Below are 72,089 nucleotides of genomic sequence, written 5' to 3'. Positions count from 1 at the left end.
CTGAGTGAGGGGATTATTCTGCCCTGGGCTGGTCACTCAGGTGCTCGAGAGTACCTTCTACCTAAATCAAAGTCCTTAAGGTACCTCGGTGGGTTTCTGTCTCTTGTAGGATATCTTCTTTCAGTAGACAGGTTACTTGGTGGTATAAGACACTGCTGAACCTGGTTTGAAACAGGGCTGCTGCTGTTTTCTGGCAGGACAGGGATTTGTTGTTCAGTTGGTTCAGTCTTGGTCCCTTTTAGTGTGATGAGATGGCTCCTGTTTCGACGTAGAAGCCCCCTCGGGGTCTCAACAAGGTAAGACCGTGGTGTATCTGCTCTGCCTGATATAGTCCCATTTGTTTTCATGTCTGTGATCCAAACTTGATCTCCTGGGTGTAGTCCAGTGAGGTCTTGTGCTCTGTGTCTGTTGTTGAACCATTTCCACTGTTTTTCTCTCTCCTTCCCTTCTCTCTCTCTCAGTTTAGTGATGTTTGTCCAGCCTGGGTTGAGGCAGGATGGAAGTATGGGAACTGTGGTACGAAGTTTCCTCCCCATCAGAAGCTCTGCAGGGCTATGTCCATTGGCAAGTGGTGTGGCGCGATATGCCATGAGAGCAAGATATGGGTCTCCTTCTTTCTGTAGAAGGCTCCTTACTGTTCTCACTGCTCTTTCAGCCTCACCATTGCTCTGAGGGAATCTCGGGCTGGAAGTGGTGTGGGCAAAGCCCCACTCTGAAGCAAACTTTTGGAAGTGTTCTGAGGAGAATTGTGGACCATTATCCGACCTTAACTCTGTTGGAATGCCATGGCATTCCAACGAAGGCTTTTACAGACAAAAACATGGCTGTGCCATGGGCTCCCCCGTGTCACCTATTGTAGCCAACCTTTACATGGAGGAAGTGGAAAGGAAGGCTCTTGGCTCTTTCAAAGGAAGAGTACCCAGCCACTGGTACAGATATGTGGACGACACCTGGGTCCAAATCAAGACACAAGAAGTGGAATCCTTCACTGCGCACATTAACGCTGTAGATAAAAACATCAAGTTCACCAGGGAAGACACAAAGGACAACTGTTTGCCTTTCCTGGACTGCGCTGTGCACATTGAAGAGAACGGCAACCTCAACATCGAAGTTTACCGGAAGCCCACACATATGGACCAGTACCTCCTCTTTGACTCCCATCACCCTCTGGAACACAAACTTGGAGTAATTAGGACCCTACACCACCGGGCAGAACATGTTCCCTCTAAGCCTGAAGGAAAAAAGAAGGAACACACACATGTAAAGGAAGCACTCAAAATGTGCGGCTATCCTAAATGGGCGTTCTTAAAGTCAGCAAAGAGGCACAGAAAAGAAGACCAGACACCAGCGAGGGAGGATAAGAAGGACAGACGCAACAACATTGTCATCCTCTATGTAGCCGGTATATCAGAGAAACTCAGGAGAGTTTTCTCCAAGCATGACATCCCGGTGCATTTCAGACCCAGCAACATGCTCAGACAAAAACTGGTTCACCCGAAAGACAAAACGCCAAAACACAGACTTAACAATGTGGTGTATGCTGTACAGTGCAGCGAGGAATGCCCAGACCTCTACATTGGAGAGACCAAACAGCCACTTCACAAGCGCATGGCACAACACAGAAGAGCCACCTCCACAGGACAAGACTCAGCAGTCCATCTGCATCTTAAGGATAAAGGACACTCTTTCGAGGATGCCAACGTTCACATTTTGGACAGAGAGGACAGATGGTTTGAAAGAGGAGTGAAAGAAGCCATCTATGTCCACTGTGAGCGGCCATCTTTGAACAGAGGCGGGGGTTTACGACACCAACTCTCTGCCATCTATAATCCAGTTTTGAGTTCCCTCCCCAGACGCCTTAACGCCCACTCACATCCTGGGCCATCTGACCTCAGGAATTCGCATGATAAGGTGGGGCCAGGTTTCACAATGAACCCACCCGAAACTCTGGCTGATTGGGACCCACGCCCAGTTTCCCACCTTGGCTCAGGCGATTAGAGGATCATCAGGGGGTCCTTTTGTCCCTCTGTGGGGGGTTAGTCCCACTAGGTTTATATCTGGGACTCTCCACCATTTGACCTTAGAACTGAAGAAGCTTCTCGGATGAGAGGTGAAACGTCTTCAAGTAACTTAAAGAAGTCCAGACGCTTTTCTTTGCAAGCTCCTTTGACTTCTGGTTACATAACGATGTCTGCATGTCTCTCTTGGATTAACAGAAAAAATGCTGCAGGTTTTCCTTGTTAAAACTGGAGAAAAACCAACAAACATTTTTTTTACGATAAAAAAGCTCAACAAATTGAAAGTGTTCAAAACTGAAAGGTCTGATTTTAACCCTGTGAGGCTGCTCTGATCAACAACATGGACTTACTTGCCTTTACTTACCAGTTGACTGACAGGAGGAATCTCTGAATGTGGAAACATTCATCACCTCTGACACACGTGCACGGACTAAAAACATGCTTTATTTGACTGAAATGCAGTTCAGCAGGTTTTGGATGAGCTAGTTTCTGAGAGGTTTCTGAGCTGCAATGACATGTTTTTGTTTTTCAACACCTGATTAGCATCGCTGTCATCATCCTGCCTACCTCTAAATATTTCCTCTTTGCATCATTTTTCTCTGGACAATGAATCACCTGTTTCACTTTTTCTGAGTAAACTATAATGACATTAGACTTGCACAGCGCTCTATCATGAATGAAACATGCAACTAAAGTCTGTCAGGTCTGTGTTCACTTCGTTAACTTAACTTGTTTGTTTGGAAAAGTGCGACAGAACTGAGCTCAGTACTTACAAACAAAGCCAAACTCACAGTGCTTTTGTGGAACGACTAATAAAATGTTAAATATGTCAATTCTGTAAATGTAAATTTTTCTTAGTTGATTTATTTATTTTTATTTTGCAGTTGGAAACTGTTTTCTCTGACTGAGATCCATCATGTTTGTCTTCACTGACTCTTCATCCCAGATGTTTTGAACGAGGCCCCACATATTTCTGACCGTTTCAGGCACTTAATAAAACCAGCATCAGACCTTAATATGGAGCATCAGAGAGAAGGAGACAGCTTCAGTTTATTTCAGTGGATCACAGCCTGTGAGATAAGAGCATGTGTGGATTGAGTGGCATCAGGAATGTTTTTGTCAATTTGTTTTCATACATTTGACTTTGACCGACATAATTAGCTCACTTGCTCATGAGCTCAGGTATAGCTAACTACCGTGAGCAAAAAATGTGATTTATTTATTTTTTACATTACATGATTTATTTCATTAAACAGTTAATGCCATTGGGATTAGAATTTTTTAAGATAAACCTGTGTACAAAACAAGCAAACAAACATTAAGAGTTTTGTCATAAACAACACATCTGTGGTTGATAAACCCAGAGAGGAGTTCAACAGCTTATTAGTAAGTTTGTTTCTCAGAAGCACCTGAAGGTGACATCATATAATTTGGATTTAATCAGCCAACGCTACTTATCATCGTTTCCCAGCTGTGATAGTGTGAAAAGCAGGAAACATCCTGGACAGGTCATAGGTCTGTTGCAGGGTCAGCACACATTCACAGATATACAGCTACTTTAGGATGAACGGTTAACACGTGTGTCTTTGGACTGTGGGAGGAAGCTGGAGTGTCCACACAGGGAGAACATGTAAACTCCACATTGAAAGGCTCGATAGATTCAAACCCCAAAACCTGTTGACTGTGAGGTGGGAGTGCTAAACACTAAGCAACAGCAATCACTGCAGCACCATGTCCCTTATTCTGTGCACACATGTGTATAATATAACATCTTAAACGCCCATTCAGAAAGTGGGGATTACAACAGCTACTTCACCTTAAATATCTTAAATCTTAAAGATTTAATTAAGAGAACTTCATCCATCCATCCATCTTCATCCGCTTTATCCGAGGCCGGGTCGCGGGGGCAGTAGCCTAAGCAAAGAGGCCCAGACCTCCCTCTCCCCAGCCACCTCCTCCAGCTTATCCGGGGGAACACCAAGGCATTCCCAGGCCAGCCGAGAGATATAATCTCTCCAGCGTGTCCTGGGTCTGCCCCGGGGCCTCCTCCCGGTGGGACATGCCTGGAACACCTCACCCAGGAGGCACCCAGGGGGCATCCTTGTCAGATGCCCGAACCACCTCAGCTGGCTCCTTTCGATGTGGAGCAGCAGCTGCTCTACTCTGAGCCCCTGAGATGAAGATGAGACAGAAGACTTTGTTATCTGTTTATTTGAACTTTTGATCATGTCCTCAGTCATAACTGTGTACTGTAAGCAAACCTGTGACTGAGTTCCACAACTCCCCTACATGCATCATTTGTGGCCTACAGCATTTAAACACTGAACCAGCTAATGTGTGTCATATTGTGTAATGTGGTGGGACTGGTGGAAAACTTCAGTGAAGAGTAGCTGACCTCTGGCTCTGATGAAAACTCAGAACACAAACACACACACACACACACACACACACACACACACACACACACACACACACACACACACACACACACACACACACACACACACACACAAGTAATTGTAAGAAGACAGGCCTAAAGTCACAGTCTGGCTTTGCTGCTGGGCATAAGAAATACATACGAATTTCAACTTTATTTATTTCTCTATAGAGATTATAAAGATAAGTAGTTTATGTCATTGTTGGTAAGATTTTTAATGATAAACCTGTGTGCAAAACAAATAAAGGAACATTAACAGTTTAAGTAGCTCCTGTCTTAAACATTTATTTATGTGTTTTGTTCTCTTCCACCCAGAGAGCTGACTGACAGGAGGAATGTCAGGATGGGTGTGTACTAATGGAAAATGTAAAGAGGAACGCGGAAACTTTCATCATCTCTGAAACACAAACACAGTAAACGTATCTGTTTGACTGGCATGCAGTTCAACAGCTTATTAGTGAGTTTGTTTCTCAGAAGCATCTCAGGGTGACATCACATGATTTGGATTTCCTCAGCCAACGCTACCTATCAACCTATCCCAGCTTTGATGTGTGAAAAGCAGGATACATCCTGGATAGGTCACAGGTCTGTTACAGGGTCAGCACACGTACACAGATATGCAACCACTTTAGGAGTAACATGTGTGTCTTTGGACTGTAGGAGGAAGCTGGAGTGTCCAGAGAGAATTGTCAGGGAAAACATGACAACTCCACACTAAGTGTTAAATATAATGTCCAAGCCTAAATTCGGTGTTTAAATGTGAATGGGATTTGTTATTACATAAACATACAACAATTAGCAGTAACTCACATTTTATCTTTTTTATTTTATACAAGAAATGCATAATAACTGTAAGTTAAAAATCATATTTAAATGTTTCTAGAATCAAAAAACACAGAGATTTATAAAAACGAGAAAGGACCATTTTATCTCTTCAACAATTGCTTTTTAATTTTAGTGAACATGTTTTGTAACCAAGGCAGCACGGTGGTTAGCACTGTTGCCGCACAGCAAGAAGGTCCTGAGTTCAATTCCAACATCAGGACTTTCTGTGTGGAGTTTGCATGTTTGCCGATGGGTCAGAATCAGTGAGATGTCGTCTTTCTCACCCGATGACACGGTCATGGCTGAAAGCCGACAGCTCACTGATTCTGATCCGTCGGCGGGTCCGCGCTTTGTGTTTACGCTCTTCTTGTGATTATGAAGCTGCAGGTTTGATCTCTCTCCAAACAATATTGACTGAACCAACAACAAAAGAAGATCCAAACTACACTTCACATAAACATCGTCATGAATTCCCTCTTAGTTTCGCTGTTTTGCTTCCACCACGGTAAAAATCACTTCATGCACAGCTTTCTCTCTCTCTCTCTGTGTATACTCCAAGAACAGTTTCCCGTCTAAAAATCTGTTTTCTGCATTATTCACTTGCTTGTTACGCACAAGTTGTTTACAGCGCTGTCGGACGCTGTTTTTTTCCTTTTACTTACTTCCAAAAAAAGCCCCATTTCTGCTGTTCAATGGGCTTCTCAACAAATTTAAACTTTTTAAAATTATGCAAAATTGCAAACGCTCAGCTGTGTCTCTAATAAAACCTTTGTAACTTTGCTCTGCTTCACTTCAGCAGCATCAGGTAATGTTCATATGTTGATTAATGGTTTTCTTTCGTTTTTGATCTACTGCAGAATATTTTTACAAAATCCCAGGCCAGGAAAATCACCTTCATGTTTTTCTCTGTTTTATCCTCTTTGACACAAAGGCATCTGCTGTGATGCTTATACACCTTTGCTGAAGTCTTGCAAGTGTCAGATTTCTATTTATAGATATAAAAATATAGAAATGTACTGAATGTGTCTGAATTATAATATTTCTGACTGTCTGAGGCAAAATTTTCCTGATTCAAATCAAATCGAATTGAATTGAATCCTAGATTGAATCGATTCTAGAAATCAGTGACGAAACCCAGCCCTACTTAGGAACACCTTGCTGGTGCTGGCTTGTACCCAGTACAGAGGACAGGTCAGAGCTAAAGAGAAACGACATCCAGATTACCTCAAAGTTTGACATTCAACAAAACAATAGAGAAAAGCAGTAACTTCCAGGACACAGACTGATGGGGTTCAAGCAGAGAAAGGAGGAAACAGCTGTCTCGTTTACCTCCTACGCAAACTGGATGTTTGATATAGAGAAACAAGAGAGAGAGGACCATTACAGAGTTCCTATGAGCAGCCACAGCAGACATAATTTCTCCATCATGCTTCTTGTGTTCTTGATCTATTTCTTTTTTTGAACAGTTCAGTCACATCCAGTAAAAGCCCTCATCCTTCTTTCTCTGTGAGCGAGTGTTTTGATTGCCTCCACTGTTCTGCTTCTTATATTTCAATACATGAATAAATAATAAATAAATAAATAAAGCAATCAATTATACTGTAAATGAGCATAATTATACTGTATATAAATTTTGTCTATAATTCGTAAAATCTGGATATTTTAGAAATCCCAGTAAGTGCCTTTAAACCTTTTATGGACTCCATCAAACTAACTGAACCTTCAGGGGAGAAAAGTCAATGCAGATAAAAACCTAAAACTGGATTTCAATAAAGATTTAACTTCTGGCAAAGCTGCTAAAGCAAATGAAAACCATCAACAAAACTTCATTGCTGATGAAAAGGAAACATTAAAGAATTGCTCAAAGGAAAACCATCAACTACAGCTGGTACAGTCCTGCACACTTACCAATGAGAGAGTCCGAACAGGTTGAATCTCCCGTGGTAGTACTAGGTATGGACCGATCCGATATTACGTATCGGTATCGGTTCGATACTGACCTAAATTACTGGATCGGATATCGGAGAGAAATAAAAAATGTAATCCGATCCATTAAATATCCCATAGCGTAACTCAGCTCATAACCTTAGCAGTATGCCTCACGTGATAGAGCAGCTGTGGCGTGCGAGACCTGTCGGCGGTCGGGTTGAGCATTTGGAGCCTCGCTACCAAACCAATATTTCATCTCCCAGAAAGTTATCCCAAGAAGTAAAGCAAGTTTGTCTAGCAAAGTTTTGCCAGGGGGGCAGGTGGGGCATCAACAGGAAAAGGGGGGCACAAAGAAATATCTTTCTTTCTTATTTTCATTTAAAATGTCTAGCTTTTAATAAATAGTTATCTGAATCTTACAACCAAAGTTTTAATCTGATGTAAAATGTATAGAAATCCATTACTGTATATAGTAACTATTAAGTCTAATATACCCTAGTAAGCTGTAGTACTTTTTCCTTTGGGAAGGTGCCATCTGTGCAGTCTGCAGTTCTGTTGTAGAAAGATTTTGAATCTATTTAATTATTGTAGAAATATAATCGATTTCGGTTCAATTTTTCACACGTGCATTAAATTAAAGTTGATCACGTTGATTGACCAGGTTGCTGGTTCGAGTCCCGGCTCCAACAGTCTCGGTCGTTGTGTCCTTGGGCAAGACACTTCACCCGTTGCCTACTGGTGGTGGTCAGAGGGCCCGGTGGCGCCAGTGTCCGGCAGCCTCGCCTCTGTCAGTGCGCACCAGGGTGGCTGTGGCTACAATGTAGCTGCCATCACCAGTGTGTGAATGTGTGTGTGAATGGGTGAATGACAAAATGTAGTGTAAAACGCTTTGTGGTCCATAGTAAAGCGCTATACAAATACAGGCCATTTACCATTTTTTTATACAAAAAGCAGCAAGATTTTAAATAAACTGTTTTATTGATTGAAAAAACACTATATCGGATTCATATCGGTATCGGCAGATATCCAAATTTATGATATCAGTATTGTCTCGGACATAAAAAAGTGGTATCGTGCCATCTGTAGTTATTATTGGAGGGTCGAATGACTGCAGAGTGGACCCAGATCTGTACCATAGAGAGTAAGTGACACATTAAGAAAAAAAAGTTTTATTTTTCTGATTCTCCTTTATAGATGTGCACTAGCTGTACAGGAGAAAAGGGGATGACAGTTGAGTCAGTGTCACAAACACACACAAAGTTGTGTATTTAAGGGAAATGTAAAGAGAAGCGCTGAAACATTCATCTTCTCTGACACACACAAATAACAAAAATGTCTCTGTTCCACTGGCATGCAGTTCAACAGTTTATGGTGAGTTGGTTTCTCACACACACCTGAAGACGAAGTTGAAATTGATGAAGTCAAATGCATTGATGAGTGCAGCACCCTGACATCCCAAAAGCTGTACAAATGTGAGAAAATGAGCCACATCTTGTCCAGAGAGCACGGCTGTGACTTCATGTTAGACCCTCCTCAGCACTCACTGAAATAAAACAGAGACACAGACTTTATGATCAGTTTATTTGAACATTTGATCAGGGCCTCAGTCGCAACTGTGTACTTATGTAAACCTGTGATTGTATATTCTTACTCTTTTCTCATCAATGCTATGTTGTGTACGTGCTTGGCTCTCTCTCTGTGGATCTTATCATAAATAAGTATGTCTGTGTTTCTTTGTGTGTTTTTTTTAAAGGAGGATATATATTTAGTTTCTTTTCTGTGAAAATGTGATAAAGGTTTGCAGCATTACCCATGATCACAGTAAGTTATCACAGTAAGAATCCTGATCATCCAGTTTGTTTTGTTGTTGTTTGTTGATTGTAGCTGATGTTAGAAAAGCTTTAGAAAGGAGTTCCACCTCCACTACATGCTACATCAACACGTTCTCACTCCTAACTAGTCATATACACGTAAAATCTCTGTCTTGTTCCTGTTTCTTTCATTTAAGGAATATTTCTAAACTGCAACATATGGTCTCCTTAGCTGAACTGGAAAAAATTGTCCATGCATTTGTGTCATCGCGTTTAGATTATTATAATTCCCTGTTTACCAGCTTGGATAAATCATCACTTTCTCGCCTCCAAGCTATACAAAACGCAGCAGCCAGACTACTAACTTGCTCTAGCAAGCGAGCTCACATCACTCCTATTTAATGTTCTTTACATTGGCTCCCAATAGATTTTAGAATTCGTTTTAAAATTATTGTTTTAACGTACAGCGCACTAAATGGCCAAGCCCCAGATTATTTATCCAAGCTTCTCACAAAATACACTACTGCTCGCCGTCTCCGCTCACAGACTAAGAGTTTGTTTGTTTCTCCCAGAACACGTCTGAAGACGAAAGGGGTCTGTGGCACCAATGCTGTGGAAACGTCTACCTGGGGTGGCTGTAGCTCAGGTGGCAGAGCAGGTCAGCCACTAACCAGAAGTTCAGTGGTTCGATCCCAGGCTGACTCCTGGCTACATGCCAAATATCCTTGGGCAAGATACTAACCCTGTGTTTGCCTACTGGTGGTGGTCAGAGGGCCCGGTGGCGCCAGTGTCCGGCAGCCTCGCCTCTGTCAGTGCGCCCCAGGGCAGCTGTGGCTACAATGTAGCTTGCCGTCGCCAGTGTGTGAATGTGTGTGTGAATGGGTGAATGACTGAATGTAGTGTAAAGTGCTTTGGAGTTCTTAGGGACTGAGTAAAGCGCTATACAAATGCAGGCCATTTACCTCTACAACTACGTTTGGTTGACTCTGTGGAATCTTTTAAAAAGCAGTTAAAAACTTTACTGTTCAAACAAGCTTTCTGTTGACCAATGCTTTTTACATTTTTATATTTTTAATTTACATTTAAACTCTATATTGTGTATATTGTGCAGCTGATTGACTGAGCAATGTCATGACGTGTGTGTACTGATGGAAAATATAAAGAGGAACACGAAAACATTCATCATCTCTGACACAGTAGAAATATCTGTTTGACCGGCAGTTCAACAGCTTATTAGTAAGCTTGTTTCTCAGAAGCACCTGAAGGTGACGTCACGTGATTTGGATTTCATCAGCCAACACAACCTATCAGCATATCTCAGCTGTGATAGTGTAAAAAGCAGGATACATAGAATATGCCTATTTGAACTGCAGAGAGTAACCTCAGCGACAAGGGCAGCATCCATGTTTTAAGAACCGAACCAATCTAAAACAAAAAAAAGACAGATGAAGGATGGAGACTTGTCTTTGATTCTGAAGAATGTGATGATTAATCACACTAGAACATATGAATGTCGTGTCTTCAAGAATTTCAACTTATAGTTAATGAAGTATCACAGGACCAAAGTGACTGTTGGTATTTCTCTATAAAGTCAATCAAAGGAAGATTTACAAAGAAGGTAAAGGACGAGAAAATTAATAAATAAATCGGGATTTCACTGAAACATGACAGGTTCTAGGCTCTAAGGTGTATTGATACAGAAACATCCGATCGATATGTTTCACCATGCTCGTACCCAGCTGTCAAATCATGATTGTGACTAACTTTTTTAGACATATTGTTATCGGGGCTCTCGTTATGATGGGGCCCCTTTATTTTACCTTCTAAAGGTAAACTCAAAACAGTTGTTACAAAAAACAACAACAACAACAACAACAAAAACACACATTGAAAAACTAAACACCGTTGTTAACAACTAAAGAAAGAACCGGAGACTTTTTTGTGACACTATGTGGTTTGCTATCTCTTCTTCGGCTCATGACCAGACTGTTTACCGCTATTAAAAATCATTCAGGTTCCACTATGTTCAGGCTTTGTTTTTATTTTACCAATTATAGTTTATTCAACTTTGCATAGTTTAAGACTTCTGTAACTTGTATTCAGCTTGCTTTTTATGTTCTTCTTGTGTAAAAAAAAAGATGTACACTTGAGTATTTTCTATAAAATTTACATTTACTTTTAATATGCAGAGGACAAAATTGACTAGAGGACAGGTTCCTTGTTTGTGTCTACAAACTTGGCCTGCTAAGATAATTCTGATTCTATTTTTGCTATATGGTCCTTTGCTGAGGGTCTATCTCAGAGGACAGCTCGTTTTGTAAGTAAGAGCTGAAGAAGCTCAGATAACAGCTAATTCATTCTGCCTCCAAGTGGTGTGTCAGTCCAATGATTTGCTCCACATACCTACCCCGGGCTGTACATTTGCCAGGCTGTAGTGATATTTGGATTAACATGAGTTGAAACTGTATGCAGCTCAGTTTGATGGTAATTTTGTTGGAATTTGTTTAAAGTGATTGAGGGGAAAATGTTTCCAACTTGTCTTGAGGTTTTTCTTCCACATGAAAGATCTTTCCAATTTTACTGAAGTTTTTTTTTTTTTTTTTTTTTTTTACTGTGACGGAGGTTCAAGCCAAGAAAAAAAAAGAGCAGTTGTCTCCATGTTTACAGAGTTTTACTGGACTGAGTTACTGATTTTCTTTTTTAAACTGTTTTAAAAATATCATTCTGAGAGCCTGATCTCTCGAATAAAATCATCATGTGCCAGATTTCACTGTCAGTGTCTACTCTACCTCTTGTATAGCAGAGCTAAGAGGTCTTTTTATGCAGCTAAGAAGTTGCACTTTGCCCTTTGACCCTTTTAACCTCTTTACTTTGTATTGTGGTCTCTCACATACCAAAAATATCACCTTTTAGTCTTCACAGGATATTATTCTGCCATGTCAAGCTCCAAGCAATCTTGTTTGCAGCAAGTGACTGTGTAATTACCAGTGATATAGAGCCCAGTAGTGAACAATGTATATCATGACCACGTTGAAGTTAAAATCTCATTTTCAGCACAGTACTTTAACATTACTCTTGAACTCAGATTCAAACCCTGTCAGGATCCTCTGACAAGCAGGATGGACTTACTTACACATTTCTGATTTTTAATTTTTAATCCACTTTTATGCTGATGACTGTCAGATCTATGTCCCTCTAAAGAAAAAAGGCAGATACCTTACACAGCCATTACTTCAGTGTCTCGATGACATTAAGGCTTGGATGTCTGTTAACTTTTTAAAATTCAATGATAAAAAGACAGAGGTGATGGTTTTTGCTAGCCCCACTGAGACCCCCAATGTGTATTTAGATTCCCTGGCACAGTATGTTAAGCCAACTGTCACAAACCTGGAGGTCAAAGTGTCATGTCTGTGTGTAGGCAGGCAGGAAGAGAGGACCCAAAATGCAGGACTCACTGAGGCAGAAGTAATTCAAAACACACAGCTTTATTGCTGGTAAGAAGCAGAACAGAAAAACACTAACTAAACTGGAAGAACGGAATAAGTAGGCAGGAAGGCTGGCTTGCTGGCAAACGGAACACACAGAGGAAGCGAGGGTGAGCAGACGTTAACAATGCGACACCAAGTAGGGGAAGACACAGACACTAAATACAAGAGGTGAACAGAGCGAAGAGGAAACAGCTGGGAGACACGGCTGGCGCTGATTACACTGACGAGACAGGGAGAGCACAAAGCCGAACGCACTGACAAAGGACACAGACCTACAAAATAAAACAGGAAGCACACGCCAGACAGAGACAGACTCGTAAACAGGCATAATGACGTCATGGACAAACAGAGGGACATACGGGCAGAGACGACTAAGCACAGGCAACCTAAACCAAACATAAGGGCAAGATAACAAACCTAAACCAGAAATAATCATCATCGTCATCAACATCATCATCAGATAACTAAAGAATCAGAATATAATCGTAATCAAAACAGTACCACCAGAGAATAACTAATCCATAATGCAAAAATAAACCAAAACATAAGAAACTCAAAATGCTGCGTCGACCTGACCCAGGACCGTGACACAAAGTGGACTGTGATCTGAAGTTTGATAATCAAATTAAGGCAGTGGTAAAATCTAGCTTCTTTCATCTCAGGCAGCTTGCAAAAATAAAGCCAATTCTTTCACGGCAGCACTTTGAGACAGTGATCCACGCCTTTGTTAGCACTCAGCTGGATTACTGTAATGCACTTTATATTGGGGTCAGTGCATTATATATTAGTCATCTACAGAGGGTGCAAAATGCCGCAGCTCGTCTTTTAACAGGCACTCGAAAGTTTGAGCACATTTCGCCTGTTTTAGCTTCACTTCACTGGCTGCCCATTTCTTTTAGGATTCATTTTAAAATTCTTTTACTTACTTTTAAAGCTCTCCATGGCCTAGCTCCATCTTATCTCTCTGAGCTGCTACAGCCTTATACACCCACCCGCTCTCTCAGGTCAGCTGATCAGCTGCTCCTGAAGATACCCAGGACTGGGTGTAAACTTAGAGGAGATCGTGCTTTTGCTGTAGCAGCTCCCAAACTGTGGAACGAGCTTCCTTTAGAGATTAGACAGGCCACTTCTTAATCTGTTTTTAAGTCACTCTTGAAAACCCACCTCTTTACCCTGGCCTTTGATTTTATTTTTATTTCTGTTGTTTTTAGGTGATTCGATGCTGTTTTATCTTGTTTTTGTTTTAATATAGGGCTGTTTTAATTTTATATTTTATGTGTTTTATTTATTTATTTTGCTGTTTTCTGTTATTCTATTGTTTTAACTTATTTTCTGTACATCACTTTGTTCCTGTGCTGGGTATTTTAAAGTGCTTTATAAATAAAATTGGATTGGATTAATTGTCTTCAGCAAACCAGAAGTGATTGACAGGAAGAAACCTCTGAATGTGGAAGCATTCGTCTATCCTGACACATGAACACAGACTGAAAAAAACAAAATGTAATGGTAAAATGTTTTAGAAAATATTAAAACAACAGTAATTGTTATAAAGAAATATATTTGACTTATGAATGACTGTGTTTTTGCATTACAGTGCAACGTAGGTTTGTGCATTTACTTTGTGTGTACGTTTTTGTGTGTGTGTGTGTGTGTGTGTGTGTGTGTGTGTACGTTTGTGTGTATGTTTTATTTGTTTTATTTGAATTTTAATTTTGAATGTTCAGCCTTTCTACTGAACATTCACGGGCAATTGTAGTCCATATCGTCCATATTTCCACCCTTTACACAAGCCAGCCTTCTCTTTCTGGCTTGAGCCCTCAGTCTCTGGTGACATGTGCGCTTAATTGAGCATCACCCCAAAGCATGCGCACCACAAAGCGCCACACTCAGGTCCACCAGTAGGTGGCGACAACACAACATGAATCCAGATTAAACACCAACTTTTGAGCATTACAATCACATAATAATTACATTTCAATGCGACGGCTACAGAAACCTCATAGATTTCTAAAGAAATGCAAAGAAGAAAGTATAAAATGAGACTATAATAAAAGTAAACATGTATTTCATCACATGATTTGGGTCCCGAAGTCAATACAAGCCAGTAATTTTGACATTTTATTATTTTATTTTTTTATCTACATATATTGTTCACGTGCTTGGCTCTCTCTGTAGATATTATCGTAAATAAGTATTGTGTGTTTTCTTTCTTTATTTAAAAAAAGATCACTTTTTAATATTTCCAACGAAAGCTAGGCTGTGTGGATTGAGGACACGCACCTCAGCGGAGGAACAAATAGTTCCCATATCAAATATTGCTTCGAATATATCCTTTTGTCTGTTTTACTTCGTTCTTCTTTTTTTCTTGTTAATGAAGATTTACTTCTAATACGTGAGGTTACACACCGATATTCTAATGTGCTTATCAATAAAGTCAAACACGTCTATCGGATTTTTTCGTATCAATCCGCAGTCGAGCATAAATAGCCTACGAAGTCGCTCGTACTTCTCATTAGATATGATCACGACTAGGACTATTTGTGTAATAATGTTACTTTATATATATGCCGGACGGTTCGTCTATAGCGCGGCTTCCGAAGGTAAGTTGAAACTACATTTTGTCAGCTTCTTTGCTTTGACTGAACTTTTTGAAAAAAACAAACCAAAAAAATCATCAGCTGACTTTTAGTGCAAACCTGATAAACTGCTGTGTTCAACTGCTGTTCAACTGCTGTGTTCAAACTGTTTATCACTCATGCCCAGTTGTATGTTATTATAGTTCGCATAGTTTTCAAGACTTTAACTTGTATTTGTCTCACTACTTTTATTTATGTCCTCCTTGTGTGACTACTTATATATTGCCTATTTAAAATTGTTTATTTTTGCATGGAGAAAGAAAAGTGAACTAGAGTTTGTGGTCAAAACTTGGCCTAGTAAAGATGATTCTGGTTCTATAACTTGTATGGCCCTTTGCTTTTAGCAGACAGTCTAGCACAGATGGACATTTTTTTTTTTTTTAATTTGTGGTCTAGTTCCATCACTTAGCTTGTGAGGTTGTGACTTGGGAGTCTCAACAGAAAGAAAATGTTTCTGAAGTCAGAGACTGTGTGTGTGTGTGTGTGTGTGTGTGTGTGTGTGTGTGTGTGTGTGTGTTTCTTTGCTGTGATCTTACAGTAAAAGTGCTGAAGCAACAACTCCGATAGCAGCTAATTCGTTTAGCCTCAAAGTGGCATCTTGGTCCAAATATTAACTAGAGACTAACTATAGTGTCAAAGGCTGCAGGGAGAGGAAAATGACATACAGCTAATGGAATGTGATTTAAGAACTGCTTAAAAGTGGTCACATCAAGAGTAAACCATGAAAAACAAGAACACTTGCCTACATGTTTACTGAGCAGCAACATAATTGACTTGTACGTTTCCTGCTTCTGTTGGGCTCTTTCTTTCTGAGGAGGAGTGGGAAAATGGCCATTTTGCTATTGCTGAATGCTTGCACTGTTTTCAAATGAATTATTTGTGAGCCAAGTCTCTGTCTGATAACAAAGATGACTTTATATGTATCTAAAAAGTTGCGCTTTGATCTCTTAACCTGTCTACTTTGGGTACATTATTTCAGACCACAAAACATCACAGCTGAATCTGGACAGAACATGTTAAGCTTCAAACATTTCCTGACTAAAATTTAGAGTAAAGATCTTTCCTGACGCCAGAATATCTTTTTTATGACATTATGGGCATGTTGACCATTATAACCAGCATCCATATCTAAATATCAGAACCCAATATTATACCTCCCCTACTTGATTCATTTATGGCTCATCAAGATCATCTCTGCTGTAGAAGTGAACAGTGATCTCTTTAACCTCTCTGCTGTTTCCTTTTTCAGCCCAGATAAACATCACTGCTAAGTCTGGAGAGAATGCCATTCTGCCATGTCAAGATCCAGGTAACGACTTTACAGGTGTAAAGTGGAGAAGACCTGACCAGGAAGATGAATATATCTTTTTAGAGCGTGATGGGCATGTTGTAGAATACGACCAGCATCCATCTGTTAAGAACCGGACAGTTCTGCAGAAAAAGGATGGAAATGTATCTTTGATTCTGAAGAATGTGACAACAAACGATACTGGACTATTCGAGTGTCTTGTCTTCATAAATGAATCCTATAAATCCATCTGCAACATCAGCCTGAGTGTTGTTGATCCTCCAGGTGAGTGAGTAGAGTTGAGTGTGTGTGTGATCAGAGGTGAAGCTGCTTCCTGGTTGTTGATGTTTGTTTCTAAAGATGTTGTTGATGAGACTTTGTAGAAAGCAGCTGGTCTGAGTGATGTGATCAGAGTGCAGTAGATAATGTCTGACAGCAGTTTGAAGAGGAAATGGATTCTGTTCTGTTCTTCACTCATCACCTACCTGACAGCTGACACCTCACACCTGTTTCTCACCTGCAGGTCAGACAGGAGGGTCTGTTGGACTCATCATCGGTCTTCCAGTTGCTGCTGTTCTTCTGTTTATTGCTGTTGTTTCTTTTTTGATCTACCGAAAACACAAGAAGGTGGAGACAGAAGGAGACACAGAGGATGGAGGGAAGGAGGATGGATCTTTTGGACTCGTCATTGGTCTTTCAGTTGTTGCTGTGGTGTTTTCTGCTGCTGCTGTTCTTTTTGTTCCAAGACATCCAGGAATATCAGTTTGTCTCATAATTTGTGGTGCTGTTGTGGTGTTGTTTATTTTTAAGAAATATTTTAAAAAAAACTTTAAAATTGGAGAATCATGTAAAAATTTCATTGACAGTTTTAAACGAAAGCAGTCTTCTGTAACAGTACCCCAATTTGTATAATTAATATAATATACAATTATAATATGAAAAATGTGTTACTATATTGCATGATACTACTTAATGTTTATTGAATGAGCTGAATTCATTACACAAATTCTGCCCCAGATTATTAAAACAAAGAGATTAAGAGCTTGTGTACATTGACTTCAGGATTTATTCTGCTTCCTTAACAATGAAATACAAACTATTAATAAACTAGAACTAATACTCATTATAACCACCAACTCCTTATAAGGTATGGTGTTGGGTTTGGGGAGGGTAGAATCTAGTTTTTAACCGATTGAATAATTAGAAACCTGCAAACATATCAGTATAAAAGAATGTGACATGAAAATGTGCCTGATATTAGTCCTCTTAGGTCAGTTCCTCACCAGTTTTAATTGGTTAGATAACTGCACATTCTCATATAAAACTCTCTGAACTGCTAAGAAAGTTGGCTGCAGCTGATTCCTCCCAGACTGTGGCTTCCTGATCAAGGACGGTCAGCGAAAGGAACAGCAGGAACCTCACCGTGTCAACAAATTGTCTGGCTGTGGAAACCTCACAGTGACAACTGTAGCAGTGCCTAGCTGACTGGGCCAGTTGTTTGGGTGTTATGCCATACAAACTGATACTAGCTGTTAAGAGGAAATTGATTGTTGCAATAAACTGTGTGAGAGCACGATTGAGTTTCCTCAGGCAAACTGTAATACGGTTCATCCCCCCAGGGGATCAAATAAAACAAAATGAATCAATGTATTATAATGATAATACTAATATTAAGGGGGGGTTCTGGGCCTATAACGAACAGAGTTTCAGTTTCTAGTCTTAGAAAAAATAATCAAACAGACAACATACAAATTATAGATGAATAATAATAATAATAACAAAGTACTAGATCTGATTCTTTTTTCATTCTTGAGTGTAATGGTACATTTTGAATTTGAATTTATCAGAGCAAAATAGGTTTGCTTTCTTTACTTTGCTCTTGTTTTCTTGCAGTACCACATCGTATCACGTGCCCCTACCGGTTGTGCTCTTTTTTTAATAATTTACTATTTTAATGGGAAAAACCTCAGTCCCTTGGACCAGTGTTTGTTATTCCATAACTGTATTTTGAATGTGTCAAGTCTACCATTCCCCTGTTATTCATAAATATTGTCTTGGTTCTGACTACAGGGAGTGCAGAATTATTAGGCAAATGAGTATTTTGTCCACATCATCCTCTTCATGCATGTTGTCTTAGTCCAAGCTGTATAGGCTCGAAAGCCTACTACCAATTAAGCATATTAGGTGATGTGCATCTCTGTAATGAGAAGGGGTGTGGTCTAATGACATCAACACCCTATGTCAGGTGTGCATAATTATTAGGCAACGTCCTTTCCTTTGGCAAAATGGGTCAAAAGGACTTGACAGGCTCAGAAAAGTCAAAAATAGTGAGATATCTTGCAGAGGGATGCAGCAGTCTCAAAATTGCAAAGCTTCTGAAGCGTGATCATCGAACAATCAAGCGTTTCATTCAAAATAGTCAACAGGGTCGCAAGAAGCGTGTGGAAAAACCAAGGCGCAAAATAACTGCCCATGAACTGAGAAAAGTCAAGCGTGCAGCTGCCAAGATGCCACTTGCCACCAGTTTGGCCATATTTCAGAGCTGCAACATCACTGGAGTGCCCAAAAGCACAAGGTGTGCAATACTCAGAGACATGGCCAAGGTAAGAAAGGCTGAAAGACGACCACCACTGAACAAGACACACAAGCTGAAACGTCAAGACTGGGCCAAGAAATATCTCAAGACTGGTTTTTCTAAGGTTTTATGGACTGATGAAATGAGAGTGAGTCTTGATGGGCCAGATGGATGGGCCCGTGGCTGGATTGGTAAAGGGCAGAGAGCTCCAGTCCGACTCAGACGCCAGCAAGGTGGAGGTGGAGTACTGGTTTGGGCTGGTATCATCAAAGATGAGCTTGTGGGGCCTTTTCGGGTTGAGGATGGAGTCAAGCTCAACTCCCAGTCCTACTGCCAGTTTCTGGAAGACACCTTCTTCAAGCAGTGGTACAGGAAGAAGTCTGCATCCTTCAAGAAAAACATGATTTTCATGCAGGACAATGCTCCATCACACGCGTCCAAGTAATAATAATAATAATAAACTTTATTTATAAAGCACACTTAAAAACCAAGGGTATGCCAAGGTGCTTAACAAGTAAAATAGAGTATAGGAGGAGGATAATAGAAATAAGACCAAAGCAAGTACTAAATATGCAAACAGATAACTGTCACTAATACATAGGAAAGCAACAGGTACAGAGCAAACAAGAATTTAAATGAGCATAGAAGTGCATGATATAAAATCATAAAAGAAATATTAGCTAGAGGGAAAGGCAAGATTGAATAAGTGGGTTTTTAATCGTGATTTGAACAGTGCAATGGAGTCAGATGCGCGGAGGTCGAGAGGAAGGGTATTCCACAGTACCGGGGCAGCCAGAGCAAACGCACGGTCACCCCGGGACTTCAGTCGAGATCTGGGTTGGGTCAGAAGTAGTTGAGTGGCAGATCTGAGTGTTCTAGCAGGAGTATGTGGTTTGAGAAGTTCACTAAGGTAACTTGGCGCTAATTTATTAATAGTTTTGAAAGTAAGGAGTAATATTTTAAATTGAATACGGTACTTTATGGGCAGCCAATGCAGGCTAGCTAGGACAGGGGTAATATGGCAAAATTTCCTGGTACCAGTCAAAAGGCGGGCTGCTGCATTTTGGACTGTTTGCAGTTTAAGAAGAAGAGAAGAGGGAAGACCATAGTACAAGGAGTTACAATAATCCAACCTGGAGGTCACAAAAGCGTGAATAAGCTTCTCCAGGTCCTCATGCGGAATATAATGCCTAGCCTTAGAGATAAGGCGCAGTTGGTGGAAGCTAGATCTCACTACAGCAGACACTTGCTTATCGAGTTTGAGTACTCCACAGCGTGGCTGGCAAGAAAGGGTATAAAAGAAGAAAAACTAATGACATGGCCTCCTTGTTCACCTGATCTGAACCCCATTGAGAACCTGTGGTCCATCATCAAATGTGAGATTTACAAGGAGGGAAAACAGTACACCTCTCTGAACAGTGTCTGGGAGGCTGTGGTTGCTGCTGCACGCAATGTTGATGGTGAACAGATCAAAACACTGACAGAATCCATGGATGGCAGGCTTTTGAGTGTCCTTGCAAAGAAAGGTGGCTATATTGGTCGCTGATTTGTTTTTGTTTTGTTTTTGAATGTCAGAAATGTATATTTGTGAATGTGGAGATGTTATATTGGTTTCACTGGTAAAAATAAATAATTGAAATGGGTATATATTTGTTTTTTTGTTAAGTTGCCTAATAATTATGCACAGTAATAGTCACCTGCACACACAGATATCCCCCTAAAATAGCTAAAACTAAAAACGACTTCCAAAAACATTCAGCTTTGATATTAATGAGTTTTTTGGGTTCATTGAGAACATGGTTGTTGTTCAATAATAAAATTATTCCTCAAAAATACAACTTGCCTAATAATTCTGCACTCCCTGTATTTTTCCTCTATAAACTTTAATTGACTTCTACATTGGCCTGCTATTGTTAATAGTAACATGAGTAATATCAAAAATTGTCTTAAAGCAAACATCAGCAACCCAAAATTAGCAGCCGAAGGGTTAAGTCTTGGATGCTACATGCTACAACTCCACAGTGAAAGGCTCCGTAGATTCAAACCCCAAAACCTGCTGACTGTGAGATGATAGTGCTAAACACACGTGTATAAAATAACATCTTAAAAGCCCACTCAGAAAATGGGGATTACAACAGCTACTTCAGCTTAAATATCTTAAATTATATTTGTCCTTTATTCCAAAAGCAGTTACAATATAAATAAACAATAACAGAATGAGTATATACAAGTGGATCTAAATAAAGATGTAATTAGGAGAACTTTAGACTCACATAATATAAAAACAAGGAAGTATAAAAATGGTGTGATAATCTAAGCAGGTATTTCATCACATGGTTTGAGCCCTGAAATAAGTACAAGTGGTATGAAAAGGGAAAAAAACAAGACTTGGGCACTGCTAGCACGGGGGCGCCTCAGTAACCCCAGTAGTTTCTTCAATTTCTCTTGAATCTTTTTATAATTTTAAGAAGACAAGCCTAAAGTCACAGTTGCTGCTTGACCAAGAAATAAATAAGAATTTCAAGTTATAATTTCACAGTTATTTTGTAAGTATCACAAGACCAAAGTGACTGTTGGTATTTCTTCATAAAGTCCATCAGAAGAAGATTCTTAAAGATGGACGAGAAAATTCATAAACAACGTCTCACTGCCTGAAGGCAGATTCTGAATGTTAAAAATGTAGATAAGCTTGTTTTTATTCAGACATTTATTTATTTATTATTTACTTATCTACTTTTTCAGGAAGCTAAAGCTGGACCTTATGTTTACAGAATCCATTTTTAGCTCATTAATTTAATAAGAAGATTAAAGATTTCTAGTGTGGAGACCAAGCAGTGGACTCAGTCACATTTAAATATTCATGTATATTTTAGTGGATCACAGCCTCTGTGGGTGAGCTGTTTCCTCAGGAGATCCTCAGAAATCTGTCTGAGTGACATCAGAAAAGTTTTCTTTGTTTTTTAATCATTTTCTTTTCACTGCCTTGAATCATCCACAGATCCACACTTAAATGTATGATATGTATGGTCCTTTATTTAAGTGTGTATGGCATGAATTCTGTTCCCATTTTTTCTTGCCCTCTGTTCTGTGATTGTTATGTGCATGCATGGTTGTGTGTATTATCAGGCTTTTATTACTTTAAAAAAAACCCCATCAATATATACATAAATATATTTATAAAAAATGTTTAACTAACAATCGTCTATGCCCAAATAAGGCTTTTGGTAGTCTATAAATAAACTTAATTGAGCTCACACAATGTAAAGATAAAAATATTTCTTTGATTGTTGACATGTTCTGAAACTGAGTAGAAGTTTTCCCTTCTACTAAAAAAATGCAGGTGCAGTAGCCAAAGCCAGAAATCCTCCGAAGGTGGAAACTCCAGACTGAGCCTGGGTGCTGATCAGAGATCTTCAGAGAACCAGGTCAAGGCAGAGACCATTCCAAGTACAGCTGACAACCCAGACAGCCATTAAGGTCAAAAGTCATCCTACTTGGATTCATGCTGGCCATCACAAGAAGATTCCAGAATCACAATAACCCAAAGGGTTGAAAGATTTCTGCAATTATGTTGAGAAAGACAACAAGGGTGTACGACGTGCTCTCACTCAAAAGAGTGGATGGTGAAAGAGCTCCTCCTCCAGTGTGCCAAACTCCAACTCCGTGGCGTGCAGAGCAAGACTCTGTGTCACTCCATGAGGGATCAGCGATGAAATGCAGACAACATCTGATTAAACAGTCAGGCGGGTTTGGCCTGGAAGGTTCAGTGTGTTTTTAGTTGAGATGGTTGTCTGTGGGACACTAATCATTTTTCAAATAAGAAACATCCAAGTGACTCTCCAAGCATCACAAACACAGAGAAGATGTACATGAATTGCTGAATGTCAAACTCTTCTCAAGTCCTGATTTTATTAAAAGTAACTACAGTAATTACAGTATCGACTAACAAATTGCGGTTGCTTGCTTGCTTGCTTTTTGCTAAATCACATAGTTAGGGCTGGACCAGGTGACCCTTAATCCTCCCTTAGTTATGCTGCAATAGGTGTAGGTTGCCGGGGATTCCCATGATGCAATGATTTTTTCCTTTCCAGTCACCTTTCTCACTCAGTATGTATTAACAGACCTCTCTGCATTGAATCATATCTGTTATTAACCTCTGTCTCTCTTCCACAGCATGTCTTTATCCTGTCTTCCTTCTCTCACCCCAACTGGTTGCAGCAGATGGCCGCCCCTCCCTGAGCCTGGTTCTGCCGGAGGTTTCTTCCTGTTAAAAGGGAGTTTTTCCTTCCCACTGTCGCCAAAGTGCTTGCTCATAGGGGGTCATATGATTGTTGGGTTTTTGTATTATTGTAGATATTGTATAAAAGAATGTGACGCAATAACTGGCGCCTAATATCGGTCACGGCCACCTCTTAGTTCAGTTCCTGCAAAACAAGCAGCTTCTCCCCACCAGTTTTAACCAGTTTAATACGTGCACATTGTCATGTTAAACTCCGTGGAATGCTAGAAAAGGTTACTTTCTTTTGGGAAAGTGGCCACAGCTGATTGCGGCTTCCTGAACAAAAGGAGGATCTATGTACATATTAATTTTTTTGGTCATCCAATGATTTAATAAATAATTATAATAAATAAACTGTTTTGGCTGGTGATTCCTCAAGGTGGAAAAATAAACCCACTAGCAATGGCATGGCAGATGTCAATACATTCTCAAGAAATGCATGAATAACCTTAGTGTTGGGTGTGTGTTTCCACAAGCCCCGCTGGTTTCGAGACTTATTCCCGTCAAAGAAAACAAGACAGTCAGCGATCGATCGATTCACTTGCAAGGGAGGCCTCGTCGGTGTCTACCACACAATGACCCCAAATCCGGCCTCCTCTCGCTGCCTTTTATTGAGAAACAGTTCACACAAAACACATCACAGCAAAGCAACGCCCACATGGTTCTAAGACAAGGCATTGTATGTATATGTGTGAACTTCTGTATGCACGTGAGTGTGTCTGTGTGTGTGTGACCTCCTGCTGGGCAGGAAGCTTACATCAAACAGACTTTCACAAGGCTGTGTCTGTAATAAAACACTACAGCCCCCCACCCAGAACCTCGAGAATCTGGGTGGGGGGGAAGGACAGAAGAATCCTTTCATCACAGAGTTAAACAATGTAGAGATGGTAAGCATAAAAATGACAAACATTTAACAATTCACTCTAACACTTAGTGTATCATTACATGACAACACATAAAAGTAAAATAAATATATATAAAATATAATATATATAAAATATATAAATAAAAATATATATAAAAGTAAAATCTCATGTCCAATGGTAACATTAGTCAAGAATGGAAAATTGATTTGCGGTATGTCTACGCAAAAGGAACACATACAAAAAAAGAACAGCCCAAGTTTTATTAGTAGCATCAACAAAGTGCAATGTGTCCATTGTTGTACAACTGAAGAACATTCTTCAGTTGTACTTTAACTACAAAGTGACCCTTGTAACAGTATCTGAAGATTTGTTCACGTTAACCATAATAAAGCAGTCTCTATTCAGGTTACACAAACGTATCACTTGCATCACCAAATACAATCTACTGTAACTCACGTCAAGCAATTATGTAACTACCGGTCATATAGAGCTCAGTAGTGAACGTATACATTGGTTATGGCATTTATATCTCCTGTTACCTTAACACATTTCAAAAACAAATTACAAACTTAAAGGACTCATACATTGATAAACTAACTGTCACAAATACCATTTGTGCTTCATTAGCATCGCTACTCTACTTGAAGCTCACATTACCTGCTAGCAACAAGCCTGTTAGCCTAGCATGACTCTGTTAAAGTTACAATCTCATTTTAAGCGCAGTACTTTGACATTACTCTGGAGCTCAGAGTTAAACCTTGTGAGGATCCTCTGACAAACAGGTTGGACATTTACTTACGTGTTTCTGATTTTTAATTGTGTTTAACAAATCAGAAGTGATTGACAGGAGGAATCTTTGAATGTGGAACCATTCATCAATCCTGACACATGAACACAGATTAACTCATTAGAAACCTGTCGATCCAGTTCCAGACAAAGCAGCAGTAACAGAATTGAGCTCCAGGCAACAGCAGATGAAAAACACACAGATACAAACTGCAGCACTAGGGTTGCCAACTCCCTGAAAAATAAATAAGGGACACCTCGTGGCCAGGGCCGGGCAACCCAGTTGTCTTCACCCTTCCCAGTGTGGTGAATTTTCTAGCTCTTTTTTTGTGTGTGAAATTATTTTTTTTAACCATTTGACTTGAAGTTGATTTAAGTACATGCATATTCTATTCTTTGTGATATGAACACATGGGAAACAAATGATCATTTAGCCATTTATTTTTAGCTCAAAATGACAACATTAACACAGTAAAACAGGTCTCTTTCTTAAACAGAAGCCTGTCATGCTTAACTTTTGAGAATATAAGTAAATCTTTCTTTAAAAGAACTCTGTCCTGCTTAACTTAAAATAATAGAAAACAATAGAAAGAAAAATATTCTTGTAACTGTGCACATTTAGTGCATTTAGTACAATTGGCTTCAGTTGAGGTATTATTTCAGCTTTTCTAATGCTAATCAGCTGCTCCTGTTTGTAAACCCGCTTGTTCCCATGATTACGCATCTTAACTCATCATCATTATTCATCTATGTATTACTTTTATGTATTAGTGATCTATTTGTTGTAATCATCTATCCTTGCAGTTGTTTATTACACAAAATAAATTATATTATCACACTTCTGGCCACATAGCGCTGATATTCACTGCACATGCCCATATTAACTTTTTCCAGCCAGGTGTTTTCCTTTTCCCATTCTTCCCTTTCTCTGAGGGGAACAAACATTGCTGCTCTAACGCTGGGCTCACACTGTGCGATTTTTGGCCCATTTTGAGCCGATTTTTGAGTGATCGGACCGATTTTGGCCTTCATCGTGCGTCGTGTAGTATACGTGGGGTAACGAGAAGTGATTAACACCTCACGACCAGCTCCCGATCATCAATCGCTCGTGAGGGTGTCACCACAGCCGCTCACACTGCTCATGCGCAAACACGTAAACATCGGTGAAAAAGACGGAGCAGCACGGCTGTGCAGCGTGTGATCTGGACACAAGCGATGGAGGCACAACTTGTAGAACTTTGGAAAGCTCATCCGAGCCTTTTCGATGTGGCCTCACAAAATTATCACGACCACAACAACCGTGAAAATAGTTGGATTTACACTGCTGCTCAATCACAGCTGCCTGATCATGTTTTTCATTAGCAATTTAGCAAAGTTGATGGTGGTGGCGTGTCTGTGTGAGTGTAAGACGGAGAGAGAGAGAGAGCGACAGATTGTCTGTTATAACCTTCATGTTATGGAGGCACAGTGTGAGCACTCAGGTCGCATCAGAGCATCGGGCGGTATAGTGTGAGAGTACATCGTGACCTACCAACTTCTAACCCCTGCGAGTCAATCGTGCAGTTTGAGCAGGAGCTGAATAACGTGACTGAAAAAAATCGCACAGTGTCTGCCCAGCTTTAGGTGTACTGTCGTCCGAGACTTGCACCGCAGTGTCGGCGTTTGTTTCCCTGTTGGCCATGCTTCTTGTTGTGGTCATCTGTTGTCTTCCGGTATTTTCTCCGCAAGCGACCTTTCCTCGACCAATGAGATGAGCGGTAATCTGAATTGTCATACTCGAATTGTCATAAGTGTGCTGTCAGCTCATTGGTCACAAAGCAGGAGAGGGGCTGGGAATTATGTTTTCAAACAAAGTGTTAATTCCATAAACATTTATAGACTACTTTTGATTCTCACTGTATTACGGGACAAAGTGCGTCCCTTATTAGCTCAATACGGGACGTGTGCTTTTGTTTCGAAATATGGGACGATTCCGTATTTTAAGGGACGGTTGGCAACCCTATGCAGCACTGAGGTGTGAAAAACACTTGATCACTTTTACCCTCAAGCTTATCCTTAAACATGAACAAATCTGATATAAAAAGAGACACAAATAAAGTTTTACATCGGTTATCTTGTCTGTATGTCATGATCAGGCTGTGTGGCAGGCAGGAAATAGGACCCAAACGCAAACATCACGGGAAAACAGGACTGAACTCAAAATACAGCTTTATTGCTGACAAAAGATAACAGCGATACAAAATAACATGAAACTAAACTGGGAAGTACTAAGGAACTGACTTACGAGGAAACACACAGAGGGGCACACAGTCATGAAGGAGAACGCGACACTGAACTGAGGCAGATGTGGACATAAATACACAGAGGGTAAACGAGGGAGGTGGGAGCACATGGGGAACACAGCTGACACAGATAATCGTAACGAGACAGGGCAGGAGTAAACAACACTGACGGGAGACTGTCAAAGTAAAACAGGAAGTACACAGAGGTGCAGACAGGAGGAGAGAAAGAGCACGGGCATAGTGGGCTGGGGAAACATGGAATGAAACACAAGGAGGGGAGACGAGGGCTCACAGATACATAGAGGGGCACACAGGGGATAAAAGTCACAAGGGGAAATCAAATAAGGAACAAAATACAAAAACACATGAATACTAAGACTGCTGGGCCAACATGGCCCAGGATCATGACACTGTAGGACACGTGATGATTATATCCATTAAAAAGTGATCTTATTCACTTTCACCTCCACAAATGTCCTCCTGTCAGAGCTGCTGTTTTTCCACAGAGAACACAAACAGAAAGTATCTGCAGAATCCTTTTTTACTCAAGTCAAACTCATGATTCAAGAATCTAAAGAATGCCTGAAGGCACATTCTGAACATAAAAAATGTAGATAAGATTGTTTTTGTCATGTATTTATTTATTCACTTATTTACTTTGTTTTTTGTGACAGACTTGCGACCTTTCCAGGGTGTACCCTGCCTCTCATCCTAAGACAGCTGCATTAGGCTCCATCACCCCCCGTGATCCTGAAAAGGATAAGCGGAAGCGAATAGATGGATGGTTGATTGATTATTTTTTTTAGTGGCCTTTTCTCTTCTATGTCTCTTTTTGTTTATTAGCCCTTTCTCTTCGTTTTCTCTAGTTTGACTCTGAGACAGATGGTAAAATCATCACGTGATCAAAGTAAACCTGCTGAATTATGACTTTAAAAATGTCCTAAAAACACAGAACAGAAGTCACTCGGCTGGATTAGAGGAAGATAAAGCTGGACCCATATGTTTACAGAGTCTATTTATAGCTCATTAATTTAATAAGAATTTTTCAGATTTCAAGTGTGGAGGTCAAGCGATGAACCAGACTGAGCTACATTTAAATATTCTTGTAATCTAGTGGATCACAGCCTCTGTAGGTGAGCTGTTTCCTCAGGAGATCCTCAGAAATCTGTCTGACTGACATCAGAAAAGTTTTCTTTTCACTGCCTTGAATCAGCCACAGATCCACACTTATAAGGGTGACATGTGTGATCCTTTATTCAAATGTCAGTGTGTGCATGAATTATTTTCCCATTCATTTCTTCCCCTCTGTTCTGTGATTGTTATGGGCATGCATGGTTGTGTGTATTATCAGGCTTTTATTACTTTTAAAAAAAAACTTTAGAGAGAGAGATTGTTTACGACTGTCTTTCTGTCAGATGGAAAGTTTCAAGCCTTCATTCACTGATTTTAAATCTTCCAATGACAAATTTCAAGGTGTGTGTCTCAGATGGATTAACAGAAGAAAACATGTGACGACTGTGAACATGGGGTGTGTATTTTTAAATGTAAAGAGGAACAAAGAAACAGTCATGGTTCTGACAGGCAGTAATAATGTCTTTGTTTCACTGGCATACAGTTCAACACCTTATGGGTGAGTTTGTTTCTCACAAACACCTGAAGATGAAGGCACACAGAGTAATCACTGCAACAACCTGCCGTCCCTAAACCTGTACAAATGTGTAAAAGATGATGTCACTAAAGGTAAAAACAGCTGCTGCTGTGTCTCTTACACAAAGGTACATTAGACGCTCCACTTCACTTTAAATTGTCTTCAGTTATATTTTATTATTTTATTCCAACATACTGAATAAATCTAAATGGTTCTGAATAAAGATGTTATTGACTGAAAAGTCATAGGTTTTAAATAAATGCAAAGAAGAAAGTATAAAAATATCATTATGATAAAATGTAAATATGTATTTCATCACATGGTTTGTCAATGTAAGCCACATTTTGGCTGGTGTGATGGAAAGAGCTCTTCTTACGAGGAAAATCAGAGTGTTAATTTTAAAATTTTATTACCTTATTTTTTTCTTAACGCTCATTAATGCTATGTTGTGTGCATGCTTGGCTCTCTCTGTAGATCTTATCATAAATAAGTATATCAGTGTTTGTATGTTTGTATGTTATTTTTCTCATGAGGATATATTTTTAGTTTTCTGTAAAAATGTAATAAATGTTTGTAGCATTATCCATGAACCCTGAGGTGTAATTTCATCCAGTTCCAGAGAGATGAACAAATAGGCTGAGCTCAGAGAGAAGCTGCAGCACTAAAGTCTTAAAAATGTCCATGAGTTTTATCTCACAGCTGATCTTTATTTATGAGAAATCAAATACCGAGCACAAATTTCTGAGATGGTTCTTTATATCTGTGATAAATATAACCTTAAATCAGACTTTATCCCAGTAACCAATTCAATAAAGTTCTGCCTGCAGTTCACAAATTCAAGCAGAGAAAGGAGGAAACAGCTGTCTCGTTTACCTCCTACACAAACTGGATGTTTGATATGGAGAAACAAGAGAGCGAGAACCATTACAGAGTTCCTATGAGCAGCCACAGCAGACATGATTTCTACAGCATGCTTCTTGTGTTCTTGGTCCATTTCTTTTTTGAACAGTTCAGTCATATCCAGTAAAGCCCTCCTCCGCCTTTCTCTGTGAAGGAGTGTTAGTTTTGATTGCCTGCACTGTTCTGCTTCTTATATTTCAATAAATAAATAAATAAATAAATAAATAAATAAATAAATAAATAAAACAATCAATTATACTGTAAATGAATTTTGTCTATAATTAGTAAAATCTGGATACTTTAGAAATCCCAGTAAGTACCTTTAAACTTTTTATGGAAACTAATCAAACATTCAGGTGAAAAAAAAGAGTCGAACCAGATTTTAAAAAAAAATTAAAACCGGATTTCAATAAAAAAAGATTTCAGGCAAAGCTGCTAAACCAAATGAAAACCATCAAGAAAACTCCAGTGTTGATGAAAAGGAAACATTAAAGACTTGCTCAAAGAAAAACCATCAACTACAGCTGGCACAGTCCTGCACACCAATGAGAGAGACTGAACAGGTCTGCTCTCCCGAGTTAGTACTGGAGGGTCAAATGACTGTGGGGTGGAGCCAAATCTGTATGACAGAGTGTAAGTGACAAAAATTGTGTTTATTTTTTTGATACTCCTTTATAGATGTGCACTAGCTGTACAGGAGAAAAGTGGCTGACAGCTGAGTCAGTGTCTCACACACACACACAGGCAGGCATGCACACGCACAGCGATGTCAAAGTATTTACGGGAAATGTAAAGAGAAGCACAGAAACATTCTTCTTCTCTGACACACACACAGTAAAAATGTCTTTGTTTCACTGGCATGCAGTTCAACAGTTTATGGTGAATTTATTTCTCACACGCACTTGAAGAAGAAGTAATGAGTGCAGCACCCTGTTGTCCCTAAAACTGTACAAATGTGTAAAAAATGAGCTACATCTTGTCCAGATAACACTGCTGTGACTTCATGTTAGACCCTCATCATCACTTACTGAGATGAAGCAGAGACAGAAGACTTTATGATCAGTTTATTTGGAAATTTGATTAGGCCTCAGTCATAACTGTGTACTTATGCAAACCTGTGATTGTAGCTGAGATTAGCAAAGCTTTAGAAAAGAGTTCCAACTCCACTACATCATACTGCATATTACACACAGTAATGCCTGCAGCACCCTGGTGTCCTGAACACTGTGTAAAGGTGTCACTAAAGTTTTTATGTCACTCTTCCACACAGCAAAATCTCCAGTGTTAAATTAACACTAGAGAGTGTCTATATGGGTCCACACCTGAGTGTTAAATTAACACTTTTGACAGTGTTATATGTTTAAAAGTAATCTAGTCAGTTTTGAAGATTAACAATGGCTAACACTGAGCAGTGCTGATTTTCTAACACTGGAAAATAACTCAAAATGTTAGAAATATTCCAGTGTTAGAAAATCAGCACTGCTCAGTGTTAGCCATTGGTATCAAACGTTTGTGCTACGTTTGTGCTGGTTTGTGCCACAAAAATTTTCGTTTGTGCTGCTATCATTTTAAAGATATTAATAGAAATTTCTATAGGTCATCAAAGGTCAAGCAGGCCCCCCATATTAATGGAATCAAACAAAATTGGTGTCAATCAACTGTGCTACGTTTGTGCTGGTTTGTGCTGCTAAAATTTTCATTTGTGCTGCCTCTGTTTTAAAGATATTAATATTAATGCTCAACCAGAGTATTTGTGCTGAAACATAGTATTAATTTAAAATTACAATATTCATAGTTCATCACAGTGTCTCTGGTAAATCACAGTATTTCTGCTATGTTTTACTATTTTTCTAAATCATAGTGTTTCTGTAATGTTTAAGTATTTTTGGCTAAATATATTCTTTCTGTTATCTTATACTATTTCTCCTAAATTCTTGTATTTTTGAGAAGTTATCATGTTTCTGGTAAGTTACAATATTTCTGCTAAGTTCTGCTATGCTATTGTATTTCAGCCAAGTATTATGTTTCCTCTAAGATATTGCAGTTCTGCTTTTTTAGCAAAGTTCCTTTGCTTCTGCAAAGTTTTTACAATTTCTGCAACTTTTCAGCTTTTTCAGCTAGTTTTTGCATACAGCTTCAGCTTTAGAGCATCCACACTGCATTTTCGCAGGAAATGCAAATTTTTCTATTTTGTTTTTATTCTCTCTGTTTGTCAGGCTACGTCCACACGTATCCGGGTATTTTTGAAAAAGCTGGTTTTTCTATGCGTTTGCACCTTTCGTCTACACGTAAACGGCGTTTTTGGTCACTGAAAACGGAGATTTTTAAAAACTCCGGCCAGGGTGGATATTTTTGAAAACTCAGTTTTTGCATTTACGTGTGAACAAGGAAAACGCAGCGTCAAAGGTGTGCGCATTTTTTGACGACACACTGTGCGCCACGTTATTGTTTCGGTGAAATGAATGTCTACAATACTGTTACTGTTAATTGTACTCTCTGTGTTCTCAGTGTTTAAATGCTTACATATACACATACAGTTACTTTTTCCCACCGAGGCTTCTAGACTTCTGATTGGCCAACATTTCTACATGGTTAGGAATATATCGCCACCTGTTGCTTTGGCATGTTCCTAGCAGCGTTTTCCTTCATTTCTGCCTTTACGTGTGGACGGGATTATTTTTTAAAACGAAAACGGAAAATACGTTTTCAAAAATACCCGTGTACGTGTGGACGTAGCCTCAGTGTAGGGGCCATTTTTGGGGGTTGGTACCTTATGTATGCTGCTATTAGGGGTGCAACGATACACAAAATTCACAGTTCGGTTCAATACTTTGGTGTCACGGTTCGATATTTTTTCGATACAAAAAAATGTTCATGCCTTTTTAATTTGTCATTTATTAAAATTATAAATATCGAGTGAGGGAGAGTGTATGAGCATGCAGCGTTTAAAGCGTGGAAGTACTGACCTTACTTTGAGTTTGATTCCATAAAAAGTGACAAAAACATTAGCGTCCGTTGTGCGTGGGGAGAAAACTTCTTAAAACCCCTAAACTTCCAAGCAAGCACCGAGTGCGTAACGACGTAATGGGAAACTCACAGAGAAACTCGCAGATTCTTCAACAGACCGCTGCGGCACACCTGGACCAGGGTAAACCTCCGCCTACCGCAGTTCTGCTTTAAGGGTGAAAATAGAGCAACAGGACCGCTGAGTCTTTGACTTTATTTATTTTCTGCTGTGTTTTACTTGCATCTATTTGAAAGAGTGAGTGTAAACACAAAAAATGTTTTATTTTATGTGCTGGAATGTGCAGAAAATAGGTTTAAATGTTAAACTAATTTAGTCAAGTCAGAGAATGTTGCATATAATTTAATTTTTGCTTGATGCATAAAGTTAAAAGATTAAAACTAATAAAATAACTTAAAAAAAAGAGACTTTTCCATTTGATTACATTTTGTATGATGGATTATGTAGAAAAAGTAGAATTGGGCTGAAAGATCTATCGCTTTATCACCTCTTCAGGTTGTAAATCGTGTTTTTAAAAAGTAACTAAGTAATTAATTACTTTTGAAAATAAGTAATCAGTAAAGTAACGGGATTACTTTTTTGGGGTAGTAATCAGTAATTAGTCACTGATTACTTTTTTCAAGTAACTTGACCAACACTGCCTAAAACAAACAGAATGTAAGTAACTAAATACAATATAACAATCAAAATGTGCTTATATACATTGAGTCACAGGCCGAGAAGCTTTTGATGATGAGGGAGCCAAGTGCCGGAAAATAGCAGCACATTTAAAAATGAGTCTCTTCTCGGCATCCATTGCTTTATTGGCGCTTAAGAAGCCTGTTTTTTTTTTTACCTTGGATCCAGCAATGTTGCCAGTGACATGATGCTCATTGACTGCAATGTGTAGAGCTTCTCCTTTAATTGTCTCCTTAGACACTCAACCATGGTGGAGCTCTCTGGAGTTAGGACAACTCCCATTTCCTCTTCATTTAGTGCATGGTGTAACATTGTTTGAAGTGGAATTACTTTGGATCCAGACACTCGCTTTTCCTCTGACAGCTCAGTGGTGGCATCATTAAATGGGGAGAGTATTTTGAGACATTCTGCCATAAGCTTCACTTCAACACTTCACCCGTTGCCTACTGGTGGTGGTCAGAGGGCCCGGTGGCGCCAGTGTCCGGCAGCCTCACCTCTGTCAGTGCGCCCCAGGGTGACTGTGGCTACAATGTAGCTGCCATCACCAGTGTGTAAATGTGTGTGTGAATGGGTGAATGACTGAATGTGTAAAGCGCTTTGGGATCCTTAGGGACTAGTAAAGCACTATACAAATACAGGCCATTTACCATAAGCTCATACTGTTCAGAGGATAGTGGGCAAATATCAGTGTGCAGGCCAGCTAACGATGCTCCAATAGGTTCCCTGAGCTCATGAACACATTGAAGCATTTGGAATGTGCTGTTCCAACGTGTATCCAACTCTTGAATTAACTTCAGTGCAGGTTGGCCCATTTCCTCCTGCACCTCTGTCAGCCTCTCCTAAGAAAACAGCCAACACAAACTGATTAATTCAAGCTGTGTTACTACAGCAGCACCTTAGAGCAGCAATGAAATAATGGAACAAACATTAGCAGTTATACTGCTACTTGATCAAGAGCTTTTTGACCATTAGATTCAATGGTCAAAAAGATTCGCCACACAATTACTGTGACGCAAACTAAGCTCCTTAGCACAAGCACCCATGTTTGCTGCTCCATCATGTAACTTTGTCTGTAATGCCCCACTCTGACATGAGCACTTCTGTTACTTTTGACAAATTGACAGCAGTATGTGCTTGAGGGAAGTGCTGAACACCTAACACTACAGAATGCAATGCAGTGTTAGAATCGATGAAATGGCAGGTGACGGCTAGGTAAGCCTCTGTGTTAATGGAGGTCCACATATCAGATGTCAAACTAACTGCAGAAACCTTGGCCACAGTCAGTTTTTCTTTTTGTTTGGACTCTTTGTATCTTTGGTCCACCATAGCTTTTAAAGCCTAAACAAAAGAAAGTACAGTACTTAATATGGAAATAAAGACAAAATGGAAACATGCTTCATATTTTAAGATACACACCTGCCTTGTGGGGAGAACATAGTTAGGGTTCAAAGCTTTAACAAGCTTCCTAAACCCACTGTCCTCCACAATAGTGAAGGGCTGGGAATCCTCTATCACCATGTTGACCAAGGCCTCATCCACATCATTCCTCTCCCTTGATAAAAAAAAAAGAAAGAAAAGAAATTACAGATATCAGTAATTACAACCCAAATATAAGTGAATGACATGGGGAATATAAATGTATCAAATGACTGTATCCTTAAAACCTAAAAAAACTCACCTGAGCTTGGTCCACCTTGGTTAGTCTCCTTGTTCTCATGCAGGGCTCTGCAATGCCTCAGCATAGATGAGGTGTTGTTGCTGTATCCAAGTTCTTTAGAGCACAGCAAACACTTCACCTTTTAATAAACCAAAAGACAGAAATACGATTATAGGATCTGTGGTGTCGTTTATTTATATTATGGTGCTTATCATTTGTGATATTTATTACAGTGTGTATACCTTATTAGGAGAGATGAGATCGAAATGTTGCCAGACCGGGGAAAAAAATTTTTTTCCTTGCTGGTTCCATCGAGAGAGGAAATGCTCAAGTAACTATGTAGCACGTACGTAATCCAATTCCACAACATGATGTGATGGGGAATCAGCTGTGTTTTGCTGCGATTTTATTTGGAATCTGGCGCAAACCGGCAAACCAGTTCCTGAATCAGTCACGTGGTACGGACTGCCCGCGAGGCCTCGAATGTCACTGCATACGTAATGAAAGCAAGCGTCGATACACGCTTCAGAAAAACGCCCCCGAGATTACCCAACACAGGCTTTAAAGCTTCGACACACAGGACACATCACTAGTTCGTTGTTCAGTCTGCAATCCCAGAATAAAGCCGAGGGTTTTGAGTTCACCTGTGCCTCATCCCCCAACCCCAGGGTGGGTTGGGGGATGGGTGTTCATACTGGAGTGCAAAATTACAATCAAGATGGACAAGAAAAGTTCAAAGTTCAAAAGTTCACCTGTGCCTCCGTGAGTCCCGCTCTTGGGTCCACCTTTCCAGCCTGCCTTCACACTGGCATGACACCATCCAGTTCCAGCAGGAGGATTATTATCATTCTGGAAATTCACTGAATGTAAACTGGTAAAAAGTTCTGAATGTTATTTTGACAAAGATTGAAACAGTGCTGCTAGTATAGCTACATATTATACTGCACAACTGAAAAACCTGCAAAATAAATCATGAATGCATTGTGTCAAAGTTGCCAAATTCCAGACTGTCAGAGATTATCAATAGATGCAGCTAATCTATTAGTATGCGAAGCCTATGTGATATTCGTCCTCACTAACTAAACCTATGGTATAGGATTAAGAAATCTTACATGACCTCCTTGAGTTATCGTGCTCATAAAGTTGGGCATCCTGACTACCTGGTGGGCTGACAACTATATCCCAAGCTTTTCAGGCTGAGTGGTTAGAATTCAAAGTAAATAACTGATGTCAAATTAAAATCAGGCTCTGAAGTGAGTTTGTCTGATTGTGTTAAAGTCTAACATCTCTTTCTCCTTGTGTTTCTTCGTTACTTTCTCTGGTTGTATCTCTGGTGGGAGGAACCAAGACACAAGGAGGAGGAAGGAAAAACTAAAAAAAAAAACAACAGTGGAAAGGATAGAAAATAAAGCATCATAGACGACAGGAAGTAAGATGCTCAGCATGTGTGTGGTTTTTGTGATTAAAAAGCTGTTAAAGTGGAAGCTTGGCATCCCATTCATGTTACTCTGGATCATAAACTGTTTAAATATAAATGAATGAATCAAACTTAGATTCTCCACAGTTTTGGGGAGGGTCAGAATAAAAGTGATGTATTTAGATTTCTTTTTTTCTAAGATGAAAAGCCATGTATAAGGTATAAGTGTTTTGGGTTCAAGCTAAGCAGACTCAAGGAGTTATTCCTCATTCTTTAACAAAGATGAAAGTGGACAATACATATTTTAGAAGGAATGTTTCACGAATTTTAATCATGTTTAACACATTAGTTTAAGCTCAGTGAGTCTGTTTTATATTTCCTCTGAATATCAACATGAACTCTCAACACACAGCGCATTAAAAATGATCTCTGCTTCTTCTCATTGGCTGTTGTTGACTTCAACTTTTTCTGTCACTGTACATGATGTCATCATCTCCAACTTCTCCCCTGTCAGATAAAAAGAACCAAAATAAACAACAAAATAATTCACTGTTTCATAATCATAGTGTGGGAATGTGTTTAAATGATTTATGAATATCACATTAAAATAATTCACATAATTTCACTCTGAGAAACAAAACCTTAAAGAGAAACGGCTCAGTCTCACCTTCAGATTTCCTTTTAACTTGTCGTCTCACCAGCAGAACCAGTAACACCAGTAGAACCAAAACACAGACTGATTTAAGAAATGACACAGTGATAACAAGAGAGAAGAGTGATGGAGAGACACAGGTGGAACCAGGAGGAGGTGTGGATGTAGGTGGAGGTGTGGTGGTGTGTTCCCCTAAAATAAAGCAAACACAGTCATTAAGTTGTCGTCACATTGTGCATGTTGAAAGCTGCAGAAACACAGACAGGTGAGTGTGTCACCTGTGACAGTGATCCAGCTGGATGGAGACTCTCCATGACCGCTGATGTCACACTTGTAGAGGCCTTCATCAGACCTGGAAACATGCTGGATGGTCATGTGACCTGTAGGCTGCTTCCTGATGAGGGAGCCATCTTTATAGAAAGCAGCTGGGAGGTTGGAGGGAGTGGTCTTTGTTTTACAGAGCAGAGTGACGTCATCTCCCTCCATCACAGGGAGGACAGGACTCTGCAGGATCACTGATCCACCTCAACACAGAGACAAACTACAGCATTTCATCCATTTACACACAGCTTCATCAACACTAACTCCACACACTCAGCTTACCAGTGACTGTCAGGTTAACCATGTTACTGATGGGACCCTCTCTGGACTCACACCAGTAAACTCCACTGTCCCATGTAAAGAAATCAGTGATGTCACAGGAAGAACTATTCTTTTTTCCCCAGTCGACCCCACACAGAGTCCTGTTTTCCATGTTTGTGTTTCTCCTCAGAGTCCATCCAGCAGAGCTGTCGTCCTCCTCACAGCTCAAAGACACAAAGTCTCCTTCAAAGAACTGAGAGCTGCTGGGACTCACAGTCAGACGAGCTGTGAGGGTTACAATGAAAAACTGATGATCTGTTGTACTTTACATTGTGAAACATGAACACAATCAGGTCATATCAGTGAACATTTATCAGGTTTAAACTGAACAGAAGAAGGTTACTGACCTTGGTTTGTTGTGCAGCTCAGCACTGAGATCAGAACTAAAGAGGAAAGGTTGGTTTGAGTTTTCACAAACAAATTTATTCTGCATCAATTAGTCAGTCAATCAAGTGATGAGTCATATTTTCTTCTGTACTGCTGTGTCTGATAAAGAGAAGAGATTCTGTGGTGTAAGTTTTGATTACAAAGTCTGCTGCATGCCTCATGTCAAAATGTGAAACTTGTGATTTGTGAAATGTGATGACTGCAGTCAGACATAAATCACATCCACAGACTTAAACACAGAACACTGATAGAAATAAACTCTACATAAAACATGTTTCATTTTCAGGATAATATGAAACCTTTAACTTTAATTATTTCTATAACAATGTGTCAGAGATCAGTGATTATAGTGTTACGTTTACCTTTGTGTAGAAAGAACAGTGTAACATACAGTTTGGGTACAGATTATTATTTTGATATTAATGTATTATTAGTGGATGCTGCTGATGTTATCTGTAGACATTTAATTTGTTCTGCTTTTGAGCAAAATCAAGCAGAACTTAACACTGTTATCTTAATCTGGGGAGTTTTTGGATTGTTGTTAAACAAGCAAGGTTTTTCATTTTTGTTAATATCGTTCTACTTTGTTTTTATCCTTAAGACTTGTTGTATGTACTCTTGAAAAGACATCACAAGTAACAGCATTTTTGAAATCACTAAAAGGCTGAATTCAGTTTTTCACATCCTGTTTTTTTTTGTTTTTTGTGTAAAATGCGCAAACTTCTCTTTACAGCTGAAATTGGTCTTCTTCTTTTTTTAAACTTGCTTTCAATTCTGTTTCACTGTTTATGTCATTTTCTTTCATCTGTCATCAATCAGCAACCGAAAAGTCTGTAAAAATAAATTATAATTATAATTTAAAGAGGTCTTTTGCTTACAGAGCAGACATTGCAGAGATGTTTCCTTCATCGTTCCTCTCAGTGATGTGATGTTTTCTCATTTACAGTGTTGGTTGGAAAAAGAAAATTAATCCCCGCCCTCTTGCTCGGTGTGCCTTTTTTGTTTTTGTTTCTTTTCTGATATAGATGGGTGGATTTTTACAAAAGAATTTAGTAGTTTCACAAGAAAGTAAAAAGAAGTTAAAAAACCAGACTGTCCCCCAAAGAAAAAAAAGAAAAAGTATCTCCAAACCAGCTATTCCAGCACGTTTTCATGACCAAACCATGTTTTGAAATTAAGCGACTTCTAGCGCTTATGCACAAAAGGACATGCAGTAGCGGTTTTTGATACGGGCGACATGGGCGGTTGCCCGGGCCGGCATCACGGGCATCGGCAAAAAAAATAAATAAATAAATAAATTGCTCGTACTAATGCTGCCCCGATGTCATGCCAGCGCATACTGAGGATGGCATCTAATAACCAACTCGCAAAATAAAACAAAATAAAAACAAACCAAGCAAACACGAAAACCCCAGACATCGTGATACAGACTTATAATTTGCACCGATGGTTTTTTCGAAATTCTATACGCGAAAAGTGAGCGCGAGAGCCCTCGGTGCGCCTGCTCGCTGCTGAAGTCGAAGTAAACTTTATTGTCATCTCCGCTACATACAGTCCAGTATATAGAGAGACGAGAGGACGAGGCTCCAGTTACAGCAGTGCAAGTAAACAAACAATAAATATAAGAAGAGTAAGAAAATAAATATACACTTTAGGACTCGGGGTAAAGGGATCAATAACAATTTAAAATTTATAATTTACAGTTTGATGATTTAAAGTCTCACACACAACACATCGAAAGGGGAGGGGCTGCTTCCAAATAGAACACATTTCATTCATCATGTTGTAAATCCAAGCCCATTATGTATTCATGATGTGAATCCTGGGTTGTACGAAATCCCAGAAATAAACTCTAGACAAAGTGAATCTGTGAACTAAGGTGTAGGTGTGTTAGATCATGTTGTGGTGATTCTCGGGTTGGGGGGTGGGTGTTCATACTGGAGTGCAAAATTACAACCAAGATGGACAAGAAAAGTTCAAAGCCATCAGTTGCTCAGTTTAGAAAAAAGAGAAAAGAGGATTTGGAGAAATGAGCAACAGACAGCGCACACAGTCGTTTAGGATACACACACCTAAGCCAAGCCTACTCATATTAGTAAATATGCATACACATAGTCAGACTCAGGGAGCATCTCGCCACACATTTTTTCTCTCTCTCCTTCTCTTTATTAATGAACAAGTGACGTATTCTCTCCACCTGTCTAAGCGACGCACACAGCATACATCCCTAGTTATACACAAACATCTATGGGTACACTGAGGTTCATTACATGGAATATAAATGGAGCTGGCTCCAGAGAAAAGAGGTTAAAAATATTTAACCAACTCAAAAAACTACAGGCAGATGTTGTCCTTTTACAAGAGACCCACAGACCTCTTAGAGGTTCGAATGAACTTAAAACACCTGAGTTTCCCAATGTGTTCTCAGCTTGTTATAATTCTAGACAAAGGGGAGCAGCAATTTTAATACATAAAAATATTAATTTCACAGTACTCGATACAGTTATAGATCCAGAGGGCAGATTCTTAATCATTAAACTATCTATACGTGATAAAAAGCTATGTATTGCAAGTGTATATGGTCCAAATGTTGATGATCCCTCATTCTTTCACGGTTTTTTCAGTGCACTCTCTGAACACTTAGATGGCACACTTGTTCTTGGAGGCGACCTCAACCTTGGACTAAATGAAGACATGGATAGGCTCAACACAACAGGAACTCAGCGTAATTGGCAGTCCACAAATATAATCAAACAGTATATGAGCGACTTTGGTCTTTGCGATGCATGGCGCTCTCTTCACCCCACCAGTAAGGAATATACTTTTTTCTCACATGTCCATCACTCTTACTCTCGTCTGGATTATTTTTTGGTCAGCAGCTCACTGCTGAACGACATTTCAGACACTGAGATTCATCCTATAGCTGTCAGCGATCATGGTCCTGTATCTTTAACACTAATGCACAAGAATAATACTACGCCAAGAAAAAACTGGAGATTTAATATATCACTACTTAAAGATGAAGACTTTATTAAATATTTTAAAAAAGAGTGGACTTCATATTTAGACTATAATGACACTCCCGAAACATCAGCTTCTGTTCTACGGGAAGCAGGGAAAGCTGTGATGAGAGGTAAAATAATTTCTTTCTCATCACATAAAAAGAAAAAAGAAAACAAAAATATTCAGGAATTAGAAAAAAACATCAAATCACTAGAAGAAGTCTACGTGTCCCACCAAGATCAGGAAACATTGAACAAAATACGCAAAACAAAACTAGAATTAAATGAGATAATTAATAAAAAAACAAAATTCTTAGTACAAAGACTACGCCTACAAAATTATGAACATGGTAATAAATCCGGTCAATTTCTAGCAAACCAGCTAAAAATAAATAAAGAAAAAACAACTATATGTGCTGTTCAAGATTTATCTGGGAACACAATATATGAACCGATACAAATAAACAACATTTTCAGGGATTTCTATAAAACGTTGTATTCACCACAAATAAACCCATCTAAAAAAGAAATTGATCAGTTTTTGGACAACATAACTCTTCCAAAATTATTAGACACTCAAGCAATGGCACTGGATTCACCACTGACACCAGGTGAACTCCAGGAAGCCCTGTTAAGTATGCCCAATAATAAGGCTCCAGGTCCAGATGGCTTTCCTGCAGAATTCTACAAAGAATTCTGGTCGACTCTAGCACCAGTTTTCTACAGAACGTTGTTGGAAATCAAAGAAAAGGGCAGACTTCCATCAAATATGAATTCTGCAAACATCAATCTCCTGCTAAAACCAGGCAAAGACCCTGTATATCCCTCAAGCTATCGTCCAATATCCCTTATAAATGTAGACCTTAAAATAATCTGCAAAGCTCTCTCAAAGAGACTGGAGAAAATAACCCCCCTCTTAATTCATCCTGACCAAACTGGTTTCATAAAAGGTAGGCACTCATCAACAAATACACGTAGATTACTTAATTTGATAGACTACTCATACAGTAAAAACCTAGAAACTACAATATTCTCTTTAGACGCAGAAAAAGCATTTGACAGGGTTAACTGGAAATTTCTATTTGCAACTTTACACAAATTTGGTTTTGGATCCTCTTTCATCAACTGGTTAAAAATATTATATAATTCCCCAACAGCTTGTGTCAGAACAAATGACCAGACATCCTCCAGCTTCTGTCTCTTGAGGGGCACCAGGCAGGGATGCCCACTCTCCCCTTCACTGTTTGCAATTTTTATTGAACCACTAGCAGCAGCAATTAGACAGAATTCAGTAATTAAGGGCATAAAATGCAAGAACGTGGAACATAAAATCACCCTTTATGCGGATGATGTGTTACTCTTTCTCCAAAATTCACAAACCAATATCTCTGGGGTGATTGAATTGATAAACTCTTTTGCAAGAATATCAGATTACTCAATTAACTGGTCAAAATCTACAGTCCTACCGATTAATTGCTCCCTCCATAATTCCTCTTCTACACCACTGCAATCGGGAAATATAAAATATTTAGGTATTAATGTTTCTCCCAAGCTTGCAGATCTAACTAAATTAAATCATATCCCACTTTTAAAGAAGGTAGAAGATGATCTGGCTAGGTGGAAATGTCTACCCATATCACTCATGGGAAGGGTTGCCGCTATAAAAATGATGGTCTTACCAAAAATAAATTATTTATTCTCAATGATTCCAACTAAACCGCCACAAGATTGGTTCAGATCTCTAGATTCATGTATGTCGAAATTCCTTTGGAAAAATAAACCCCCACGTATAAGCTTAAAAACACTACAAAAGACCAAGGATAGAGGAGGATTAGAACTACCTAACTTTCAGCACTACTTCTTAGCCAACAGGCTTCAGTTTATCTCAGGATGGCTAAAACATACCCTCTTAGATGAACCTTGGCTAGATGTAGAACAAGCACTTTGCAATAATCTAGAGATCTCAGACCTACCATTTATCAGCTCAAACATCCAACGACATGAATGCTTTAAAAGCATCAACATCAGCTCTTCTCTGACAGCATGGTGGGAGTTTCTAAAATTGACGGCGTCTTCATTAATCCCATGCAAACGTACACCTATCTGGAACAACCCTGACATATTACAAAACAATAATATGATAAACTTTTCAGATTGGAGTGGTAAAGGAATCAAATATTTAGAACATATACTAGAAGGAACAGAATTTATTTCATTTGACGGACTAGTTACACAATATGGGATCAACAAGAAAAGATTTTTAGAATATCAACAAATTAAATCCATAGTAAAAAAGAAATTTAAACTGGGTCAAGTTGAACTACAAACACCACCAAGTGTGGTTCAATTTCTTACTCTTAAAACCCCCAAATTACTTTCCAAAATATACAGAATGCTTTCTAAAACAGATGAATCAATATCACTTCCTATTGCAAAATGGGAAGCGGATTTATCAGTTAACTTAGACCTAAACTTCTGGTCTCAGATTTGCTTAAAAACCTTTCATCTAATTAGAAATCCCAGTCTTCAATTAATTCAATACAAAATATTACATAGAGTGCACTATACAGGTCATCGGATGTTCAAGATGGGCTTTACGTCTACCAACAACTGCTCACACTGCCAAACCAATTCACCGGACAATTATATCCACGCTCTTTGGTTCTGTCCACCAGTTCAGAAGTTTTGGCGCGAGATATGTGAAGACTTATCAAAGTGTCTGAAATGTAACATTCCAACTTCCCCCTTAGTGTGTTTGTTGGGCAGCTTAGATAATGGTAAAATGGTAAATGGCCTGCATTTGTATAGCGCTTTACTCAGTCCCTAAGAACCCCAAAGCGCTTTACACTACATTCAGTCATTCACCCATTCACACACTGGCGACGGCAAGCTACATTGTAGCCACAGACAGAGGCGCACTGACAGAGACTGACAGAGAGATTCTTCAGAAAAGAATATCGCCCATATGGTTTTCACTGCCCTATGCATAGCCAAGAAAACAGTCCTCATGAACTGGAAAAATAAAAATAATCTTAATTCTAACCAATATAGAAATTATCTATTAGATTACATTAGTCTTGATACAGCCTCTGCTACCACATCAGATCAATTGCTCTGGGCTCCTTTGATCAGCTCCATCACCTAGTGGGGGTGGGGGGGTCATAGTTTGGTCCCGCCTTCACTGTTGTGATTGGTGTGGGGGTAGGGACAGGCCTAGGGCGTCGGGGGGTTCCCCGGAGGCATCTTCCTTGGGGCGCTCAACCCGGGGTAGCGGTCATGTCCGGTTAGGGGCTCTGTTGGCTCTCAGGTGACTGTTTCCTCGTGGCTGCGTGCAGCGGGGCTAGGGGAGGGTCTGTGCTGACGGACGTGGGTTACTGACCTGGTAGCTGGCTGCCCCTGGGTGGGTCCGGGATGGGCGTGAGGTTCTGGGGGCGCTCCGTCTCTGGGCTGGGGCCCTGGCCGGGCCTCGGGGGCTTGGGTCCTGGTTGGTGTGTTGCCGGGGTTGTGGGCGGGCGGGTGCATGGGGGCCCAGCCCTGGCACGGGGTGCCGCCGGTGCATCGAGCCACCTGGGGGGCTCTTCAACTGGTGGGGGAGATTGTCACATCTTGCAGGAGCTTTCCTCTCTTCAGGAACTCTCTCTGCAGGAAGGGGAGATATAGGAGAGGTGGAGGAAGATCTCAGCCTGGGCGTCTATTGTCTTATGTAGTCTGGAAGATGAGTGGATGGTGGGGTGGGTGCAGTTTTCTCTGTGGTAGGGTTGGGTGGACTGTCCCGGGCTCTGTGGGGACGGGAGGCGCTGCTGCACTGGTCCCCGGTCTGGATGGGCCTGGGCCCCCTTTCCCTGGCGGGTCGCGGAGTATGGGGGTGCCTACTGGGGTCAGCGGGGGAGCTGGCCCCAGGGAGGGGTCACTTGCCCCTCCCTTCCTTCCCTCCCCATCTCCAGCTGCCTCCCTCTTCCCGCTCCACCACAACCACCCACACATGCAGGGCTTTGGAGTAGGGGTATGTCACCAGGGTGCAGAGGAGGCTACCCCCCCCCCCCCCCCCCCCCCCCCTCTGTCTCCTTCTGGCTGCCTCTGCCTCAATTTTATCCCACAACTTAGACATTCACATTACTCACACTCTCATTACACATACATATAGGATCTTGGGGGTGGGCACGATACACAGAATCCAAGTTACCATCAGGGTGTACACCTCACCCCTGGCGTCGTTGCCCACCTCTCAATTTTAAATACACGTAGACATTGAGGGCTAGCAGGAGGGACTATGCGCTTACCTGCTGCTCTCTGGCAGGTAGCTCCATGCCCTCCTGGGTTTTAAATGCACCTTAGAACACACATGCATCAACACTACAATGAGCGGGTGGAGGGAGGTTTGGAGTCTTCTCTCACCCCCATTCTCTGCGACCTGCTGGAGCGGGGGGGCTAGGAGGAGGAGTTGGCCGTCCGACTGCGGTCTGGAGTGTGGGGCCTCCCTGCTGCTGCAGAGTCGGGGCGGTCTACCTCTCCCCACCGCAGGGAAAAGGGTAACACCACCTGGGTCTGGGTGCAGTTCCCCCCTCCAGGGGCAAGGGTACCTAGACCCGGTTCGTAGAGTACGCTTGGGGAGTGTGATCGTGTGTACAGCGTCTCTTTATGTCTGTCTCCACGTTGGTTGAGTGTGGAGTAAGTGCATATGAGAGCATGAGGGTGGGAATGGATGTTTGTATTTGTGTGTGCCTGTATGTCTGTGTCTATATGTCAGGTTGGGTATCAGACGCCACCTCTCTGGGGACATCTCAGGCCCTCCAAGGTTTGGAGGCCTATCTCCCCCCACCACCACTTCCCCTGCCAGTGGCGGACTCCCTCAGACATCGGTGCGTTGGTGGTTCTTTGTGTCTGGGGATGGGCGTCCAGGTACACGCCGGCTCACTCCTTGGCGGCCGCTTATCGGGGCCTGGAGCCTGGGGCTCGCTCGGGCCATTTCGGAGGTGGGGTGCCCCCGGCCTCTCGGCCTGGGGCTCGGTCACTCAGGCACAGCTGGCTGCCGGCAGAGCTCACGGGCGCGTCACTGCAACTCCCCCTGGCTTCTGCTCCGCGGCTGCCCCTCTGTTAGTCTTCCTTGGTCTCTTGTGTTCTGGGGGCCTCTGGATGTCTGGAGTTTTGATCTCCTCCATACCTGCTTCATGCCCTGGAGGACGGGGCTGTGGCCCCCCCACACCCTCTAGCAGATCATTACATGAAGGAACCTTTTAAAAAAACAAGCGCGTCCATGCTTACAGGTGTACACACGGGTGATCACACCCACAAACTACACCCCTTTTGGCTCCTACCTCAAAGCACACTGTGTTCTGTCGATCTTATGTGCTGCACAATAATGTTTAATATTTAGTATTTACTGTTATATTCACATATATCATTGTGATGTTGTTTATTCTATTACTCCTGTTCTCTTCTGCTTGTTTTCTTTTTTCTTTCTCAACAGGTAATCCAGGTGATCGATATATGCATTTTTTTTTCCTTTTTCCTTTTTTTTTTCTTTTTTTTTTCCCTGCCCATTCTGTTGGTTTTTGTTTTTTGCCCTTCTCCCCCGTCCCTCTTCTCAGCTGTTTCTCTTTCCCTCTTTCTTTCTCTCCTTCTTTCTCCAGACAAGTCTGTCCCGTATACAGCAAGTGAAAATAAAATAAACAATAAAAGTTGAATCAAATGGACCATTATGGCAAGGCTGGGATGGTCAATTTGGTAAAGTAAATCCGTTGGGCATCTTTCTTTGCCTTTAGACAATAATTCTGATGGCAAAAGAGCCAAACGGGACAGGCCAAAAAAAAAAAAAAAAAAAAAAAAAAAAGAAATGAGCAAAAGATACAGGTAAGCAGATGTGTCATTGGATAATGGCAGGTCATCCTGAAACAATCAGAATCAGAATACTTTATTTGTCATGTTCCAGAGTCTGTGGACTCCGTGTTTATGTTTAAGTTTATTATTATTCTGTGGACTTGTTTATTTTGGGGTTCATTTTATGATTATCCTCTGTTTTCCGTGTGTCATTGTGAGGTTGTTCGTTTTCCTCGCCATAGTCACGGTCACTAGGGGCGCCAGAGGGAGCGTTCGCCCAGGGCACCAAACAGGCTAGGACTGCCACTGATGACAGCTGGGCGCACTAGTAACATTCAGTGGAATAATTTGATACTCAAGAATAAAAATTGTTGATGTGTCCTCAGACCGCAGTGTCTCTATAGAGTGGCTCTATAGAGCTCATAGAGCTATAGAGCTCATTTTTAGGATTTCTTTTTTATTATTGTAATTTAGTGAAATAACAATAATAAAAAATTATGTTTAATCTTAGCTCATGAAACTGTTTTTTTTTAAGAAAACAAGAACAAAAACACTCACTGTATCCATAGTGACATTATAGCCACTCCAAAATGTCTGAATGGTTTATGTTCTTATCCTTAAACAGCTGAAAATATTTAGAAATGAACGCTGTTAAAAAATGTGAAATTTTCTTAAACTCAGTTTAATATATATATATATATATATATATATATATATATATATATATATATATATATATATATATATATATATATATATAGTGCCAAATCACAACAAAACTCACCTACCTTAGAAACTAACAACAGTCAGATAAGCCATGAATGAGCAAGCACTAGTTACTTGTATTAGTAAATATCCAAGACAAAGTTGTTGTGAAGAAAGCGCCATCTCTCGGTGATACTCTACAATTGGAGAGGGGACTCCCAGCAACTCACCATTTTTAATATTTTACAATCTTGAAAATAGCTACGCTTTGCTATAATTACTGTTTTGCACACTCTTGGCATTCTCTCGGTGAGTCACCGGAAATGGTTTTCCAACAGTCCTGAAGGAGTTCCCAGAGATGTTGAGCACTTGCTGGCCCTGTTGCCTTCACTCTGTGGGGTTTATGTCAGGTGACTTTGGAGGACAGGCCATCTGGTGAAGCACTCCATCGCTCTCCTTCTTGGTCAAATAGCCCTCACACACCCTGGAGGTGTGTTTGGGGTCATTGTCCTGTTGGAATAAAAAAATGATGGTCCGACTAAACACAAACTGGATGGGACAACATGTCGCTGCAGGATGCTGTGGTAGACATGCTGGCTCTGTGTACCTTCAATTTTGAATAAATCCCCAACAGTGTCACCAACAAAGCACCCCCACATCATACCTCCTCCTTCATGCTTCATGGTGGGAACAATGCATGTAGAGAGCATCCTTTCAGCTTTTTGCATCGCATAAATACATGGCAGGTGGAACCAAAGATCCCAAATTTGCATTCATCAGATCAAAGCACAGATTTCCACTGGTCTAATGTCCATTCCTTGTGTTTTCTGGACCAAACAAATCTCTTCTGCCTGTTGCTTTTCTTAGTAGTGATTTCTTAGCAGCTATTTGACCATAAAGGCCTGATTCACACAGTCTCCTCTGAACAGCTGATGTAGAGATATGTCTGCTACTGGAACTCTGTGTGACATTTATCTGTGCTCTAATCTGAGTTGCTGTTAATGAAACGGTTCTCCCTCTGAAAACGCTACGTCCAGATGAACAGAATCAACCTTTTGGGAACACAACTGATGATCCCAACCCCATTAAGATGGCAAGAAATTCCACCAATGAACCCTGACAAGGCACACCTGTGACGGGAAAGCCATTTCAGGTGACTACATCATCAAACTCATTGAGAGCAGACCAAGGGTGTGCAGTGCTGTCAACAAAGCAAAGGGTGGCTACTTTGAGGAAAAGTGATGTAAAACATCAAATGTTTTTATTTGTTGTTGTGCTTAAAAATGTTGGATCTTTTCTGCAGGGGTTTTGGTTTCAAAAGGCTTATTTGTTTTGTTTTTTTCTGTTAAATACTTTACTCTCACTCACCATGAAAAACAGAAATATGTGTATGATAAGGGAACATGTAGAAACAACAATAGTGGAATCGTACAAAGCTCAGATGTCTTCCAGTAACCATTCAATAAAAAGGAAAGTGAAAGAGTTCCATTTACTAACGTTTTGTTTATTATGAAGCTACAAGTGGGGCTTTTTATTGTTTCTGTTTCTCACACAACGTTAAAGTTGTTTAGTTAGTTAGAATGATGGTCACAAAAATGATGGAAAAATAATTATATACACACATTGTGCATATGTGTTAGGCTTAACAACAAAGAGACCATGGTTTACATGCACATGCAAACGGTTTGTTCTATATTTCATTTTTTTTTTTTTTTTTTTTTTAACTCCGGAAAAATCCTTCCGGAGTTAAAAAAAAAAAAAAAAAAAAATTGGGTTTTGGTTAAATTTAGAAAAAGTTGTTTAGGTTAAAACAAATTTCTTAACAACAGTCACATTGTTCACTGACAAACAACAAGTTTGGATCCCACTCAGGTCAAGGTACGCAAAGGAAACCTTAAATGTAAATGAGCCATGACGGCAGTTTTGGTAGAGCTGCACTAAATGACATACCGGGAAAGAGAGCAGCCTGAAACCATTTATGACAGAAATGTAAACATATACCAACACAAATCTTAAGCTTTTATTCAGGGTAAAAGAGCACTGAAAGAAAAATTATTCTTTTTTTTTTTTAATTTGTTAAAGTTTTCTCACTAAATACAGCACACCAATAACATTTAAAAATATTTTTAGTAACTTTCCAGAGATGAAGTCTGTACTCCAGACCATTCCTGTTGTAAGATGCCTTAGCAAACGAATAAAGCTAAGAAAACCACCTTTGTGTTCCAAGATCCCTTCATTAAACTGAGTCAACTGTGTGCATTTTTTAGCATTTAATGCAAAATGTTTTATTAAAAATTTAATTCAAAATAATACAACAAAATTAGAGTAGAAAAGGTAATTCATGGATTTTAGGATAATTTAGTATTATTTAGTATTTCTTTTGCTTTAAAGAATGACATCCCTGCTCAGACACCACTTCTGAGTTCTGCCAATTCTGAGTGTTTGAAAGAACTTCTTGTCATGTCGTGTCTTGTCCGGCTTTCTCAGCCTCATAAATATTCGGTGGGGCTGAACAAGACAGAAGGTAAAAGGAAAACAGGAAATGTTCAATCCCCTCTTAATTCTTCTTTTCAGAGAGTATAAGCAGGATACAGCAGATAAGATTGGCAATGCAGACCTTAATCACAAATTTTGCTTCTGGAAAACGACGTGCCTACATGGTTATTATTGTGATTTTTATCACCACAATTTTGTTTAGCAGTAACTTTGAATGCACTTGCAGATCACAAGTGCTTGACTGCAGCAAAAAATCTGGTAAATGCCCCAGATTTTTTTGTTCTTGTTCTTGTTCTTTTCTCAGCAGAAAACCAGCAATAAAAGCAGGAAACATCTGCTTTCATTGCTCAGCTGGACTTTGCTCTCTGCCTGTTTCTGTTATTTTTAATTTTAATTCCTCAGTATGACTCACAGTGAAGCTGTGAAGAAACAATCCCTCCCTATGAGTTCTGTTCATACTGTTTGTTTAACTGTGTGTCTGACTCATTACAGACTGGATGAGTCGAAACTGGATTTTTATGATTGGGGCTCTGTTCCAAAAAGCAGGTGTAGTGAAAAGTCTGAGTTTATTAACCATTAAATGAAGGAAACTCAGTGATTTCCACAAAGAGAGACAAAGCCTACTTGCACTGACACCTCATAGCTCCCCATACTGAGTGCTCAAACTATCAAATGCATATCTGTTTCCAGCCTGTCAGCATAAAGCAAGTATTTTCTTAAATTTATTCATTAATCTCAGTGTCTTTTTGGCCGTCATGTCTGCAGCCTGACAGGCACTCAAAGAAAGCTGGACTTCATTGAGATACCAGCTATTTGCTCTACGGGCATTTATGTATTAAAAACAGTCCTCACTAGTGTTATAACCTCAGGATAAAAATGCTCGGAAACTCAAGTGCCAGTTTTAGGACGTTTACTGACCACTTTTAGAAACAACCACAGCTAGTCGCACACATACAGGAAACTGTCCCAACACATAACATTCCGGCAGGGAGAACCCTGAAAAACCTCTGAAGGTTCCAGGGTGCAACGCCCCCAAACATACATTAACAACAACACTGTCTATAACACTTCCCCCCCTTAAGCAAAACCCCACAACATAGCAATTATGCATAAGTATGAAAAGAGAGGGAGAATTCAACACCACATTATTTTAAGAATTCAGTCTATCAAGGGGCTTGTGCTGCCTCTTTGACCTTCTCAGTCCTGCTGCTGGGTTCTCCAGGCTAGGAGCCTGCTGAGCTCCTGTGGCCGGGTTCGGCTCAGGTGACTTAGATTGCTCCACCAGCCTTTCTGATGATACTGAAGAACCAATCCTGATCTCAGGGGCTGCTGACACGACTTCCCCTTCGGGTGAACCACTGTGAGGCCTCACAATGTCCACAGCCCTGTCTCCACCATGTGCGTGCGAACCACTCTGAGCCCTGTTCTCAGCTCCATCCATGCGGGCTCTCACATGATCCTTGTGCCTGCGAACTTGTCTGCCATCCAACAACTCCACCACAAAAGATACTGGCCCTGAACTGTGGTGAATGACGCCAGGCAGCCACCGTGAGCCCACCCGTAAAGTTTTTGATATACACACAGTCTCCCTGCTTGAAAACACAGCCTCTGGCATGTAGATCATGTCTCACCTTCTGCCCACCTTGTGACTGGGTGGCGAAGAAGGTCCAGATGAGATCTAGGCTTCCTCCCCATCAGCAACTCTGCTGGGGACAAGCCTGTGGTTGTATGAGGCGTGATGCGATACTGAAACAGGAAACGGCAGAGCCTCTTTTCTATGGAAAGACCTGGCATTTTTTTTTAGACCGTCTTTCAGTGTCTCCACGGCGCGCTCTGCTAAGCCATTGGAGGCAGGGTGGTAGGGTGCTGTGCGGATATGTCAGATCCCATTCTCTCTCTCCATAAATTCTTGGAAAACCCCACTTGTGAACGTGGGCCCATTGTCCGTGACCACTGCCTCAGGTAATCCATGTGTTGCAAAGATTCTCCGGAGTGTGTCTGTGACGACTGGGGCTGTGATGGTCGGTATTATGTGGACATCCAGCCATTTTGAATGCGCATCCACCAACACCAGGAACATGTGGCCCAAAAAGGGGCCGGCAAAATCTAGATGAAGCCTGGACCATGGACGGCCAGGCCACTCCCATGGGTGGAGTGGGGCAGGTGGTGGCATTTTTTGGTTTGACTGACATTGAGAACAGGCTTTTACCTTGTCTTCCAAGGCACTGTCCATTCCCGGCCACCACACGAATGACCTTGCCAGACTTTTCATTCGCGAAATTCCTGGATAAGCCTCATGCAACACTTCAATGATCTGTGACCGACCTAGAGGCGGAACAATGACTCGGGAACCCCACAGGATGCAGCCATCTTGAACACTGAGCTCCTGGTGACGCTTGGCATACGGTTTGAGCTGATCCTGCTCCACTGTTGCTGGCCAGCCCTGCAACAGCCACTGTTTAACCTGAGATAACTCTGGATCCCGTTCAGTCCATGCTTTGATGTTTTTAGCACAGACCGGAGAGTTCGCTAACCTGTCCAGCAAAAACACCGTTTCTGGGGGCAAGTTCGACTGGTCGGGGACCTCAAGGGAGGGGGAGGCGGCTGAAAGCATCTGCATTCGCATTTTCAGGTCCCGCCTTATAAACAATGCGATACTGGTATGCCGACAGTGTTAATGCCCAGCGCTGAACCCGGGCTGAACCCATGGGTGGGATGCCTTTTGTTTCACTAAAGAGACTCAGGAGGGGCTTATGGTCTGTAACAACAGTAAATGGACGGCCATACAGGTACTGATGAAATCGTTTCACAGCAAAGACTATTGCTAAGCCTTCCTTCTCAAGCTGTGAATAGCCCTTTTCTGCTGCTGTGAGCGTATGTGACGCATATCCGACCGGTTTCTCTTCCCCCTCTTCCATGCGATGGGAAAGAACAGCTCCTATGCCATACGGGGAGGCATCACAGGACAGGACCACCTCCTTCTCCGGATCAAAATGCACCAGGAGCGGTGCCGATTGTAACAGTTCTTTTACCTGTCTGAAGGCCTTCTCCTGTGCTTGGGCCCACCTCCACTGACTGTCTTTGTGCAGTAGCCCATACAGGGGAGCAAGCATGCTGGAGAGGTCAGGCAAAAACTTCCCATAGTAGTTCACTAAGCCCAAGAATGATCTTAGTTCAGCTACATTCTTTGGACTCGGGGCTTCTTTTACTGCACTCACTTTCTCTTCCAGTGGGGACAGGCCCTGTGCAGAGATGCGATGACCCAGGTATGTCACGCTAGGGGATTCGAAAACACACTTACTGCGCTTCAAACGCAACCCAGCTTCTGAGAGCTTCTTCAACACCTGCTCAAGGTTACGCATATGCTCCTCTTCTGTTTTACCTGTAACTAAAATGTCATCCAAGTAAACAGCAACACCAAGAATGTTTTGCAGAAGATTGTCCACGGTGCGCTGAAAGATAGCCGGACTGGATGCAACGCCAAACACCAGGCGGTTGTACTTGAACAGCCCCTTGTGTGTGTTTATTGTCACATATTTTTTTGATTCCTCATCCAGCAGCAACTGCTGGTAAGCATGACTCATATCCAACTTTGTGAATGTCCGACCACCCGCCAATGTGGCAAACAGGTCATCCACTCGAGGCAGAGGGTAGGCGTCGAGCTGAGAGGCTTGGTTTACTGTCAGTTTGTAATCACCGCATATACGCACCCCTCCGTCCTCCTTCAACACTGGTACAATCGGGGCTGCCCAGTCCGAGAACTCTCTTGGCTCAATGACCCCTATCTGTTGTAGTCTCTCCAACTCTTCTTCCACCTTGGCCTTCATGGCGTATGGTACAGTGCGTAGTTTGAAAAAGCGTAGCTGGGCAAAAGGGTCCATACACAGCTTCACAGTGGTGCCCCGGAGAGTGCCCAATTCATTCTTGAACACATCTGCATACTTTCCCAGTAACTCTGCTATTACCGTTACATACCTGATTTCCCTCCAGTTCAGGCGGATTTTCTGCAGAAGGTCACGACCCAGCAGACTAGGCCCCTCCCCTTTCACCACCAGTAGTGTTGCTGCAGCTTCTTGACCCTGATATGCTGCATGCACCTCTATAGCACCAAGCAGGGGAATGCATTCACCCGTGTACTGTCTCAGGCTTATCTCAGTCGCTTGGAGAGCTGGTGCCCCGCCCGAGTGCCACAAGCTGTGGTAGGTGGCTTGGCTGATCACCGAAGCTGAAGCCCTTGTATCCACCTCCATTTGTAGCTCTTTCCCATTTACCTGGATAGTGGCATAGATGGGCTCCGCACAGCACTTATTAAAGTCAACCAGATTAAACATGTTGAAAACACACTCATCCTCCTCAGGCACCATGCCCTGCAGGTGATGCGTGTTTAGTTTGTGTTTTGTCTCCCATTCCTTCTTTGATTTCTCCTTAGTGCCCCTGCATTTCTTGGCTAAGTGCCCCTTTTTCTTGCAGTTATGGCCAGAGGCGGAGCCAGACATTTGAAACACCCGGGGCTTAGCCCTAAAGGGTAGTATGCATGTGGTATTTTTATTTTTTTTATTTTTTTTTTTTTTGGGGGGGGGGTTAGAAATGACTGAAAGATTAATAGGCTCTGTTTTGAGTTTTGTTCAAAAAAGAATGACTTCATATAGGGAAAAATATATATCACATGTGCAGGACATCTTAAACTAGTTTTTTAATTAAGCAGCAAGGCAGAACAAAGTCGGGGCTGTATCAAGACACAGGGACTAAACCCCAATTCAACCAGACCAAGAACTGATCCGGAATTAAAACAGGACTACAACAGTTCAAAATCAGGACTACTGAGGACTTAACCAAGACAGAACCAGAATCAGAACTAGATGATAGTAGCACTAAAAATCATCATAGACCTGCACTACACTTATTTTTTAATTCCACCAAAGTACAATATTTAGATTGAGAAAAGTTTATATAATTATTTATCCTTGTTGTGCGAACAAGCCTGCATAACTTAATAAATATAGAATTTGAAAAATAGCAAACCTAAAAAGAAACACTAGGTACGAGATACATGAGGACCTATGATACGGTGATACTTTTGGCAAATGACCATTTGACTAACATGTGTGTCTCACCTGCTCTTGTTCATCTCTGTTCTGTCCTCATTCTCCATCTCCCTCTCTGTTCCTCTCTCTCCCTCTTTGTGCTGACAATCATCAAATATACAGTTGAAACCACATATTTATGTACTGTTCAGATCAAAACACAAACACTTTTTAATTGTAACATCAAATCGGACTAAATGTTTATTTTTTTAGATTGATAAATATAAAAAACATATTTGTTAACTTTGAGAGTAAAGAGAGAAACTATCTGTATTTCTTAATTGCAAATGGCACCAAATTGTATTCAACATTGAGCCACACTTATGGAGCTCCACAGTTCTTTTCCTGGTGTTTTGGTTGACATCTCTTGATTTTCCCATTTCAAAAAAACAGGCTCTGTGTTTTGCCTTATATGCATCCACAGCTGTGCCACCAGTTTACTCACATGGACTCTACTAACCTATCAGAAGCTTCTTCAGCTCAGAATGGAATCGTCTGGAGTTTTCTTACTAATTAACAATAAACTTAATGTATATGTACTCCTAAATTTGATGAAAGTGATGATAAATAGACAGCTCTGTCTCTCTTTATTCTGACATTTAGCTAATTCAAAAGATATTTCAATATTTATCTAAAACAAAAGTTTACTCTAAATTGATGTTGTACAGTAAAAATGTTTTATGTTTTCTCCCTAAAGTGTAAATATCTGGTTACAAATGTGAATATCCCACAGATGCGGACTACAGCTTTCTTGGCTGCTGCCTCAAAGCACACTGTGCGCTGTCTATCTTGCGTGCTGCACAATATCGTTTATTATTTAGTAACTATTGATATCTATGACTAGCTAGTTTATTGTGATGGTGCTTTTTTTTTATTTTATTATTATGTTGCTCTTTGTTGTTTGCTGTCTCCCCTGTTTTTTTTGTTTTTCTTTCTCTCCATACAGGTGACCCAGGAGTTTTTTTGTTTTTTTTTTTTGTTTGTTTTTTCTCTCTTCCCCCGCTTCTCACCGTCTCTTCTCCCCTTTGGTTTTCTTTCTTCCTCTCCCCCTCTTTCTTTCATTCTTTCCCCCTGTCCTATTAAAAAAAAAAAAAAAAAAAAAGGATGACAAAGGATGAACTGAAGCTCCGCCATCACGTGATGTCACATGCTGCTGTTTCTGATGTCACTTCCAAAAAAAACCAAAAAAAACCAAAAAAAAACAAACAAATGTGAATATCCTGCTGTGTACTGAAATCCCTCTTGTTTTGCATAGAAATATACTGAACAACATACAAAGCATAATATATAAAATAACATTTACCTGAGTTTTTTCTTTGAAAGAAGCCTCTAATGTCCATTCTTATATTTCAGTACATAACTGAAACCGATTTAGTCGGGGAGGGTAAGAACTGAAAATATGAAATAAACACACGTAAGCTAAGACTCTAAAAAAATAGCATTTGTTCGGCTTTTCATTTCGCCATTTGTTGATTCACTTGAAGAGCGAGTAACGTAATATTGGTCAAGTGATCAGTTTGACATCAATCTTTCGTGATGCACCGTCATATTTACATTATTTGTACGGTATGAATGATTTTCTTTGGTAACTGGTCAAACTTAAGCTCTCCTTAGTATGGCTGGCTCCGTTTCTCCAACAGCGCACACAGGCAGCAGCTGCCCCGCCCCCTCGCTCGGATCATACCAATATCAGGGGGGATTCACGCACAGTCGTAAATTCCCACAGTGTGCACTATGTGCTTCGAATATTGTGTGTACTTTTTGTTTTATACAGTTGTCAGCCAGACATCTAACTATGAAAAAATTACACTCCAAAAGACCCCGGGCTTCTGACAAAACAACCCGGGCTTAAGCCCAGTAAGCCACCCCCACGCTCCGCCCCTGGTTTCAGCTAATAAAACTTTATATAATAAAGCTGTTTTGAGTTAACATCCTGCCTACGGGCCTGCATTTGGATCCTTTCCTTCCTGCACTACACAGTCGATTCATGACATGAAGTGAGTGGGCATTGTAAGCAAAGCACACAGTTTAACAAAAAAAAAAACTATTTTTCAAACTTAATTTGTCAAAATGATTTCCACTTTAACAGAGAGAGATAAACTGTATGTGTGTATGTGTGTGCGCGCATCTGTGTGTGTGTCTTTCACACCTATCTCGTCGATGAAGATGATTGTTGGGCCCAGTTTGGAGGCCAGTGAGAACACAGCAGCAGTCAGTTTCTGGGACTCTCCGTACCATTTATCTGTCAGCGTGCTCGGCTTCAAGTTGATGAAAGCAAAGCCCGCCTCTTTTGCTGTTGCCTTGGCGATGAGTGTTTTACCACATCCTGGGGGTCCATACAGCAGCACACCTGTGTGAAGACAGTGGGATTTTGTATTATTTTGCCGATTGCTAGAAATCAAACTACCATGAAAGTAACAGCTTGTTGCTCGCCTACGGACTCAAATGTCCCATCGATGGCAATAGCTCATCTCTCTCACACACACTGTGGACACATAGGGCTGGGTATCAGCTCTGATTTCTATGACTGATTTGATTTCGATTCACAAGGTCCCGATTTATCCCATTTCCTGATTCAGTTTGATTAGATTCAATTCATTTCAGGTTGACTCAGACAGTGAGAGATATTATAATTCTGATCATTTATTAGTACATATCAGAATCAGAATACTTTATTAATCCCTAAGGAAAATATGTGGGTTGCCGTTGCTCCAAGACAGTAACAGACTAGACTATTTAACAATAAGTTACAGATACAGATTTAAGAAATATCTTTTTTTTATATATATAAGAACAAAGCTGGCACTTGTGAGTTTTCATCAGGGGTGTGAGAATCACAGCAGAAGCCTTTGTGTCAAAGTAACTGAGGATAAAACACAGATAAACATGAAATTATGTTCATCCACCTCCTTCTCCCTGGTGTCCTAGACCTCCTTCTCCTTCTCCTCAACCTCTTCCTTTGCATGTCTTTGGATCCATTGTTTCAAACCTGAATGAGCTGACTTTGGCCCTTTTGTCCATCAAAGTTTCTGATTGGTGTGTGATACATTTTGACTTCGTAATTGTGTAGTAACTGAGCTAAAGCTGTGCTGATTTGAGTTAACATTACTGACTGCTTTCTAAGTGACAACATGGTGTCAGCACTGACAAATGTACGAATTTGTGTGTAGAGTTTTACAGTAACAGTTCACCATATCTGACTCATGTGGTAAAGCAGCAGCATAGTGTTTATAGTTCAGGGAAATGGCTGTGCTTTTTGGGAAGTGGCATTAAGGTTTTGAAATTTGGGTTCACAAGATTGGTTGTAGTGTTTAAGCAATTGAGAAAAACGTTATTATTATTATTATTATTATTATTATTATTATTATTATTATTATTATTATTATTATTATGTTTTTGTTGTTTTTAATAGTTTTCTTTTTTCCCTCTGTCTGAACTCTGTCACAATACACAAGGGAGAGAGAACCGGGATGTTCATACTGCAGTTGAATAGAAAGATGGCACATCCAGCAAGTGCAGGGAAATGTGAGGAAGGTGTAAATTTTAATGAAGGTGAGCTAAGAGACTTTATGAACTACAAGACCTTTTAACCAGTGAATCCAGTTATTTAGTTTGACTAAAACTAGATGTGGGGAAAAAAAACCCAAAACATTTTGGTTAAAAAAGAAACTAAATTATTGGGGGGAAAAAATAAGTGATCTGTTTTCTTCTTTCTTTTTTTTTAACTTTAAAAATTATTAACTACAATAGAACAGGAAGTTAATTTTATTACCCTAAATTAAAAAAAAAAAATCTCTAATTTTGAAAATTAAGACTTTCAAATCCCATGAGCCAAACATTTTTCACAACAGAACATAAATAACAAATGTTAAAACTGAGAAATTTTACAATCCAATCATTTCAAATTTGATGCCTAATGTAAGTCTCAAAAATGCTCTTTTAGACAGGCAGAGACCTTCAAAAGACTCATTTGACGTGGACTGTTTCAAAGTGGGAAAGACTTCTGTGTTCAGACAAATCCAAGTTTGACATTCCTCTTGGTAATCGCGTATGCCACATTCTCCGAGCTAAAGAGGAGGGAGACCTAGAGTTCAGTTCAAAAGCCAGCATCTCTGATGGTGTGGAGGTGCGTAAGTGCATATGGTATGGGCAGCTTGTATGTTTGGGAAGGAACTATGAATACTGAATGTTTATAAAGGTTTTAGAGCAACATATGTTCCCCTCCGGATGACGTCTATTTCAGGGAAGGCCTTGTTTGTATTTGAGCAGGACAACACAAAACCACATATTGCAGCTACAACAGCATAACTTTGTCAGAGAAGAGTAGAACTAAGTCCTTCTTCACTGTGTTTCAAAAGAAGCTTCATGAAGGGGGGAAGGGAGCAAAGTTATGCTTCACAGCATAAACCACACTGTGAGCAAAGAGAGTTGAAAGGCCTCCCACACTGATACTGACTGTATGAGATGCATCTCATTCCAAAGACAAACATGTGACAGTCTCATGAAGTTAAAGAGCTCAGGCTCTGCTTACAAGCTGCACATCAATTAAAAACCATAAATAAAATTTAAAAACCATACAATAAACAGACAAAGAAATAAATAACAATAAAACAAATACATGAATGAAAACAGAAGATAAAAATAAATCAGTATATATTACAAATGTGACTGAAACCTTTATCAAAGCAACACCAAAACTCCAGCAAGTCATAAGTTTGATGCTCAGACACCTTCAAACTGATATGAAAAGAAGAGGAGATGCTGCACCCTGGTAAACAGGCCCCTGTCCCAACTATTCTGAGACCTGTAGCAGGCGATTTGAAATGAGCTCATTCAGTGGATGATGATGTAAAATATCTCACTTTAAATGTAGTATGTTATTTGTGTTCTGATAAATGTTGGTTCATGTAATTTGAATGTCTTTTAGTTTTCATTTTGTTCAAATTTAAAGAATGTCCCAACTTTTGTGGGTTTCAGGTTGTAGTTTAGTTTGGTAAAAATGTTTTCGCTGCCTGATGAGGCACTGATAAGAGTTTTTTATGACTTATTACAACTGCAAGTCAGACTGAGCCTGTGCAGACGCCTCTGTGTCAGGAAACATCTTCATCCTGCTATGGGGTCAAGTGATCAGTTACTGATAAATTTGCTTAATACAGCTTAGAAAGGAAACACAACTCACAGTCTGCATGTGAACACACACATATTCCACCTTCACTTTATTCTCATTAGTTATGTTGTTTGCTGAATCAGCTACAAGCTTGGATCCAGAAGACAGACACTATCTCTACTTTTAAGACTAGTTTTAAAACTTTCATTTGTGATAAAGCACATAGTTTGGGCTGGATCAGCTGTCCCTGAATCCTCCCTTAGTTATGCTGCAAAAGGCTGCTGGGGGATTCCCATGATGCACTGAGTGTTTCTTCTGCAGTCAAATGTTTCACTCTGTTCTTACACACAACTCTGCATTTAATTATTAGTTATTATTGATACTTGTTTCTCTTACACACTGTGTCTTTGTCCTGTCTTCCTCCCCTCACTGCCAACCAGTTGCAGTTTTTCTCACTTTCTTCGAATCTACACCCACTACGCCATATTGACAAAGTCTAATATAGGGTGCGGTTGATTAATCATTCACTCATTTGACTTTAGAGATACCTGAAGCTTTAAAATAGGAAAGGATAAAGTGGATCAGCAGGGAGAGGAAAACACAAGTGTGTATTTTTTTAACCTCTATAGAGACATTATAGATACATGTTTATATGATGTGCAAGAAACAGCACAGTTTGTGTATCAGTGAATTATGAGTAGTTCAACTTCAGGAAGTTTCATCCTGGTTAAACCTCATAAAAAACGTCCACCACCACTTTATGAAGCAGCTGGCTAAGAAAAAACAAACAAACAACTTTTCTTCAAAGTCAAGGAAAAATGATTAATCAAAGACAAAGGAAGGATGTTTTTGTTTTGTGGCATTTTAACCACAGCTCAGGCCTGAGATTTGAAATAATGTGCCAGTTGTTGCATGTCTTGTTCTGTTTAATTTCATAAAAGTATTTCTTGTCATGATGCATAGTATGAAATAATTTAGTTCAGCCAAACAGGAAACAGATGGTTCTTGTGAAGAGAAATTGTGGAAGGCAAAGGAACTCAGACTCAAGATATCTTAATACATGTGCACACATGGACGACCCCCCCTCATCGCCCAGATCCATCCCGCAGCAACGTGTGCAGGGCAGATATGAGTGAGAGGGAAGACCGCCCAGGGCATCCAGAACTTGCTTTATTTATACAAGTTTTCAAGGAAGTAGGAGTGGCAAAAACATTTCCATAAAAGGAAAAAGAGACTGTTAGCTTGTCAGTAGCTGAAACAAAGGAGGTAGTATGTATAGAAATGCAGACATTCAATAAAAGGGAAGAGAGAGAGAGGGGGAGCGCCAGTCTGTCTTGTTTAAAACCGGATGTCACCACATTCCTCTAAACATATGGCTTCAATCTCTCTCTCTCTGTGTTGGCTCCAATTCACAAACTCCTCTTCTTTAATGAAGCTACAACTAAGCATAATTCACAAAATTAAAATCTTTCATCAGTTCTTCTTAAAATAAAAGGGAAAAACTGCTGCTGATAAAAGAAGCTGCATCATTAATTTAACAGGAGAAGAATAGATATCAAATCAGCTCTCTGACCGGTCAGAACCGGCTCTGTACATATGTGAGTGCCAAGTTCCTGCTCTCATGTGAAATGTGCACAGTCTCCTCAGTGTGTTGCTACTGTATAGATAAACTAAGAGCAAACACACAAAATGAGTTACGCTGAGGCTGTTTTGGATTCAGATGATTTCATTTATTAATAAGTTGTTGTTCATTAACAACATTCAAGAGAGACAAAGAAAGTCAAACTGTTTCACTGTTTTGCTGCGACATAGCAGTCTAACAGCCGGGTGGGAAGCTCCCAACACTTCCTGTCTGCTTTCAGTCATTATAAACATTTTAATGAGATAAAGATCCCTGTGTGTGTGGCTCTGACGGATTAACAGAAGCTTTGCTGCTGAACTCTGTTTGGAGCCTCATGTTGATGCCACTAACAAAGAAGTTCACCAAAGTCTGTTCTTTTTAAGGAAAATGAGATCTTTTAATGTATCATCTGACACGTTGTCCTTGTTTTTTAGAAGTTTTATTGAACCTATTATTTCTTTCTGTATTGCTGCTTGGTTTGGTAACAAGAATCTGAAGAAGAAGAATTGGTTTGGACTTTTGGTAAAAACTGCCAGCAAAGTCTCAGGGCATCGGCAAGATTTTTGCATTTCTAACATGATTAAAGTCAATTTTGATTTTCTTTAGGTGCATTTAATCAAAGCAGAGCACTAACCGTCAGGAATGTCTGAGCTGGTGTGCACTGTGAGCTGGGCTGGGAGCTCCTGGCTTTTTACTTCTTGTACTCATTGTTGTGATTGCTGCTCTTTTGGTTTGTAGAAAACTGTAAATAGACAAATTCATTCCAACATCTCCCAAATGGACCAGCTGGCAGCTTTTCTGAAACCTCAGTATTTTTCTTCTTCTGTGATTAAGACGATGAAAGCACCAGCCTCATGTGACCTCAAGTATTAACAACAACAGCACAGCTTTTAACACTCCATTGTCACCAAGCCTTTAATCTAGACCTCCTGAGACATTTCCAACATCATGTGATGCTGGAAGCTCCTGTGCTGCCACCTGCTGGATGATTTATAAAACAGCGGTCACTGTGAGTGAACATTAAAGCTCAGTTGACAAGTTCAGATGTAGGAGTAAGTGAGGAGGCTTCCGAATGAAAGACTCAAAGTTTTTGTGAGTGTAGGAACACTGGGTTGTTTTTTTGTTTCATTTGCACTAAAGTAAAATTGTTGAGGGCTTTCTGAACTAAAGTTAAAATGAAATTTATCACAAACATAAACATATGAAGAGAAAAAAACTGAAACAAATCTGCAAAGATACACAGAAAAGAAGGTCAGACATCAACTAAGGAGAAACACAAGGACAAATGGAACAATATTATCATCCCTTATGTAGCAGGTTTATCAGAGAAACTCAGGAGAATCTTCTCCAAGCATGACATCCCAGTGTACTTGAGACTCAGCAACACACTCAGACAAAAACTGGTTTGTTCTAAGGGCAAAACTCCCAAACACAAACTTAACAACGTAGTATGTGCTGTACAGTGTGGCGAGGAATGCTCAGACCTCTACCTTGGAGAAACCAAACAGCCGCTCCTCAAAAAGTTGATTCTCTTCATCTGGACGTAGCGTTTTCAGTGGGAGAAATTTTTTGTCACCAATCCAAGTGACTTCTTCAGTCTCAGCTGACTGGAGGTTTCCCCACTCTTATGAACAGTACATTTGCACAATGACTGAAACCAGCCCACTGAAGGAACAATGGGCTGGGAGGTCATTTCCTTGATTATTAATATACAAATTCTCATGACCATTGATCAACAACCACTGATCAATGGCCATGAGTACCATTCACAGAGAGTTGGGGAATGGCTGCAATCACAGCATTGTAAGATGGTGACAGATGTACCCTTAGGCCCCTCCTCGATTCAGAGATGGTCTTTCCCTTTTCATGTAAATGGCCTCCTTGACTCCGAGCTCAAACCAGCGTTCCTCCCTGTCCAGGATGTTACATCCTCATCACTGAAAGAGTGTCCACTGGCCTGTAGGTGTAAATAGACTGCAGAGTCCTGGCCTGATATGTTAGCTCTTCTTGCCTTTCACAAATATCAAAGCTTTGACTAAAGTCCAGCTGGGATAACCACATTTACTCAGGGCCTTCTTGATGTGATGTTCTTGTTCTGGCCGCTGAGGACACACTCCATATTTTGCTGTGGCTTTCCAATGGACAACAAGGAAGTCAAACTAATGTAGCGTAGCTCATGTCACATTCAATTGTTTGATTGTTCAACTGGTCAATGGTATGACGTGGAAAAGAGGGTTTTTCCATTTGATACGAGACAATAATATAAACCACTGCAGCACAGTACCTGTTATACCTATAGCATGTAATCACTTTAATAAAATATTATGGTCAACAGTATTGTTCGCTGCACTGTCTATCAGGACAAGCAGAGATGAGTCCACTGTCAGAGGCCATAAGATCATTTGTAACCTTCACTAATGCTGTTTCTGTTAGTCTCATTCATGAGCAGTATTAGTTTTCTTTTAAGATCCAGAAGTCTGTGATGTGTTTCATAGTCTGTAGCAAGTGTTTTACACTTTACAATTAAAGGACCAAATAAATAAATCCACCCCACACAAATCAAATGTTACTCTGATTTTATTTTTGAGTAAACTCCAAAAATTCTAACAGAGAGCTGGTGCTTAGAATACAGTTGAATAAATATTAAAAAGAGATGATTTAATCATTTATGTACAGGCTGGAGTCTTCATGATCAACATGCTGGTTCAGATGCTGATCCTCTCAGTGGAATCGCACTTTCTCTTTTCTCCTTGTATAAAAAAAGATTTTTAATGTTAATTTAAATTCAAAATTCACAGTTTAAAAAGAAATCCAGCATAAATGAACATGTTATAATAAAGAAAAGTAAATGGTTGAGTCTAGCATGTGCTCCAGTGAGACATTAAACGTCAGTAAAACTATGCAGTTATGAAACGTAACTTTAATCTGAGCAAAAACAAATTTGCTCAGTTGTAAATAAAACAGTGAAGTAAACGTGACCTGACAGACAGAACCTGAGTGAATGAAGTCCAGTGTTTAACCGATGAGAGCTGAAACTCAGCAGAGGTTTTAAACCTGTGTGCCGGTGATTGGACATCAGCCGCTGATAAAGTGCTCTGTAGTTTTCTAAGACTTGCAGGTCAGGTTGAATGACACTAGTTAGGCACTGCCTACAAAGGAAAGGGCTGCCAAACTCCATATCTAGAAAATCTTTTTTTTTTTAACCCTTGTGTGGTGTTCGTATTTTTGTTACTCAGCCAGTGTTCATGGGTCTGGTGGACCCGCTAGAGTTTTGGCTTTCCAAATTAACACTATCAAACAATTTTATGTTAAATTACTCAACAGATGTTTACTTCATCCCAATTACAAGACATATGAACAGCAAACATGGTTAATTTTTTCCCTTTACCTTTGTTAGATCACATTTATGAATTAATGTGCTTCTCGTTTTTCTTTTATATAAAATGTTATAAATAAATCAGTTATAATCAAGTGGAGTGAGTGGAAAGACACAACACATTTACACGTGAAAAAATAATTAATTGTTTAATTTTTCTTTTGACATAAACTGAACACGGGTCTCACAGACCCGAACACCATACAAGGGTTAAACCCTCTCCTGTCTGGAAGCTTTTGGAATCAGAATTGGGATCTGAATGCTGTGGTTCTGAACACATTTTACTTTTGCAAGAGCAGCTATATAGTCTAGGTTCCCCTTGTTTATTTATTCATTTCTATGTGTTGTTTCAGTTATTACATTATGAATAGTATGACAATGCCTCATCCAGTGTCAGGCCACCCGGACTCTTGGACTCCTTCATCTTTGTTGTGGCCTTCTGGAGGTCATCCTGACTAATTGGACGGATGCAGTCATCTGAAAGGCTGAGAGAAAGAAATCAGACGTTTAGCAAACAGCAAGTGAACTTCTGAACTTTATAAGAGCAGCTCTGCATCACTCAGTTCAATCATAAAAATGCCTGCACACTGAGAGAGTGAAAAGGAAAAAAAGATGATTTTCACTTGTGCTGTATTTGTCCTAATTAGCATGAAAAAGTGAATATCATCAGAATATTTATTTTATTAGTAATTGATAATACCTATTTGTCAAAATATTGACTTTTATCAATATGTCCATTTTAAAACATGAAACGTCCTGACACTCTACCCACTCTGACCTGGAAATACCAAACACCTACGTGTCAGAATCCATGATTTCTCGGACACACAGCAGTGCTGCCTCACGACAAATCTCTTTGAGGTCACTTCCTGAGAAACCTTCAGTTTCCCTGGCGATGTGGCTGAGGTTAGTCAGTGGATCCACCTACAGAGGCAGAATCAGTCTATCAATGAATCTAGGTATCATTGTAAATCAGAATTTGCCATTTAAAACTTACATTCAAAGGCTTGTGTCTAAGTTAAAACTAAAACTAAGTTTAGAAATCAATCCTGTGTGTGCCTCCAGGTGAGAAACACTTGATTCGTGCAACTGTTTTACCTTTATTGGATTATGGTGAGCTGCTTTTTCTGAATGCACCAGCCCACTAACTAAAGGGGTTATGGAAATCGTCTACATTATTGTTCTGTGTATGCTGCTGCTCCTTCTCTTATATTTGCAGACTTTCCCATTGGTTGGTCTTTATCTATAAATCTCTCCCTCTTATTTATGTGTTTATATGCATAAAAATCATAACAATGCAGCCCTTGTTCTCACAATATCATACAGTTGATTGTCCCACAAATCAAAACACAATTAGGAGTTAGGCTTTGAAATACGCCGCCTCTGTCTCCTGGAATAATCTGCAAAAGGAACTGAAATTGTCAGAAATGGTTACCTTCAGTAAAAGAATGAGAGAACAACTCTTTTAGTCAGCGTGATTTTTTAATGCCACTCTTAACTGATCTGTTAAGAGTGGAAAAGTGTCTTGAAGTTCTCCAGAGGCCTGGTAATGAGCTAATTCATTTAATTCAGGTGTGTTGACTTTAGGCCCGCCCCTATTTTCTCATATTAAGTGAGAAGAAGAAGAAGAAAATCTCAATGTATCATGGGAACCCCCCAGCAGCCTACACCTACTGCAGCATAACTAAGGGAGGATTCAGGGTCACCTGGTCCAGCCCTAACTATATGCTTTAGCAAAAAGAAACGTTTGAAGCCTAATCTTGAAAGTAGAGATCGTGTCTGTCTCCCGAATCCAAACTGGAAGCTGGTTTAATAGAAAAGGGGTCTGAAAACTGAAGGCTCTGCCAGGAAATTAAAGGCCATCCAGGTCTTTATGTCTTTAAGACATTCCTGCAGTTTAACTAATTGGTGTGTGTTATCTCACTTCATAGATAGACAGACCTGGGTGTCATCTGCATGGCAGTGGAAATGTATGCTAGGTCTTCTAATGATGCTGCCTAAGGGAAGCATGTATAATGTAAACAGAATTGGTCCTAGCACTGAACCCTGTGGAACTCCATAATTAACCTCAGTGTGAGAAGAGGACTCTCCATTTACATGCACAAATTGGAGTCTATTAGATAGATATGATACAAACCACTGCAGCGCATTACCTGTAATACCTACAGCATGTTCTAATCGCTCTAATAGGATATTATGGTCGACAGTATCGAATGCTGCACTGAGGTCTAGCAGGACAAGCACAGACACGAGTCCACTGTCAGAGGCCATAAGAAGATCATTTGTAACCTTCACTAAAGCTTTCCTTTTCTTCACTCATTTTTATTATTGTGGATTTAATGTTTCTTTGGCTTCATGTACTAACTACATTAAAAGAGCAGAAGAAGAACCATGTTGGTAAAATAATGTAAGATCATAAGGATTAATATCTCAGTCACATGACTTTTTCCCTTTTGCTGTGAACTTACCGTCTCATTCTCCAGGATCAGTCTGAGTATCTGCTTGCGCTGCTCAATGTTCTGCAGAAACAAACACACTGTCAGACTAGTTTTATCCTCACACACACCCCTGTCTGACGGTGGTGTGCGCCATAGATTATGTCTCATATGCTGGTGCATGCCGCCTTTACGGTATCACTTCAGCTGGTCATGCACCACTCTGTTTTTGTAACCTAGTACACCACCGCAGATGAAGACATGAGCGTTAGAGCTTTGTCAGTTTTTGCTGCATTTTAATGATGTATCATTAGAGAAACACAAGACTTCTTGGGATGCTTTTCTTTAGGTTTGACGTCTTCACTGCTTTATTCCTTCTAATGTGGTGATATTATCTGAGTAGTGACACCTGCCATTCAGGAGAATACCGCAGCATCCAGCCTTAACAGGATAAATAGAAATGAATGTGTGATGATGTTGCCACGGCACGCAAACCGACCAATGCAGAGGGTACACTGCTGCGTTCAGTATGCTTTTTGTTTGTTGGTTTGTTTTTAAAAAACAGTCAGACTTATTTTAAAAGGACATACAGGCAGCTTGATGTGGATCTTGGTGGGCATCCTCCTCAAGATGGCAGGGTCTATGTCCTCAGGACGATTGGTGGCTCCCATAATGATCACCTGACAAAGTACACTTTCAATCAGATTTACATACAGACTGAATCTTCGAAGAACATTTTATTGATCATCTGATCGTTTATGTTCAGGATTCACATGTATTGCGTAGATTATGGAGAGAAATTGGGTTCAAAAGGGTTGCAAATAGGGGTGGTTTTAAAAACAAAATCCCAATTCTAATCGATTTTAGGTCAGGGTCTTTCTGTGTGGAGTCAGCTGACATCTGGGATAGGCTCCAAAGCCCCCCGCAACCCTGAAAAAGATAAGTGGAAGCAAATAGATGGATGGATAATTGATTTTAATTTGAATAATCCAATACTGATTCATTAAATCCTAAAATCAATGTTTAAATATAAATGTATTTTAGCAGAATCTCAGCTTAAAGCTCACAAAACTATTTTAACAACCTCCAAACTGTTAAAAGAGCAAACGATTAAAGAGCAGGTAAATGGATTGATTCTCTAAAAAGATGTAAACATAAAACACAAATCATTTACTTGTACACGCCGTTGGCATGAAAGCAAACATCTTATTCTGAAACTGCAAAAAGTTGATGCAAATTTAACTGAACTATGAGCAAAAATGGCTAAAAACTACAGTTTTGCTTTATGGCCTATGGAAGTGAGTCCTCAAACGTTACACACAAATTCCTGTAAACATTTGTGAATCAATTTATGCTTGTGGATCACCCTGTATGCATTTGCAACCCTTTTGAGACAAATTCCTCTCCATAATACGTCCACAGCTCAGTGAATTTCTTGAGACTCCATATTGAACCTAAACATTTCAGACGTGTGCATACCTGGCACTGGTGGTCTGTTTCGAGTCCATCCCACAAACTCATAAACTGAGCCTTCATCATAGCTGTGACTTCATGATCTCTGCTGGATCGACTCCTCAGAAAGGAATCTGTTCAAACACACAGAATAGTTTTATCATCTCAGTTATGATTTCATTGTTTGAAAATGTTTTGCCTCTTTTTTTGCTTCTATGGTATTTGTCAAAATGTATACAGTTAAGACCAAATATTAAAATACATTCACGTCTCTCTTTGAACCGTTTGTGCAGACCAAATTCACTGAAAGCAGAATCAGTTTCTTTATATGTTTAATTTATGTTTAAGAAAATTCTACATTTTAAGGTAGTACATGGAAAATATCGCCACTAAATGTTAGCAGGTTGTAGTCAAGTGAATTTTGTTTTCTTTCCCTTCCCAATTAAATTGTATAATCCTACAGTGTCATGGTCCTGGCTCATTTGAATCAGTGTTTTGTGTTTTTGTATTTTCGTGTTATTTTGTGTTATACTTTATGGTTAAGTTTCTTTAGTTAGTCTTGAGTTAATTCCTATATTGCCAAGGTTTTTCTGTTTAGCTCCTTCATTATATATTATTTATTTATTTGTCTTTGCCCTCTGTGCCGCTCTCCATCTCTGTCTGTCTTTATATATGTTGTGTGAGCCTCTCTAGGAGCAACTTGTGTTCCATTCTATGTTTCCCGTCATGTCTCCTCTCGCTCGTGTCCCATCGCTCCCTCTCGTCTGCCTCTCCTCTCCATCATGTTCCTCTATTTCCTGTTTTATTGTGAAGGCCCTTTGTCCCTGTAGCTGTGTCCCAAAACCTAGGCCACATCCTCCCGAGGCCGCATTTGAAGGCTGATTACTTCACAGCCAGCGATGAAGCCTGTCCCAATTCAAAGGCCACTCCAAATGCAGCCGACAAATGCGTCCTTCATTTCCCTGGATTTGAAGGATGGGTTATTTTCATTTCAGCTAATAAAACTTTATATAATAAAGCTGTTTTGAGTTAACATCCTGCCTACGGGCCTGCATTTGGATCCTTTCCTTCCTGCACTACACAGTCGATTCATGACATAAAGTGGGCATTGTAAGCAAAGCACACAGTTTAACAAAAAAAAAAACTATTTTTCAAACTTAATTTGTCAAAATGATTTCCACTTTAACAGAGAGAGATAAACTGTATGTGTGTATGTGTGTGCGCGCATCTGTGTGTGTGTCTTTCTCACCTATCTCGTCGATGAAGATGATTGTTGGGCCCAGTTTGGAGGCCAGTGAGAACACAGCAGCAGTCAGTTTCTGGGACTCTCCGTACCATTTGTCTGTCAGCGTGCTCGGCTTCAAGTTGATGAAAGCAAAGCCCGCCTCTTTTGCTGTTGCCTTGGCGATGAGTGTTTTACCACATCCTGGGGGTCCATACAGCAGCACACCTGTGTGAAGACAGTGGGATTTTGTATTATTTTGCCGATTGCTAGAAATCAAACTACCATGAAAGTAACAGCTTGTTGCTCGCCTACGGACTCAAATGTCCCATCGATGGCAATAGCTCATCTCTCTCACACACACTGTGGACACATAGGGCTGGGTATCAGCTCTGATTTCTATGACTGATTTGATTTCGATTCACAAGGTCCCGATTTATCCCATTTCCTGATTCAGTTTGATTAGATTCAATTCATTTCAGGTTGACTCAGACAACCTGAAATAATTCTGATCATTTATTAGTACATATCAGAATCAGAATACTTTATTAATCCCTAAGGAAAATATGTGGGTTGCCGTTGCTCCAAGACAGTAACAGACTAGACTATTTAACAATAAGTTACAGATACAGATTTAAGAAATATCTTTTTTTTTTTATATATAAGAACAAAGCTGGCACTTGTGAGTTTTCATCAGGGGTGTGAGAATCACAGCAGAAGCCTTTGTGTCAAAGTAACTGAGGATAAAACACAGAAAAACATGAAATTATGTTCATCCACCTCCTTCTCCCTGGTGTCCTAGACCTCCTTCTCCTTCTCCTCAACCTCTTCCTTTGCATGTCTTTGGATCCATTGTTTCAAACCTGAATGAGCTGACTTTGGCCCTTTTGTCCATCAAAGTTTCTGATTGGTGTGTGATACATTTTGACTTCGTAATTGTGTAGTAACTGAGCTAAAGCTGTGCTGATTCGAGTTAACATTACTGACTGCTTTCTAAGTGACAACATGGTGTCAGCACTGACAAATGTACGAATATGTGTGTAGAGTTTTACAGTAACAGTTCACCATATCTGACTCATGTGGTAAAGCAGCAGCATAGTGTTTATAGTTCAGGGAAATGGCTGTGCTTTTTGGGAAGTGGCATTAAGGTTTTGAAATTTGGGTTCACAAGATTGGTTGTAGTGTTTAAGCAATTGAGAAAAACGTTATTATTATTATTATTATTATTATTATGTTTTTGTTGTTTTTAATAGTTTTCTTTTTTCCCTCTGTCTGAACTCTGTCACAATACACGAGGGAGAGAGAACCAGGATGTTCATACTGCAGTTGAATAGAAAGATGGCACATCCAGCAAGTGCAGGGAAATGTGAGGAAGGTGTAGATTTTAATGAAGGTGAGCTAAGAGACTTTATGAACTACAAGACCTTTTAACCAGTGAATCCAGTTATTTAGTTTGACTAAAACTAGATGTGGGGAAAAAAAAACCAAAACATTTTGGTTAAAAAAGAAACTAAATTATTGGGGGGAAAAAATAAGTGATCTGTTT

The 72,089-nt window shown here is 40.1% G+C and overlaps 2 protein-coding genes and 1 long non-coding RNA gene across 3 annotated transcripts; all 3 read right to left on the bottom strand.

Annotated features, from left to right (window-relative positions):
* Positions 1–34,124: 34,124 nt before the first annotated feature.
* LOC308402881 lies at positions 34,125–36,417 on the bottom strand. Its single transcript, XR_013972822.1, has 3 exons — positions 35,150–36,417; positions 34,888–35,023; positions 34,125–34,310 (listed from the first exon to the last, which is right to left on the bottom strand). It is a non-coding gene; the product is annotated as an uncharacterized lncRNA (long non-coding RNA).
* Positions 36,418–37,412: 995 nt separating this feature from the next.
* On the bottom strand, positions 37,413–56,944 carry LOC308409274 (Fc receptor-like protein 1; the record flags this gene model as incomplete). Its single annotated transcript, XM_080901892.1, has 6 exons — positions 56,634–56,944; positions 56,341–56,406; positions 38,187–38,222; positions 37,801–38,064; positions 37,476–37,721; positions 37,413–37,444 (listed from the first exon to the last, which is right to left on the bottom strand). The coding sequence occupies exons 1-6, from the start codon at positions 56,668–56,670 to the stop codon at positions 37,413–37,415; spliced, it is 681 nt and encodes a 226-aa protein (XP_080758018.1). The 5' UTR covers positions 56,671–56,944.
* An 8,451-nt stretch (positions 56,945–65,395) lies between these two features.
* Positions 65,396–71,466, bottom strand: LOC308409269 (outer mitochondrial transmembrane helix translocase-like; the record flags this gene model as incomplete). The annotated part of the gene is made up of 7 exons (XM_080901878.1): positions 65,396–65,919; positions 66,234–66,358; positions 67,903–67,953; positions 68,460–68,549; positions 69,349–69,455; positions 70,571–70,771; positions 71,421–71,466. 7 exons carry the CDS (start codon positions 71,464–71,466, stop codon positions 65,796–65,798), a joined length of 744 nt encoding a protein of 247 aa, XP_080758004.1. The 3' UTR covers positions 65,396–65,795.
* Between the last annotated feature and the right edge of the window lie 623 nt (positions 71,467–72,089).

This window comes from Rhamphochromis sp. 'chilingali' (assembly GCF_963969265.1).
Source record: "Rhamphochromis sp. 'chilingali' genome assembly, chromosome: 1".
NCBI lineage: Eukaryota > Metazoa > Chordata > Actinopteri > Cichliformes > Cichlidae > Rhamphochromis > Rhamphochromis sp. 'chilingali'.
This window is presented reverse-complemented; position numbering and strand designations above follow the sequence as displayed.